We start from the raw sequence: 72089 nt of genomic DNA on the forward strand, positions 1-72089 counted from the left end.
TTTTGGTGAACCAAAAATATATGAAGAAGAAATGCAGTTAGAAACCAGGAAGAAGTGGGAGCAATCCATAGAAGAAGAGATGGACACTTTGATGCATAACTAGACTTGGGACATAGTCAAGTTTCCTGCAGGTAAAACAAAATTCCAGAATAAATGGGTTTACAGGTTAAAGGAAGAATATGGAGGAAAAAAAGGTATAAGGATATACTTGTGGTGAAGGGGTTTGAACAAAAGAAAGGTATAAACTTTTATGATTTTTTTCTCATGTTGTTAAAATGACTTCAACAAGAACTATTTTAAAGCTAGTGGCAGCAAAATATTTGCATATTGAGTAGTTAGATGTAAAGACAACTTTTCTCCATGAGGATTTGGAGGAAGAAATATATATGCAATAATCACGAGGTTATGAGTTCAAAGGGAAGGATAAATTAGTTTGTAAATTTAAGAATAAATTGTATGGATTAAAACAGGCTCCAAGGTAGTGATATCTAAAATTTGACAGGTTTATGTCTGAACAAGGTTATACTAATTTCCACTCTGACCATTGTGTTTATCTTAAAAAGAAAAATGATGGAAACTATATTATATTGTTATTGGATGTAGATGACATGCTTATTGTTGGGTCTAACATGCACGAAATAAATGTGCTCAAAGGAAAATTGGAAAATTCATTTCCAATGAAGGATTTGGGTGCTGTAAAAGAAATCATTGGTATGAGAATAAGTAGAAATGGGAAAAGTTGCAAATTAACATTGTCTCAGAGTGAGTACATAGAAAAGGTGTTGGAAATATTTAATATGCAGAATGCAAAATGAGTTAGTACACCTTTGGCTGGACATTTCAAACTAAGGAGATGTGTCCCAAGACTCACGAAGAGATGGATTATATGTGTAAAGTTCCATATGCATCAACAGTTGGAAGCTTAATGTGTGCAATGGTGTGCACAAGGCCTAATATTGCACAAGTAGTGGGAGTTGTAAGTAAGTTTATAAACGATCCAGGAAAAGAACATTGGATGGCAGTGAAGTGGATTCTTAGGTATTTGAGAGGTACCAAAAATCAAGCATTATGCTTTGGTGGTTCAAATATTGCTCTACATGGATATGTTGATGTAGATATGGCAGGTGATAGAGATAATAGGAGGATCACCATAGGGTATATGTTTATTGTAGGTGGAACAACTTCCAGTTGGGTTTCAAAATTGTAAAACATTGTTGCACTTTCAACAACAAAAGCAGAGTATGTCGCTTTTATAGAGGCTAGTAAAGAAATGATTTGGTTACAAAGGTTTATGGATGAATTGGGAAAGAAGAAAGAAATGGGCAGGTTATATAGTGACATCCAGAGTCCCATTCATCTTGCAAATAAGTCAACATTTCATTCCAAGAATAAACATATACAACTCAAGTACCATTTCATATGGTCAATGTTGGAAGATGGGCAGTTGAAGTTGGAAAAGATACACACTAGACAAAATCCTGCAGATATGTTAACAAAAGTTGTAACCAAAGGAGAAACTGAGATTCTGCTCAGTTTCAATTGGTCTTCAAGTATGATGGTGAAGATGAAAAACAACCAGGTCCAAGTGGAGTTATTGTGCGGTAAGTAAAGAAACGATGGAGTTTATATAATTAGTCTCCAAGTGGGAGATTGTTGGGTGTGAAACTTGATTATCTTCCTGATTGTTTATAGGTTTTTTGTTTCAGCCACAAAGGATCCCTGTTCCTAATGGGGCAGAAAATCTGCCCATTTAATCACCGCCAAGGGGGTGACAATGACTTTTATGAGCCCTTTCCTAGTGGGGGTTCGGGGGCAACACCCCCGAAGCTAAAAATAGATGAAAAATTGCTTTGTAAAATATTTCAATTTCATATTCAATCTTGGTCATTCATTAGGAAGATGATATGACGATAGAAGTTATGGTAATTTAGGGTTTTTTCCCTAGAAGGAAACCCTCTTTTTATATGATTTTCATCTAGGAAATCGTCTCTACGGAAAAAGACGATCCCTCTAGCCTAATGAGTGGGACTAGAAACCTACATGACAATCTACTGAACGCTTTCCTAATTTACAATTGAAATAAGAGACAAAGAAGATTATGTACCTCGTTCTGATGATATCACATTATCCCTTGTTGAAAATCTTGAATCAATTGCGTCATAGGCTTGATCTTGCTGCTCACAGCGTTTAAACACCTTCACAAGAGATCAAGACACAATAAGGCATGAAAATACAAATAACATAATCAAAAGTAACCTACTTAATAGATCAAGGAGCATTAAGATAAATGATACATGAGTATACACATTTATGGAAAATGAACCAACATTTCTATATTAATAGAATAAAGGAGGAAGCATACAACCAAGCCTTGATTTCAATAGGATCTCCTTGAATGAATGTCCAAGTCCAAGTTTAAGCTCTCCAAGCACTCCTTCTCCAAGCCAAATGAGTAGCATATAGGCAGAATCTTAGCATAAGGGTGAAAATAGACAAAGACCAACCATTTGGGAATGGGAGAGGATGAATATATAGGCAGGGAAAGGGAGTTAGGATCTCTCCAAATATAGGAGAAGGCTCTCATATCAAGGAGGTAGCTCATAGGGATAAGACCAAAAGGCCAAGTTGATAGAACTCGACATCATCCATGCCGAACAACCTCCATCTCGTCACTCTGGAAGTTACTAGATCACGAAGCTTCTCATCCTCTTTAGGAAAATTTCCTTTTAGGGATCATCGCAGGTATACAAGCAAATAGAGCGATGGCATCACGGGGCTAGTATAGTGCAACTAGCAACCAACGCAGTTTTCAATATCATAGGAGAATGATTCTAAAATTAGTGTTTTAAAGCCATTTCCTTCAGGGGAATCTCAAGGAATTTTCCAATCAGTGTTTTAGGGAGAATCTGAACTGCATATTTGAATGAGTACACTGCTTGATGATCATGTTTCAGGCACTTCGCGGTATGTCATAGGGAAGTGTAGGAGGTGTGATAAAATACTATGTAACGGATGCCCCCTAAAGCATGAAGGCAGAACAAGGAGTGATGGATGAGATGCTTTACGAGCTTTTGCAAGGACGAGAACAAACATTGTTAGGGGCTTGCAAAATCAAGGATGCATATACATATACATATATGATATCAAAACATGAATCCACGGTATGGACGCATCCATCCGAATAATAAGGACTATGTGAAAGGATCCATGGTATGGGTGCAAACATTGAAATGAAAAGGATCATCTGTAAATCTAAGATCCAAGGTATGGACGCAACCATCCAAGATAGAAGAATCACCATAAATGTAAAGTCCTACGGTATGGTCACAACCATACATATAGTAGAAACATGTGTACAATCATGAATAATACATAACTCCACGCAGCCTGAGTCATATTAGACAAGACTCGAGGTCTTTCGCTCCATCCCAACCCAATCAAAGTATGATTTCGAACATGCGATTGAATGTGTCGAAGTCGAACATGCTAGAAAACTGCCCGATTACCGACCAATGATGTAGATCGTTAACAGGCATGAGAGAAACCATCAATAATGACAATGGATCTCAAGGTACAACAGTACAATCTGTGAATGTGAAAAAAGAAGCTGAAGTCGAACACTCGTGAAATCACCTGATCAAGGTCAATGGTGAAAACCTGTCGTCGGATGCAAAGAACTTGTCATTAAGGCATGCAAGCTCTAAGGTATTGAAAGGGTGTTTCTATGTCGTCTTCCCGGATAATAAGTTGACGTCGACAGGAAGTGACCTGTTGAAGGAGGGCCATGATGAGTCCCCCATCATCAACACGAAATGAGGAATAAAGTGGAATGAAATGAATAAGATCCAAGACTGTAGTAAAAGTTCAAACAATGTACAGGTAATAGATTGCAGATAGGACTTCTCTTTAATATATCGGCGACACGAATCCAGAGTGTGGCAGAATTAGACTCAACAAAGGACCAAGTGTCATAATGACCTTTAACATATCGGCGACACGAATCCAGAGTGTGGTAGAATTAGACTCAAAAAAGGACCAAGGGTCATAATGATGAAGTGGAATAGCCAAATGAGAGGAAAAATGGATTACCCAAACTTGGAAGGACAAGTGACTAAGTGAGTATATCACAAACGTGACACGAGAAACATATGAGTGTCATGTTCAAGAGCAACATGCTACCGATATAAGAGATGTTTCACTTTCACTTTTTCCCCACTATTTCTAGTGAGTACCTCTTTATTTTTACACAAGGTTGAAGAGGATACCATATGCTTGTCGTATAAGTTCACCCTTTTGATGAATCCATCCTAGTAAGTTTTACCAGTCCTAGGAAGGAGAAAATTTGTCGCATCATGGTGACGAATATTTCATTGTAAAATTTTTAATGAGTCCGACAGAAGAATAACTCGGTATATTTTTCATATTTAGAGAGTTTGAAAAAGATACGAAAAAGAAATCTCCATAATGTCCCTTTTCGTAATTTGTCCATCGAACCCAAAAAGGTAGAAAACAATATTCGATCAAACCTCTTGACCATGTCGACCAAGGTGTACCTTTTTTGTAAATAGTCAATCTCAACCTGAAAAAGGGGTAAACGTATACTGAGATGATGTCAATTCATTTAATTTAACAAGTTCAAAAAGACAAGTACTTGACGATCTTTTCATATTTTTGGAGTCTGAAAAGAGATGAAAAGGGGACTCCACCTGGAGGACCAAGCGATATAAAAGGATAACAACTGGTTCCAGTAATTATGGAACTGCTCAAAACATATAATGGTCAAGAGGCTAGCTAATAAGACCACTCATCGTAGCTATTCCTCAGACATAGGTAAAACAACCAAGTGAAAGCATATGATCGGCCAAAGAGCTGGTGATGATGGAATGAAAGAACCGAGGCTCATCTAGCAAACATCGGCTGATAAAACCAACAATCACTAGATGTAAAATGGGAATGGTTTCATTTTTACAAAAGCTTGAAACATGGGAAACTATGTTTGAGTATGCTTGAGGATGGTTTCATTTTTACACAAGATTGAAACATGGGAAACTATGCTCGAGTATACTTGAGGATCTGATAAAAACAACAATCACTGGATGTAAAATGGGAATGGTTTCATTTTTACACAAGCTTGAAACATGGGAAACTATGCTTGGATTTGGTTTCATTTTTACACAAGCTTGAAACAAAGATAAACTATGCTTGAGATAAATTTGCATGCCCCCAGCATAATGACTCTATTTGAGGTACATGCCCCCTAAGCTTCATTTAATTCACCTAAGTAGACTATTGGTTACTAATAGGTGGATGGAATGAAGGTTCACTTACGAGATCAAGTGAAATAATCGACTAGGATTTTATGAGATCTAATCAAAGACTCGAATTGGAAGGGGATTTGTTTCATTTGTTTAACAAGCTTGACACAGGAAAAGAACCATTATCATGAAACCTATTTCATTTTTTAACGAGGTTGACACAATTAAAGGAACCATCCTCATGGCCCTTGTTTCAATTTTTAACGAGCTTGACACAAGACAAGGAACTCTGCTCCATGACACCTTGTTTCATTTTTTAACGAGCTTGATACAAGTAAAATAACTCTGCTCATAAGGACCTATTTCATTTTTTAACGAGGTTGACATAGTAAAATAACTATCCTCATCCCTTTTATCACAGACCAAAAGAGGCCATGGCTTCCAAGAAGTTCTCATCAAATGGGAGAACAACACTCTGGAAGGGATACATGTCCAAGGATCCAATGGAAAAATCAGGCTCCAATGCCCCCAGTACATGGCATACTACATCATCTACTAGATCATCAATAGATGTGGGCATGGAACAGGTGGCCACATAATTAACCTGTGGTGGGGGTGATACTGCTTGTATATGAGAACCATTTAGGGATGATGGTGGAGTGGGAGTTGATTCAGGACTAATGAATGTAAGCTTATCAATGATCACAATGCTTCCTTCATGTGGGAAACACATCAGTTGAAAGAGGGAAGAAACAAGAGATTCCATGACGTAAACATAGTCATGACCAAGGAGTATATTAAAATCTAATGGGCCTTAGACAACCATCACGTTTATATAGACACTCTTTCCTCCCAAAGTGATAGGTAACTTAGGAAGGATCCCTAACGGTTGACTGGTTCCTTTGTTAAAAGCTAATAAATTCTGGGTGATAGGGACAAGCTAAGGAGAACCTAAAGCTTGCCAAGCAATTGAGGACAAAATACTAATAGATGTGCCCTCGTCTATGACTGTGCTAGGTACGACCATATGGTAAGCATGTACTATAATTGGGAAAGGCATATAAGATGGAAGACAATATCCTACCAGTCAAATCCAATCAAAAGAAGTGGCTAAACTACTTGGAGGGGGTGTCATAGGAACGTGAGAGCTGCCCTCTTGCTCGATGTTATGAAACCAGCTCAAGAAAAGATAGAAAAGATAGATCAACGCCTTAGAATTCAGCCTCTTCGAGGGGGCAACCTCCTTTACATTACATAAATGAACAATTCTTGGATGATACAAATGACAAAACCTCCTTTCTATATATAGGAGTCTAAGGAGTCACAATATAATCCAACCGACCTAACAATAATAATATAAAGCCACAAAAATAACAATAGAGGGATTCTATGGGGCACAAAAATAACAATATGGGGGTAATAGGGGCACAATAATATAAATAAGGGGTATAACTACAATAGTAATGGGGTAATCACTAGTATTATAGGGACCCAACATGCCCCTCTCCTTCAAAAAAGTGTTGTCCTCAACGCTTGAGTAGTTCTGGATACTTCTGCATAAAATTCTCATCCTCCCATGTGGAATCTTCCGCGGATAAGTTCTTCCACTTGATAAGATGCTCTGAAATTGATCGATTTCGTAGCTGTCGAGTTCTTGTTTCTGTGACTGCTTCCGGTTCCAATATAATTTTTCCTTCCTCGTCAAGTTCTGGCAATATTGTTTGAATTGGGAGCTTGTCACCTATAACCTTCTTTAAACATGAAACATGGAAAACTGGGTGCAATCGAGAAGCTGCAGGAAGCTCCAATTTGTATGCCATAGTACCAATCTTTTGCAACACCTTGTACGGACCATAATACTTTGGTGATAATTTATTATCCTTCTTAGCTTGCTTCAGGGACATTTGCTTATATGGTTGTAGCTGTAGTAATACCCAATCACCTATATCAAAACTTCTTTCACTGCGATGTTGATCTGCCTGTTGTTTCATTCTATTTTGTGCCAACACGAGGTTATCCTTTAAGAGTTGGAGGACTTGTTGTTGATGTTCGATGTGATGTTCCACTGCCTGAACCTTAGAATTTTCTCTTAAATATGATGTGATGGATGGTGGTTGATACCCATAAAGTGCCATAAATGGGGTCATTTTTGTTGCTGTATGGAAGGAAGTGTTATACCACCATTCAGACAGAGGCAACCATTTGACCCATTATGTCTGTTTATCAGATACAAAGCAACGAAGATATCCTTCCAAACATTTGTTTACTATCTCAGTTTGCCCATCAGATTGAGGATGATAAGATGAACTATGAGCTAACTGAGTACCAAGACAAGAAAATAATTCTGTCCAAAAATTTCCAGTGAAAATGGGATCTCTGTCACTTACAATAATCTTTGGATTTCCATGTAGCTTTTGAATTGTTTCCATAAATGCAGTAGAAACTGTACTGGCTTTAAATGGATGTGATAATGCACAAAAGTGTGCATACTTGGTAAGTCTGTCAACTACCACCATGATGACACTCTTTCCTCAGACTTGGGTAAACCTGTGATAAAATCCATTGAAACCTCCTCCCAACGTTGGCTTGGAATGGATAAAGGTTGTAATAGACCCAATGTCTTAATTGTTTCAACTTTATTTTGCTGGTAAACCAAACATTCTGCCACAAAATTTTGAATATCTGATTTAAGGCCATCCCAAAAAAATTCCTTCTTAACCCTGTGGTAAGTTTTTAAAAATCTTGAGTGCCCTCCTAAGGGAGAAGTGTGCAATTCCATAAGAATCTTTTGTTTTAGCTGGGAATTCTTACAGAGGTATAAGCGATCTTTGTACCATAACGAATCATTTTGCTAGCTAAATGTATCAGAAGTACTGGAATCTTGTTGTAGCTTTCGAATAAGTGCCCACACTTCTTCGTCATTCTTCCATTCCTCCCTTGCTTCGTTTATCCAATCTGGTTGGATAATAGAAATGGCACACAACAATGCTTCCACATCCTCATCCTTTCTTGAGAGTGCATCTGCCACCACATTTTGCTTCCCTTTTTTGTAGATGATTTCAAAGTCATAACCCAACATCTTTGTGACCCACTTTTTTGCTCTTCAGAGGATAATCTTTGTTCTAAAAAGTATTTAAGGCTATCATGATCCGTTTTTAACTTGAAGTGTCTTCCCATTAGGTAGGGTCGCCATTTCTTAAGTGCATGGAGTATTGCCAACATTTCCTTCTCATAAATAGCTTTGCTTAAAAACTTTCCCTTGATTGGACGACTTTCAAAAGCAATGGGTCTTTCATCTTGCATTAGAACAGCACCAATTCCATTTCCTGAAGCATCACATTCCACAATAAAGGTTTTTGTGAAGTCTGGTGTAGCTAAGACCGGTGCTTGGCACATTGCCTCTTTAAGATGTTCAAAGGCCTTTGTTGCTTCCGGAGTCCATGAAAATGAATCTTTCTTCAATAATGTTGTTAGAGGTGCTGCTATTCTCCCATAATTCTTAACAAACTTGCGATAATACCCTGTCAACCCAAGAAATCCTCGCAGATGCTTTATGGATGTGGGGATTTTCCATTCCTTAATGGCTTTAATTTTGCTAGGGTCTACCTTAACTCCTTCATGAGATACAATATGACCCAAATATTCCACCTCCTGGACTCCAAAGAAACATTTGGATCTTTTTGCATATAATTGTTTCTCCTCCAATAGTTGTAGCACCCTGTCAACATGTTCAACATGATCCTTCCAAGACTTGCTGTAGATTAGTATATCATCAAAAAATACTAACACAAATTTTCTAAGGAATGGTTTGAAAATTGAATTCATCAAACCTTGAAATGTTGAAGGTGCATTGGTAAGGCCAAAAGGCATGACCAAAAATTCATAATGACCCTCATGAGTTCTAAATGCCGTTTTCGGAATGTCTTCAATCTTCATTCTGATTTGATGATATCCCGAACGAAGATCCAACTTGGTGAAGTAAATTGATCCATGCAATTCATCCAGTAATTCATCAATAACAGGAATGGGGAACTTATCTTTAATAGTGAGCTTGTTGAGCTCCCTATAATCTGGACACATGCACCATGATCCATCCTTCTTGTGCACCAATACTACTGGAGCTGAGAAAGAACTTTGACTCGGTTGAATTATACCAGCCTCTAGCATTTCTGCAACCATACGTTCAATTTCACTTTTTTGGACATAGGGATATCTGTACGGCCTGATGTTTGGAGGAACACTTCCTGGAATCAGATGAATAGCATGATCATGATCACGCATAGGTGGGAGACCCTTGGGAGTCTCAAATACCTTGGAATGATTGTCCAGGACTTTTTGGAGATCTGGAGAAATAGATGATTCCAATGTGGAAACATCTAGCGAGCATAATTGTGCAATTACACCTCTTTGCTCCTTTTTTAGAAGCTTTGTCATACCATGAGAGCTGATTATCTTTCCTGGTTTCCCTGCAATACCCCTTAATTCAACTTCCTTTCCTTCCGTAGAAAATTTGATGAAAAGTTCTTGAAAATTAAAAGCTATTGTACCCAAGGATTGTAGCCATTGGACTCCTAGTACAACATCCGCACCTCCCATTGGAATGGAAAGCATTGGGCTAGTCAATACATATTCTCCCATGGATAGCTTGATATTATGGCACTTTCCAGAGCAATTTATTGTTCCTCCATTTGCAATCATCACTTGACACTCTGGTGCTGGATATAAGAAGCAATTCAATTCTTTTGCTACCCTACAATGAATAAAATTGTGGGTGCTTCCTGAATCAATCAACACTATTACCTTTTTCTTCTTGATTTGTCCTTCTATCTTGATGGTTTGAGGAGTGGTAATTCCCGCCAATGCATTACAAGATATGGTCGGATTTATTTGTTCTTCATCTAGGCTTTGTTCCTGGAGTATATCTTCTTCTTTTGACCTTTCTTGCTCCTTTTCTTCTTCCTCTTCACAATCTATGTAGAATAATTTCTTCTCAGCACACTTATGACCTTTAGTGTATTTGCTATCACAATTGTAACAAAGCCCTTTTGCTCTTTTTTCTTCCAATTGTTGTGGTGTCAACCTTATAGGTTGTGGAAGACTAGGGGCAACAACACTTCCATCTTTATAGTTGTGAGTGGTATGCTTCCTGGTTGCCATAATTTTGCTTTCCATTTTTCTTGCTAACCTGAATGCCTTCTCTAATGAATCAGGTTCCCAAAGGCGAACATCATGTTGGATATTATCCTTTAAAGACCCTATGAACACATCAATCCTATGCTCCTCTGGAATATCTTTTACCCTTATGTTCAATTTTTGGAACTCCTCAATGTGCTCCATTACTGAACCCTTTTGTTTGAGACTTATCAATTGGCTAAAAAAAGTGTTGCTTTTTGTATCTTCATAATGTGCTATCAATTCTTCCGTAAAAATTTCCCCAGTGATAAATTGTTTACGAGAGCAAAGCCATTGATACCATACAAACTGATTTGGTTCCAAATATACAGTTGCCATACGTACCTTTTGTGCGTTTTGCACATTATTGAGATCGAAGAATTGCTCCATCTGTAATATCCATGTGGCGGGATCCTTGCCATCAAACTTCCTCATATCGATTTTTGGAATATGGTGATTCTTCAATCCAACATTAGCGTCTATGGAATCATGATTAACATTTCTTTTGTTCTCATCATGAGTTTCCTTTACTACCTTTTCACCATTAGTGACCCTTTCTTGTAGCAACTTCTTCAATTCTTCCATGTCTGTCTTCAAATCTATCTTCAAATCTGCCATGTCTCTCTTCAAATCTGTCTTCGAATCATCCATCTTAGCTTCCATGCCCTTTATCTTAGATTCCACGCCATTTATCTTAGCTTCTGTTAGCTTTTGTGAGCGTGACATTTGTTGCACTTGTTCTTGTAATTTTGATATATCATGTAGCATTTCTTCCTCTTCTTCATGAGTCATGCTAGAGCTTTCAGGTTCCTTACTAGGTGTTTGCATTTTCTTTCCTAGGGGCATCAGTTACCGATAATAATGCTTTACTATGCCCTTTGAATTCCGTTAAACCAAGCTTACACAAAAATTTAAAAAAAAACTACACACTTTTTTTCACTTTATAGAAGCCTGATATTGAATCTGATGTATCTCTGTAATTTCGGATCATCCAGTTTTGAAATTGATACCTATAGTAGCCTTCTGCATCCTCTTTCCAATGCCACAGGTCTGAGCCAAATTGGATTCTCCAAGGAAGATTTATGTGAAATCTCCCACAGTGACTTGCTTTTAGACTGGTTCAGTAGAGCGAACTTGTACGACATGCCACGAGTCACTGTTTCAACCTTTGAATCTAAAACACACACACAAGAAACTAAAGTCCGTCCTCTTTCTGTAACTTCTTACGAAATTTCAATCTGATCCCCAGAGAGAAAGTTATGACGATTTTCCCCAGGTCACCTGTTTTGAATGTAATTCAGGAGTCTGCAAAAAGACCAACTTCCTCAGATCATATCTCCGCAAATATCACACGAAAAGCTCTGAAATTTGGACCCAAGGTTCAGCGTGATTTCTTTTCAAATGGGTTTTTTTGCGACTTCTGAAACGTCATAGAAAAAAAGTTATAGCGAAAATGCCACGATGACCTGTTTGGAGCAGCGAAACCCTAGAATCCAAAGCTCTGATACCAAATGTTATGAAACCAGCTCAAGAAAAGATAGAAAAGATAGATCAACGCCTTAGAATTCAGCCTCTTCGAGGGGGCAACCTCCTTTACATTACATAAATGAACAATTCTTGGATGATACAAATGACAAATCCTCCTTTCTATATATAGGAGTCTAAGGAGTCACAATATAATCCAGCCGACCTAAAAATAATAATATAAAGCCACAAAAATAACAATAGAGGGATTCTATGGGGCACAAAAATAACAATATGGGGTAATAGGGGCACAACAATATAAATAAGGGGTATAACTACAATAGTAATGGGGTAATCACTAGTATTATAGGGACCCAACACTCGATGGGAATAGGAGAAATTCTCTCATGCACCTCGGGAACAAGAGGATTTACCTCAAGTTCATTTGAAATTGAAGAAACCAGAAGAACCTGAGTAGTATGAGGTTCACTTTCTACCAAAAGGTACAGTTAAATGAAGGCAAAACCAAGCCTATCGTTTTCTTGACCAATGGTTGGTCAAGAACAGACTCACGAGACTCACTTTCAAAGAGAGTGGGGTTGACCAAAGATGAGTTTTGATCAATCATTAGATCAATTAGTGAAGGATCAAGGGAAAGATTTCGATACCTAGTTGGAAGGTGAGGTTGAGAAGCTGTAAGGTTTTCTAACTCTTTGGAAGCTTCATCCTTAAGAGGACAAAGGTGAATGGGATGATTACCTTCACACAACTTACAGGGAAATTTTACTTTTCCCATTTTCCCATAGGATTTATTGTTACTAGTCGAAGGTTTATCACTAGGATGATCGCTAGAGGCTAATGACAAAGGTCGATGTGAACCTGTAGACCACACTTCTAAGACCTTGGGAATACCGCAACAATTCCGAAGAAGGTGGTCACCCTTACATAACATGCAAGGGGACTTTACTTTCTGGGGCTGGTTGGAAGAATTTTCTACATCAGTTGCATCTGTAGCAATGACTGCTTGGTTTTCCCCTTGCTTATTTTGCTTCTTCTTCTTCATCCTCTTCTTCTTCTTCTTAGCTTCCTGGTTACTAGAATCTAGAATTTCACCAAGGGAAGAGAAATAATGGGGTGAAGAAATAGGCGAAGAAGGCAAGGGGTCAACTTTAGGATCAACATGAGGTTGATATTGTTCAAGTGGATGAGAACTTGGTTGAAAAGCAGCTTGGACACTCAGAACCACTGAGGTCACAAATAACCAAACTGACAGACCAATGGTCAATCCAGGAAGGGCCAACGTTGCCATATAGGGAGCACCAATATTTCTGAAAGAAGGAAAAGGAATTGGATTCATGTCAGAGGGGTTTCCTTGACTGGTAGACTTAGGAAATGTTGCCATTAGTATCAACCTAAGATCTACTAAGCAATATTTCCACAGGATGGATGTTTTTCCGCGGTCAATTAATTTATTTTAGAACTTTAACAAAAATAAATAAAAAAGGGGTAATCTAGGAAAAAGGGTTTACCTAGTATTCGTCGACCGTAATATACACCCCAGCCAAAACCAAGGACTTAACATACGATGACCAATCTACCCAAACGCTGTGTTTGGTGTATCATGTTTACAAGGCGATTGACTCGGTTACCTGTGGCTAAAGGATAGCAACCTAATGGGGTCTCCCAATATATATGCGATGGTACGGGGAGCACAAGTTCATGTTAACGTTGTCTAATGCAGAACCATTCGATGAGAGCGTCCCTATATAATTATCATATTGAAGTGCCTCCGATATACCTGGAAATACTGGAGAACCTTCTATATACTTCCATATTGGGACATGATTTCACTTTCGGGATACACTGCAAGCAGTTAACGAAAGCTGCTATATTTAAAGATGCTGGAATACATCTCTAGCTTAGACCTCTAGATATTTGCGTTAAGTTCCAAATGATCCTTAGGTTAATTGAGGAAAATTTTATGTTTATCTTCAATTAAGTTTCAGTTTTGAGGCTCAAAACAATGTCACTTGAACACCTTAGATGCAACTATATGAGAAAAAGAAAACTTCCGTTTCTATGAAAGCTAGACTAATCAAGGGAAGAAATTTCAATCAATAATGCATCAAACAAATGCATCATGAAAAATTCCTTTCAAACTTGATTTTTGTCTTCCCAATGCAATGCCAAAAGTAAAAATGATTCTGACTTTTCACTATCCTAAATGCAAGTATTTTGAATGCAAAATGATATTACTTTACTAAGATGCATTTATATGAATTATGCTTTTCTTTTCGTTTTGAATGATTTGATGCACCTAATGCAATTTTTAGCTCTCAATCACTGAAAAACATGATATATTTTCAATGATGAATCTCAAAAAATAACTTTTCAATGCAACTAATCTAATGCATTTTCACAAAGAGTAAATTTCGAAATACAAGCTAAAACAAATGCAAAATGATGTTTCTAATGATTTCCACAGAAAACAACACTCAATCAATCAACAAAACAAACATCTCAATGGCACCAAATAGCAATGAGTGATGACCAATTGACTAGAAACCCTAGAACTCAATCAGATTTCACTTCAAATCTAATGAGACAAAATTTGCAAATTAATCAAGACAATCAATAAAAACTGACAAATCCAAGCATACAGGATAGGAAAATACCACAGGGGCCAAGACACAATGGATTCTAGGGAAGAAACCTTAAAAATTCTCACATTCAATGATCATTGCTACTTTATATACCCAAACCCGTGATGATTGGGTTATGATCGCTACTTTTCATAGCCAAACACGTGATGGTCGGGGTCATCAACACTACTTTGTATAACAAAAGTAGCGATGATTTCAGTGTGACCAAACAATGAAGAATATTTTTTCCATCGCGACTGTACAGCTAAAAACTCGCGATGCCATCATGACTGTTAGAGCTAAACCCACGATGGGCGAGGAATATGGGGAAAAATATTCCAAGAAACAATCTAGATGTAGCACTCTAAGGTAGTAATCAGTGATGGTATAAACCTAGAGTGATGCAGACAAGTCGAAAAATTGATGGTTGGTCTAACTAGTCAAAGTATTTGATTGAAGGATTGGAAGGAAGGGTTATAGCTTCCCTAATGGAGTCGCCATTTTATTGTCTGGGAAATCCTCTCTATGGACATAGACACTCCCTCTAGCCCAATGAGTGGGACTAGCAACCTACGTGACAATCTACTAGACACTTTCCTAAGTTACAATTGAAATAGGAGATGAAGAAGATGGCCTAGCTTGTTTTGATGCTATCACGTTCTCCTTTGTTGAAGATCTTGAATCACTTGTGTCACGGGCTCGATCTTGCTGCTCACAACGTTTAAACACCTGCACAAGAGATCAAGACACAACAAGGCATGCAAATACAAATAGCATAATCAAAAGTAACCTACTTAACATATCAAGGAGCGTTAAGATAAATGATACATGAGCATACACATTTATGGAAAATGAACCAGCAGTTGTATATTAATAGAATAAAGGAGGAAGCATACAACCAAGCCTTGATGTCAATAGGCTCTCCTTGAATGAATGTCCAAGTCCAAGCTTAAGCTCTCCAAGCACTCCTTCTCCAAGCCAAATGAGTAGCATATAGGCACAATCTTAGCATAAGGGTGCAAATAGACAAAGACCAACCATTTGGGGATGGGAAAGGATGAATACATAGGTAGGGAAAGGGAGTTAGGATCTCTCCAAATATAGGATAAGACCCTCATCTCAAGGAGGTAGCTCATAGGGATAAGACCAAAAGGCCAAGTTGAGAGAACTCGACCTCATCCATGTCGAACAACCTCCAGCTCATCGCTCTGAAAGCTTCTAGATCACAAAGCTTCTCATCCTATTTAGGAAAATTTCCTTTCAGGGATCATCGTGGGTATACAATAAAATAGAGCGATGGCATTGTGGGGCTAGTATAGTGCAACTAATGACCATCACAATTTTCAGTATCATAAGAGCGATGATTCTAAAATTATGTTTTTAGAGCCATTTCCTTCATGGGAAGCTCAAGGCATTTTCCAATCAGTGTTCCGGGGAGGATCTGAGTTGCATATCTGAATGATTATATTGCATGATGGTCATGTTTCGGGCACGTCGGGGTATGTCACAGGGAAGTGCAGGAGGTGTGACAAAATACTGTGTAACAATGATGGAATTGTATTGTGGTTGTGTATTATTATACTGAGTGAGAGAGAGATGATGTTGTGTGAGAGCGAAGAGGAAATTACATCAGATCTGTTGTAGGTTGTATCTCTTCATTTTTCTAGATAATATAAAAGGAAGGACTAGATGCTTCTCCGTGGATGTAGCCCAAATTGGGTGAACCACATATACATGTGTCTCTCTTGTTTTATGCATTTTTGTATTTGTGTCTCTACAATATTTTATGTATTTCATTGCTCTGTTAATTAGTTTCTAACACCCCATTACCAAATACATTGATGTATAGATAGTCCATGTTGGAAGTAGATGAAGTGAAGAAAATGGTAATAATCATTGCTAGGGATTAATCCAAACAAGTACCTCACCTTGTAGATCACCTATCATGATGTTCCTCAAGAAAGATGGCACTTGGAGAATGTGTATTGATTACAAAGCTTTTAAGATTATCCTATAGAATCAATACACTTTACCTAGTATCACTGACTTATTAGATCAAGTACAACATTAAAGAAGGATGGAACTTAGAGAAAGTGTATGGACAACAAAGCTCTAAATACGATCAATTTAAAGAATAAATACCCTCTACCTAGGATTTTTGAAATTGAATCAACTGCAACATGTAAATTATTCACCAAGTTTGATATCAAGTTAGGATATGAATAGATATGAGTAAAAGAAGAAGATACTTAGAAGACTTCCTTTATATAAAACACAATTTATATGAATGGTTTGTAATGCCTTTTGGTTTAAGTAATGCGTCCAATACATTTATGTGTTTGATGAATGACGTAGTGTGTTCATTTCTACATTCATTTTTAATATAGTGTATTTAGATGATATATTGGATTTCAAATTTAGTTGGTAATAACATAACATACATCTCATGTAGGTGTTAGAGACCTTGAAAAAGCATTAACAAGTTACGAACCTTAAGAGACATGAATCTTCCTAGCAATTCTTAATGGTGGAGAACTCAAGATTTATCTTGACAAGATCGAGGCCATCATTAAGTGGCTAACTTTGGCAAATGTCATTATGTTTAGGAGCTTTGTGGGAGTAGTGCAATACCTTCAAAAATTTATATCATTACTTTGAGCCATGGCTACACTATTGCATTCCATAAAAATCAATAACAATAGTTTCAAATGGAGAAAGAATCAATAGAAGTCTTTTGAAAAGTTGAAATGAAAGATTAGTGAAGCACAAATTCCTTCATTGTCTAATTTGCAAAAGCCCTTCAAAGTGGATATGATGCGGGAGTGATTTTGAAGCAAGGAGGTAAGCTAGTTTGCTATTATTTAAAAAAAAATTATGGTGTAGTTATGAAATACCCTACATTTTATAAGGAACTGTGTGCCCTGGTTCAAGTTGTTAAGAAATGGATGAAAATATATAATGGGAAAGGAAACCATCATCCACATTGATCATTGACCATTGCAACATTTATAGGGCTAGAATAATATTTAGCAAACAAGAAACTAAAAATGGATGAGGTTTTCTTATAGCTATTTCATCTTGTCATCAAAATAAGAAGGATAGTAGTAATAAGTTTACTAACATGCTTTCAAGGTCACAAAAACCCAAGAACACAACATTTGATACTAGTGCACATGGAGCCTTTTACCCTTGATTCATACAAATAGGCATACATAGAAGATGAGGACCTCAAAAAGGTATTTGATTGGCTACAAGCACAAGCTAATGTATAAGAAGGTGGTAGCAATGTTGATTACCATATCTAGTATGGGTTACTTTATAAGCTAGATAATATATATGTTCCCAAAGGACAAAGGTTGTAACTTATTAAAGAAGCTCACACCTCAAAAGTTGCTATACATTTGTAGAACATTTTGGTCTTGGGTATATAGTGGCTAACCGACAAAGATATGTGTATTATTATTTAGCTTGGTTTGTCATAGAATGTATATTTTGTTGTACAAAGAAAACTATTTATAGGAAACAAGGTTTATTCCAATCCTTACCTGTACCTAATAAACCATGTGAGATAATTTCCATGGATTTTGTGGATGGTTTGCCAAGAACTAGGAGACACAATTAATTTTTTGTGGTAGTGGATAGTATTATTAAGATGTGCATTCTCATTCATTGTAAAAATACCATCAAGGATAAGATGAAGCAATCATGTTATTTGAAAATATTTCAGTGAAAATTGTTATACTAAAAGCATCATCTCATATAGAGACACTAGATTTCTTAGAGCCTTTTGAACTACACTTTTGGAGAATCTAGACACCAAGTTGAATAGATCTACAAATTTTCATTTAAATTGGTTGAAATTTTAGGGGTTATAATTAATATCACTATTTGATGGATGAGATACAATCATTGACATTTATTATTAGCTATTGCAATATTTGCAGGGCTAAAGTGAACTTTAGTGAGCTAGACAATATAAGCAGGTAGGGCTTTTGTAGCAATTTCATCTTATCCATCAAGCATACAGATGAAAATTTCGTTAAGTTGGAAAAAATGCTTTTAAATCCTTTCACATTTAAGATCGTAACTTTGAATACTCATTCATATGAAACCTTTCACCGATGATGCAGACACACATAATGATGACTTCAAGGGAGATAAATCAATAGCCATAAGGTCATGTTCATGAAGGATATGGTAATGACAATGTTGAATACCATCTCGAGGATGGTTTATATACATGATGAGTTAAGTTTATGTGCTTAAAGGAGAAATATTGCAACTTATAATAGAGGTTCAAGGAAAATTTTAAGGATGGAATTTTACCTTAAAGTTTGGAAACTTTGGCGAATCTTACTAGTCCCTAATATGAAAATTGTAAAATGTTTGGCAATATTTTTGTAAAAATATTTAGACTTATAATGATTTAATATTAGGCTATATAGAATTATGGAAATTTTTAAGGTAAAATAATTTTACACTATAAAATGAGGGCGAATAATTTAAAAAAAAAAAATGGAAATTGGTGAATCTTTTTTTGGAAAAAAACATGGAAAATTAGCCCACCTACGAATATTAGCCCCTAAAATTTTCCCTAAGGTTCGCATTGTTGAAGTCAAATGTCATTTTGATGTTGGAAAAATAGTGTCCAAATTTATAGAGGTCTGTGTAAAAGCCTACGATGCAAGAAAATATAACTCATTTTATTAGAGAACACATAGTTGCAATAACAACCCAATAATAGAAAGCAAGGTCTATATTGTCACTTACCTACACCTACTAGTCTATGGGAGAACATCTCCATGGATTAGTGGGTGGTTTTTCGATAATGAGGGAACATGGCTATTTATTTGTGTTGGTCGAAAGCTTTAGTAAAATCTACATTCTCATGCTTTGTAAAAATACCATTAGGGGACAAGATATAGAAATCATGTTCTTTGAAAGGGTTTAGATGCACTTTGGGATACCAAGGAGCATCATCTTGAACATAAATATTAATTTTCTTAGTGCCTTTTGGGTTGCACTTTGGGAGAACATGAGGCACCGAGTTAGTTGAAGTGATTAACATATTTCCATCTATAAACAAATAGACAAACATAAGTGGTAAACAATAGATTGGCTGAAAGTCTTAGCATGAGGTTTTGGTCTTGAATGATTTCGCACATCATTTTCAATTGCCCCATCAATTCTTCTCCTTCAACATTTTCTGAACAATTCTAACTCGTGGTTTCAGGAGTTTTCATTGTTTAAAATATTGGGTCCATTTCACCATCTATGTGACTTTATTTGATGGACTTATTTTGAGTTCTCTAATTTTGGTTCGACTTGGTTTCTTCGTGGAATTCTCCTAATCCACAATAACTAGGAAATCATGTAAATGTTCATAGATGTAAATAAATTTTAATATATGTTTACATTTTATATTAATAAATATTAATGTACAATATTACTATTTTTATATGTATTATATTACATATATTTTATTTGATACATAATAAATATAATACAAATAAAAATGGCACCTCATTCTAAATTTCTTGCAAATATAGATCCTAACTTAAAACAATTAGTATAATAAATTATAAACCTACATTGAATGTTATATATATATATATATATATATATATAGAGAGAGAGAGAGAGAGAGAGAGAGAGAGAGAGAGATTTACGTCTGTTAGATTGCGATATATAAAAGACCACATAAACTAAATTCAATCCCAATACACTACGACTATATATTAAAAATCCCAATATGACTATATTGTAAATATTACAAAGTATTGTGTATATATGTCATATATATCATATCATATCATAAATATGTTGCAATGACTTGCGCTTGCACAAAAAAGTGTATATATATATATATATATATATATAGAGCTTGAGTGGCCTAATGGTTAAGAGCATGTGTTTCCTTTTAAAAGGTTACAGGTTCAAACCCAAAGGGGTTAGAATATGTATGCCTTCATAGACTTAGAAGTCAAATCACTAACATTTAAATGCCACTTGCAAATCAGAATTCTATCCATGCAAATATGTAACATTTCAATGCCACGTGTAAGTCAAAATTGAAAAACATTCCAATGATAACTTGGTCAAAGATTTGGCGTTGTTTCTTGGTTCATGACATATCTCTCCATGCATCTACCCATGGACGAGCTTGATATATAAATTGTCATAGAGAATATTGAAAAATAATACAAAATCCACGTCAACAACTCATGCCACGATATCATCTCACATATGATTTGAGGTCAAAATTTCATAGTCAAAACTAAATATAGTGTTATGCAACCAACTCACAAAATAGAAGGAAATATAGATCAACAACTTCAAAATTATCCTCTTCGAGGGGACAACCTCTTTTACATTACACAAATGAACAATTCTTGGATGATACAAATGACAAGACCTCCTTTCTATATATAGGAGTCTAAGGGGTCACAATATAATCTGAGCCGACATAACAATAATAATGTAAGGGCACAACAATAAAAATAGTGGGCTTCTATGGGGCACACTAATAACAATATGGGCACAACATGGCAATAACAATAAAGGGCTACAATGACAATACTAATAAGGGAATACACTAGTATTATAGGAACCTAACATGCCCCTCTCCTTCAGAAAAGTGTTGTCCTCAACGCTTGAGTAGTTTTGGATGCTTCTGTATAAAATTATCATCCTCCCATGTGGAATCTTCAGCAGGTAAGTTCTTCCACTTGATGAGATACTCTGAAATTGACTGATTTCGTAACTGTCGAGTTTTTGTTTCTATAACTTCTTCAAGTTCCAATATGATTTTTCCTTCCTCATCAAGTTCTGGAAATATTGTTTGAACTGGGAGCTTGTCACCTATAACCTTCTTTAAGCATGAAACATGGAAAACTATGTGCACTCGGGAAGCTGCAGGAAGCTCCAATTTGTATGCCATAGTACCAATCATTTGCAACACCTTGTATGGACCATAATACTTTGGTGATAATATATTATCCTTCTTAGCTTGCTTGAGGGACATTTGTTTGTATGGTTGTAGTCGTAGAAATACCTAGTCACATGCATCAAAACTTTTTTCATTGCAATGTTGATATTCCTGTTGTTTCATTCTATTCTACGACAAAGTGAGGTTATCCTTTAAGATTTGGAGAACTTGTTGTTGATGCTCGATGTGATCTTCCATTGCTTGAACCTTAGAATCTTCTCTTAAATATGATGTGATGGACGGTGGATGATATCCATAAAGTGCCATAAATGGTGTCATTTTTGTTGCAGTATGGAAGGAAGTGTTATACCACCATTCAGCCAGAGGCAACCATTTGACCCATTGTGTTTGTTTATCAGATATAAAGCAACGAAGACATCCTTCCAAACATTTGTTTACTATCTCAGTTTTCCCATCAGATTGAGGATGATAAGATGAGTTATGAGCTAATTCAGTACCCAGACAAGAAAATAATTATGTCCAAAAATTTCCATTGAAAATGGGATCTCTATCGCTTACAATAATCTTTGGGTTTCCATGTAGATTTTGAATTGTTTCCATAAATACATTAGAAATTGTACTAGATTTAAATGGATGAGATAATGCACAAAAGTGTTCATACTTGGTAAGTCTATCAACTACCACCATGATGACACTCTTTCCTTTGGACTTGGATAAACCTGTGATAAAATCCATTGAAACCTCCTCCCAATGTTGACTTGGAATGGATAAAGGTTGTAATAGACCTGGGGTCTTAATTGTTTCAATTTTATTTTGTTGGCAAACCAAACATTCCACCACAAACTTTTGAATATTAGATTTAACTCCATCCCAAAAAAATTCCTTCTTAACCCTGTGACATCTTTGTGACCCATTTTTGTTGTTATTCTGAAGATAATCTTTGTTCTAAAAAGTATTTAAGACTATGATGATCCATTTTTACCTTGAAGCGTCTTCCCATTAGGTAAGGTCGCCATTTCTTAAGTGCATGTAGTATTTCCAACATTTCCTTCTCATAAATAGCTTTGTGTAAATACTTTCCTTTAATTGGACAACTTTTGAAAGCAATGGGTCTTTCTTCTTGCATTAAAACAAAACCAATTCCATTTCCTGAGGCATCACATTCCACAATAAAGGTTTTTGTGAAGTTTGGCGTAGCTAAGACCGGTGCTTGGCACATTGCCTCTTTAAGATGTTCAAAGGCCTTTGTTGCTTCTAGAGTCCATGAAAATGCATCTTTCTTCAATAATGTTGTTAGAGGTGTTGTTATTCTTCCATAATTCTTAACAAACTTGCAATAATACCATGTCAACATAATAAATCCTCATAGATGCTTTATGGATGTGGGGATTTTCCATTCCTTAATGGCTTTAATTTTTCTAGGGTCTACATTAACACCTTCATGAGATACAATATGACACAGCTATTCCAACTCTTGTACTCTAAAGAAACATTTGGTGGTTTTTGCACATAATTGTTTCTCCTCCAATAGTTTGATCACCCTGTCAACATGTTGAACATGATCCTTCCAAGACTTGTTGTAGATTAGTATATCATCAAACTTTGAAATGTAGAAGGTGCATTAGTAAGGCAAAAAGGCATGACCAAAAAATCATAATGACCCTCATGAGTTATAAATGTTGTTTTTAGAATGTCTTTAGTCTTTAGTCTTCAGTATTCATTCTGATTTGATGATATCCGGAACAAAGATCCAACTTGGTGAAGTAAATTGATCCATGAAATTCATCTAATAATTCATCAATGAAAGGAATGGGAAATTTATCTTTAATAGTGAGCTTGTTGAGCTCCCTATAATCCGGACACATGCACCATGATCCATCCTTCTTGTGTACCAATACTACTAGAGCAGAGAAAGAACTTTGACTAGGTTAAATTATACTAGCCTCTAGCATTTCTGCAACCATATGTTCAATTTCACTCTTTTGGGCATAGGCATGTATGTAAGGCCTGATGTTTGGAGGAACACTTTCTGGAATCAAATGAATAACATGATCATGATCACAAATAGGTGGGAGGCCTTTGGGAGTCTCAAATACCTTGGAATGATTGTCCAATAATTTTTGGAGATTTGGAGAAATAGATTATTTCGATGTGGGAACCTCAGTGAACATAATTGTGTAATTACACCTTGTTGTCCTTTCTTTAGAATATTTGTCATGTTGTTATAGCTGATTATCTTTCCCGATTCCCCTGCGATACCCCTTAATTCAACTTCCTTTCCTTCCGAAAAAAAATTCAAGAAAAGTTCTTGAAAATTAAAATCTATTGTACCTAGAAATTGTAGCCATTGAACTTATAGTACAACATCAGCACCACCCATTGGAATGGAAAGCATTGGAATATTCAATACATATTCTCCCATGGATAGCTTGATATTATGGCACTTTCCAAAGAAATTTATGGTTCCTCCATTTGCAACCATCACTTGACACTCTATTGTTGGATATAAGAAGTAATTCAATTCCTTGGCTATCTTACAATGAATAAAATTATGGGTACTGCCCAAATCATTCAACACTATTACCTTTTTCTTCTTGATATGTCCTTCTATCTTGAGTGTTTTAGGAGAGGTAATTTCGGCCAATGCATTACAAGATATGGTTGGATTCATTTATTCTTTCTCTAGGGTTTGTTCCTGGTGTATATCCTCTTCTTTTTACGTTTCTTGTTCCTTTTCTTTCTCCTATTCACATTCTATGTACAATAGTTTCTTCTTAGCACACTTATGACCTTTAGTGTATTTGCTATCATAGCTGTAACAAAGCCCTTTTTCTCTTTCTTCTTCCAATTGTTGTGGTGTCAACTTTGTAGGTTGTGGAAGGCTAGTGGAAACAACACTTCCATCTTTATAGTTGTGAGTGGTAGGCTTCCTTGTTGCCATAATTTTGCTTTCATTTTTTCCTGCCAACCTGAATGCCTTCTCTAATGAATTAGGTTCCCAAAGGTGAACCTCATGTTGGATTTTATCCTTTAAATTCCCTATAAGCACATCAATCCTATGCTCCTCTGGAATACATTTTACCCTTATATTCAATTTTTGGAAGTCTTCAATGTGCTCCACCATTGAAACCGTTTGTTTGAGATTTATCAATTAGATAAAAAAAAGGTGTTTTTTTTTGTATCCTCGTAATGTGCTATCATTTCTTCCATAAAAATTTCCCAAGTGACAATTTGTTTACGAGAGCAAAGCCATCGAGACCATACAAACTAATTGGGTTCCAAATATAAAGTTGCAATGTGTACCTTTTGTGTGTTTTGCACATTATGGAGATCAAAATATTGCTCCATCTGTAGTATCCAAGTTACGGGATCCTTGCCATCAAACTTCCTCATATCGATCTTTGGAACACGATGGGTCTTCAATCCAACGTTATATTCTATGAAATCACGATTAATATTTCTTTTGTTTTCATCATGAGTTTCCTTTACTACCCTTTCGCCTTTAGTAAGCATTTCTTGTAGCAACTTTGTCAAATTTATCTTTAAATCTTCCATGTTTCCTTTAAGTTTTGATTCTATACCTTCCATCTTAGCTTCCATGCCTTTCATTAAACCATCAATCTTAGCTTCTGTTACTTTTGTGAGAGTGAAAATTGCTGCAATTGGTCTCGTAATTTTTATATATCATGTTGCATTTCTTCCTCTTTTTCATGGGTCATGGTAGAGATTTCAAGTTGCTTACTAGGTGTTTCCATTTTATTTCTTTGGGGCATCAATCAATAATAATTATGCTTCACTATTCCCTTTGAATCACTTCAAACTAATTTTTTCAAACCAAACTTATGCAATTTAAAAAAAAAACTACACACCTCTTTTCACTTTGTAGGAGTTTGATATTGAATATGTTGTATCTCTGTAATGTCAGATCCCCAAGGTCTTAAATTTGATCCTATGGTAGCCCTCTGAGTCCTCTTTCTAACCCCACCAGTATTATCAATATTGGATTCTTCAAGAAAGGGTTATGCCAAATCTCCCATGATGACATGATTATAGATTGGTTTAGTAGAGTAGACTTGTACAACCTGCCACATGTCACGTTTTCAACTTTTGGACTTGAAAATGATGCACATAAAACTATAGTTCGTCCTATTTCTGTTAATTCTTATGAAACTGAAATCTGATGCTTAGAGATAAAGTTACGATGATTTTCCCAAGGTCACCGGTTTGGGATGTGATTCGGGAGCCTGCAAAAACCCTAACTTCCTTGGATCATTTCTCTGAAAATATAGTGTGAAAAAATATGAAATTCATACCCAAGGTTCATCAATATTGCGGTTCATATGGGTTTTAAGTTCAACTTCTGAAATTTCGTAGAAGAAAAGTTATAGCGAAAATTCCACGATGACCTGTTTGGAGCAGGAAACCCTAGAATCCAAAGCTTTGATACCAAATGTTATGCAACCAGCTCACAAATTAGAAGGAAAGATAGATCAACGACTTCAAAATCAGCCTCTTCGAGGGGGAAACCCCCTTTACATTACACAAATGAACAATTCTTGGATGATACAAATGGTAAGACCTCCTTTATAGATAAAGAGTCTAAGGGGTCACAATATAATCAGAGCTGACATAACAATAATAATATAAGGGCGCAACAATAACAATAGTGGGCTTCTATAGGGAACAATAATAAAAATATGGGGACAACATGGGTACAAAAATAATAATAAGGGGCTACAATGACAATACTAATAAGTGAATACACTAGTATTATAGGGACCTAACATATAGTTGTTAAAATGACCAAAAAACTTGTGAAGGTAAGTCAAAACTACGTCACCATGCCACCAACATTCGATCTGAAATCAACGTGATAGTTTGGATGAATATTGAGTATCACTGTGACCACCATGGCCAAGCCTGAACCTTTGAGCTCATTAAATAACAATGCTAAGATGACTTGGGCATCCACGCTAGCTCATTAAATTTTAAGGATTTTGATTGGTTTACATATTATGACATGGAAATTACGTGAAAATTGCATGGGAACTTTTAGGCTAAGATTTCCTCTAATGCCTGCAACTTTTTAGGCCTCCTTAGAAACCCTAGTTGCAACATGTGCAAGATATTTATGGTGAAGTGACCCCTTAATATCCTTTGCTTGGACTCAATGAATTTCGTTGTTAACTCGGCTTGATGAACCAACTTGTCTTCTTCTTGATTCATCTTCTATTACAACAATGAAGAGTTCGACCCTTTTTTGCAGCAGGTGGTACTCCTTTTCCTCGCACGTGTGAAGGTGTTTACCCTAAACAGACCCAAAAGTACTTCAACTTGATTTTCTCTTTCCTTCGTTGGATGAGAGGCTTCCTTATTGTCATTATTTGCATAGAAGGAAAAGAGAAAATGAGCTCCTTTCCTTCGCTAGAATTCCTCCTTCCTTCGCTAAGGTTTCTTGTCCTTCTTTACGCTTTTGTCACCTCTTTTTCTGGCCTTTTCACTTCCTTTCAATTGTAGATCAAACTCTTTTTTAATGGATACACAAATAGGTTGAATGCACTACTAATATATAGTATATCTGTGTGGTCGAATTGCCTTTATGAGGCCGACTTGAATAGAGGGAAGGCCGACTTGGTGGAGGAGCCATTATTTACCAAATTATATAAAATATATTTTCTTTCTTTTACATAATAAGCCCAAGAATGGTCTAGTACATAATGACAAGGACAATGACTCATGAAGCAAACCCTAGAAGCACTCAATGGGTACTTTGAACTAGAAACAAAATAAATAAAGCATGAAACCCATGCTTATCAATAATTTTTCTTTTACAATAATTTTTCCTTTCTTTTCTTTTGAGAAATACATGATAATTACAATCAATTATGAAGACCGATACTAGTTATATTTATCAACACTCCTTCTTAACTAGGGAGGTATTCATAATTGTTCAACCGATACAAGGTTGACCTCAATTTGAAGTGTTCTAAGAAGAGTACAACAACATAAACAATGCTAGATATCATTAAGGCCAAAAAACACGAAGGTATCAACTCAAAACATCAAAGATCCAACTGTCAAGACACCATTCCAGGGATCCAAGTGTCATCACTATGACACCATTTCAAGGATCCAAGTGTCATCTCCAAGACACTAATACAATGATCTAAGATGCTAAAAGGGACTATAGGTACCATAAGGCTACAACCATAGTATCAATCCAACATGATATAGATACCATCTAGGACTTCATGCAAAGACACCAACCCTCACAGAGATCTAGGTATCATCAAGGTTAAATCACTATAATGGAGCTCGATCATGACCAAGATATAACCCTCCCACACTGGGATGTAGACATCATTGAGGCCAAACTATAACTGAGATCTCAATACCATCCAGGCCAATATGTCCTTCCTAGTACCATCATATGGGCACACATCCTAAGGTACCTAGAGTCTCCCTCTCAACCTAATCAATCTAAGCATGATTATCAAATATTCAAACTTCTCAAGGAGAGATCAACACATCAACTACTTGTTCATCCATCAGAACATATTATAGCTTCATGACCCCAATCACTTCTAATATATATTGTTTCTTATTATCAATATGCTAGCATAAAATTCAGGGTCCTCAACCATTATGATACCGCTTAAGTAATCACAATAGCTAAACAAATCTCGATGGAAGCATCCTTGTTCAACTTCTCCAGCAACACCAAACTCAACTTCAACACTTCTCAAAACAACCGAATCTTTATTCACAACTTCATGCAACAAGGATAACCATTATCAATGCTTTAGCCATTTTCCGATCTTACTATACATCATGTCCTGCTTTTCAACTATGGAGGAACCAAGTTTCCTCTCAACTAGGAATAAGTCTATCATTAACAACTTTATTCTCCCATCTACACAAGTTCTTTATTTTGCATCATCATATCATCAGAGAACTTAAACGTTCCAAAATATCATTCTTTTTTCTTCACATGGAAAAAAGGTCATATTTCAAACAACAATGTAACCTTCAATGTTATCAGGGTTCTTGCAGCTCCCTCTTTCCATCATGCTCAACAACATCCTAAGGTCAACATCAATTATGAGGTAGGCATACCTCTTTACAACCTCTTGCAAACTATGTACCTACAAATATCTTCAATAAGTACAATGGAGCACAAATATATATGTACAAGAGCATGAAGATTAACTTTACCACAAGGAGAGAAAGTAGGGTTATCAAAACTTCGAATAAGGAATCAAACTTTAGATATTCAAAACATAAACCTAGATAGGGTTATAATTTGTAACAGCCTTGGTTAAAAATCCATGTAAAAATTATATAAGAAAACGGTCATGGGACACATATTCCAAGTTGAATGGTGGGAAAAACATCCTAGTGGGTGTCACTTCAGTTTATTAATGGCTAAGGAAATTTGCAAAGGAAATGGAAAAGGATTTGGAAAGGTAAATGGAATTTTTGGCACATTTATTTATGAAAATAAAGGAAAATAGGATAAAAGTAAGGTGAAAGGCCATATGTTGCATGTGAGGAGGAAAATGAAAGAAAATAATGGAAATTGAAGAAATAAAGGCCTCATTGATAAAAAGGCTTTTGCGGATCAGTAGGGAGGCTTGGTCATTGTAAGATTTTGGTCAATGTAAACTTGGTCAGTTTAGTTTTGGAGCTCTCTCATTATTCTCTCTCTCTCTGTCTCTCACTCTTGGACACTCAGAATTTTCTTGGAGCACTCTAGATTTGGAAAAGGAAGGGAAAGCAAGTAAAGGGAAAGGAAGGAAAGCAAGGATCGAGCAAGGAAGAGAATGATCAAGCAGCTTCAACAGGAATACTTGCAGGTAACATATTTCATGTGTAATTTCCTCGCTGGTTTTGACATGCATGGATTTTCATGTTGGTGTATGGTTCTCTTGTTGTTAGTGGCATGGTTTTTCTGGATTATGGTAGTGGTTTTTAGCCGAGCCTTGCCTTTTTCTAGATTCAATGTTGTGTTGGGATGGTGATCTTGGTTTTGAGCTTTGGAATTGCCGGATGGATTTCAGAATCCAGGGCGAAGGTGGTCTCAAGGTTCATTCCCAAAGGCCTAGGAATCCCTTGACTGTTTTGGTCGGATACACGGTAAAGCTTGAGGGAGGTGTCTCGGTTTAGGGCTTAGTGATCCAGGATTGGATTGTGGTAAAGCCTAAGAGAGGAGATATAAAATTCATCAAAGACAGTGATGGATTCTAGATGGCATTCCAAGTTCAGTTCAATTTTGTGGTCAAAGCATTGGTTTTGGTGTGATCACAGATTGGTGAGGGTGGAGGTGGTTTAACCTCTGGATCCCTTGGTTGTTTTTGGATTGGTTTTTCCATTATATCCCACATTCATTCTTGGAATATGGCACAAGGTTGACTAGCTAAAAGAAATATTTGGTTCAACCATGTCTATTGTTGGGTGGTACGTGGAAGTCCTAAACCTGGTCAGACTTGCCTATGTTTAATAAAAGTTAAGTTCTCTTGCTTTTTTACTTATTAATATGTGGATTTAATGGTTGATATCTCATTATTATTTTCATGGTTTAATGTTGGTTATAAGCATGGTTATATGACTGGTTATTGCATGTATTTACTTTTAACTGAAAGGATAATGGATGCAAGGCATAATTGATGTCATAACAGTTCAAAGGAGAAGGTGGTGATCCTTCTTATCATGTATCATAATATTTTTCATTAATTCATGCTATGTCTTGTATCCTAGACTTGTAGATTGCATTGATGCCAAGTGTTTGAAAGAATGTCAATCCCGGTTGGGGATGGTCAAGCCTAGTCCTGGGGTTATTTTTTGGTTTATTAGTCTTGTCATCGTGTGTTTAATGGATTCTAGAAGTTACAACAAGTTCTAGGCAATGGCTGGAATTCTGGGCTTGAAAAGTGCCTTAAATCTCAAGGACCCTAGAACATGTCTACTAGAAATAGTCCCTAGACATAGGCATGCAGGCTTGTGGGGGCATCCATAGCTCTCTGGACACTGGCATGCCCATAACGTTGGAGTGTCCAGAGGTTTAATAGATTAAGAACTCAGTGGGACCCAGGGGCATGCTATCTATGTGGTTGGGATGGCTCCTAGGAGTGTTGTTGTTGATGTGGAAGGTATGTTTGATGCATTTCCATCGATTCCACTTCCTTAAGGATACCTAGGAGGTTGAATTATATCATAGTAGCCTCTCGTCACATGTTTACACTGGTTGTCCAGTTACTTGGGTAGATATGGGAGGAGGGTGTTATAGAGTGGTATCAGAGTGGTTTTCACTCTATTTGGGCCATATTTGATACCATTGCATGGTATTAGAGCATGGTTCACCCCTCACACTAGATGGACGGTGTGTTGGTAATGCATTCATGTGAGTTGCATATGTGTTGCTTATGTTTGTATTCCATGTGCGTGTTTCATTTACATGGTGTTGATTATGGTTGCAGTGATGAAGCCATGTGAAGGTTGAGGGCATTGTTGTGGGATGTGTCATCATGAGTGTATGGTTGTATATGCATTTGTTATGCATGTATGGTAGGTCAAACATGTATTGTGAGGTCATTTTATGCAATTAGGTCATCATGATGTTGTTGGTTGTTATGATGTTGATGTGTTAGATGAGATAGAGAAAAGGGTGCAGATCATTAAAGTGAATTTGCAACAATGGATCTCGAGGCAAGAGAATGTCGCCATACGTGTTTGGACGTTGGGCATGCAGGTATGCTAGTTAATGGATTGTTATGTGAATTAGGGTTATATACATTAGGTTTATGTACATGTCTATTGATGTTATGGTTACATACATGATATATGCTAGTTGATTAGTGTAGTCATATGCACATGTGTTAGATAGTCATGAGTGGTAGTAACTTGTGGTTGTATGCATTGATCTTGTTGTTGTTATATGATCGTTAGCTTGATTATTAGGTTATATGTTGTTGATGAGCATGATATATAACTTGTTGTTGTTATATTCTAGTAACTTGATAATTAGGGTTGTTGCATTAAGATCTTGATGTTGTATGTATCATGCCAAATTGGATTGACCTATGCAGATGATTAGGGTTATGACATTCAAGTATGAGTCGACTTATTTGTGACATTGTGTTGTAGTAATCTAGATTGATCTTAAATATGTGATTGTTATGCATGAAAGGAAAATGTTTTTGAGTTTTTGTTGTGGACATGTTAGCGAGTGACTATTATGGATATCATGACCTTATTTAATTTTGACTTGATATTTCGTGAAGTTATATCATGCTTATTTGGATTGATTGTGTAGACAATATAGCCTCCCCTGAGATACATTAAGGTATGAGCTTTCTTATGTCACCTACTTTGTGCTTGAATGTTTCATTATGTCGTTTGATTGGTGTTTGAGTGTTGGTTTCAATTATGTTGCCTATTTGTTGTATGAATGGTTGATTACTTGCATGATATGAGTATGTGTTTGTAAGGTTGCCTGAATGAACGATATTGTTTTAAGATGATTGTACTGACACATATGTGTTGAGATAGTTGACATGTACTTCACTGTAATAGGTGACAGTTGTAGTATTATGTCTAATGACTATGAGTTAACTATTAATTATTATATGATTGTTATTCTATGAATTATGATATGATTGCTAGTCTTGGTAAAGGTTGATTTCAAATTGATAGATATGATTGTCTTGATATTTGGAACATGTGTTTGACATGTGTAAACAATGTAGGAAACATGCTTGGTATTAGCATGATAATATAATAGTTGATGTGTTTATATAACTAACAGTTGGGTGATGTGACAGTGCACAGTAACACTCAATTGCAAAAAGGAAAATTAAAGAGAGGAATTGGGCAATAATTATTTTGGCTATGTTTGGAAACCCTAAATCCAAATGAATGAGTGTTTTGCATACAGGAAGTCTTCTTAACTTTAATCTTGTTTGACATTATGTGGATATGTGCTAGATTCATGAACATGTATTTGACATGTATATTAGTTAGTCATTAGTTACAGGTGGATCTATCGAGGGAATTGGAGTCCCTTGAGAGATGGCGTGGATGTGTTCAGAAGCAAGAAACATGCTTGGCACATCAAGGTAAGGTAACTAATGTATTGTTATGCTTAATTAAGCACTAACAGTTATGTGTTGATGGCAGTATGATGCAAGAGATTGCATGGAAAATAAATTTCCATGGAAACTTGAAGAAGGCTCAGGTTGAGCTTTCCCTTGGAAGAACTTGGAAGCACTTGGAACCATGGGCATTGAGTCATGGTGTTTGTTGTTAGTCTTGTGCTTTTGGTATTTTGGTGATTTGTTGTGCTTGATTTCAGTTTTGTTTGTGTCTTGTGCATGGCCATGCCACTTTGGTTGTGGTGTCGTATTGTTGTTTCTTTTCCATGGTTTTCTTCTTGTTTGTTTCTTGTCTTGCCTTTTATGTTTGGGGTCTGGGGAATTGGTTGGGAAAGAGGAAAGTTAATGGAGCCTAGGGAGAGATGAATGAAACCCAACAGGTGATGTAAGGCCTGGATGAAGCTCAATGCATGTATAAGGGTAGCTGAAGGCAAGCATATAACAACTAGTTGGATTGGTTGGGTCCATTGGTGTAAATGGACGATGGCAGGACAATCATGAGAAAAGTAATTAGGAAAGGTAAAGTAAATAGATTTGATGCGTCAAATTCCTTAGCTACGTTGGAAATTTTTGTTCTCGATGTTGTACATGCGTTGCACAGATAAAGGAACTTCTCTTAACCTTGACCTTATGATATCTGGTAATTATGTTGTGATCATGATTGTGTCAATGTACACACACACACATATATATGTATACATGTATCTATGTAGGTATTTTATTTTTATTTTTTCTTGAGGAGATCATGAATGTTTTGTGCTAATTATATATATATGTATGTGTCTATGTATCTATGTATCTATGTAACTATATAACAGGGTCATCAGGAATCATTCTTCTGGAGGAATGATTGCTTATGTAGGTGAATGGCATGAAGAGGTTCTTGGTTCATGAGGAATCAAGTGGGAAGAGTAGCCTGACGTATATTTGAGGTCAGTATCATGTGGATATGAATTGATATTATGTGATTATACTATGTCTATGTTTATGTTATGGACAGGCTAATGTTGAGAGATACATCAACGAAATGAAAACAACATGATGCACGACATGCTAGGATAAGCATGAATATTAAAGAGACACTAGAAGCAAGGTTTCTTGGTAGAGACAGTGTGGTTTTGGATGTGTGGTACTATTGTTGTGCATATATTGTATATGTTGTACATGTTTCATCTATGATGTTGTGCGCATGTGGTGTTGTATATATATAGTGTGTGTACATGTTGTTATGCAATGTTATGTACAAGGTGGTACAGATAGTGTTGTGTGAATATTGCATATGTAGTGCTAGGTATAGACGGTGCTATGTACATGTTGGATATGCAATGCTATGTACATGTGGTGTTTCATGCGTGTTGTACATGTATTTCTATGTACATATGGTGTTATGTGCATGATTGTACAAATGGTGTTGTGTGCATGTGGTGTTGCGTACATGTTGTACAAGTGGCGATGTGTGCAAGTGGTGCTGTTTACATGTGGCACTCTATACATGTGGTGTTGTGTACACGTAGCACATGTGGTATTGTGTACACATTGTATAGGTGGTGTAGTGTACATGTGGTGTTGTGTACACATTTTGCAAGTGGTGCTATGTATATGTGATGTTTCACACGTTATGTAGGTGGTGTTGTGTATAGGTGGTATTGTGTGCATGTTGTACATGCGGTACTAGTGTACATGCATTATTATGTGCATGTCGTACATGTTGTGTTGTGTACATGCGGTATTATGTATGTGCACGGTGTAGTCATGGTATCATGACATGTGTATTCGTTGTGTTGTAGTATGTGTACATATATGTATTGTGTTGTACATCAGGTTTACGTGTATGTATTGTGTTGTGGTGTACACCAGATGTAGGTGTATGTATTGTGTTGTGGTACACTGGGTGTAGGTGTATGCGTTGTATGTCAAGTATAGGTGCATGTATTTCATGGCGTTCTATGTCATATGTGGTTGTATGTGTGTGATGCACGCTATGTGTATGTGCACATAGTTGAGAAGAAGGCACCGGGTGTTTGTCGGTTGTGGAAACCAATCTAGAGTGTGTATGGAATAAAAACAAAGGTAAAAGCTAAGGATTGATTAAAGGATAAGTATCAATATTTTATTTCAGTTTTATTATGCGTGTGAATTATGATTTTGGTTTATGATAGTTACATGTGATTTATTATTTTGATTTAGGATGGTTTTGTTTTGAGCTAACCTGAGGTGATATATTTATACGTGATGATTTGGTTAAAGATGTTAGTTTGACTTGTTGTGACAGGAAGTAAATAGGATTGCAAGTGTACCTTATTGATGAACTACCAATGAGGTATGATTTGAAGTTATTTCAATTTATTTTAATCTAATGGAAGTTATGTGCTTGGTACATGAAGAATAGAAATGCCTGATAGGGTGGATGAAATCAACTGCAAGCATTAGCAACAACTTCAAAAGAAATTGGAACATGCAATAGTTTGTTGGTAAAGCACTTCAGGAGCAGGGCCATGGTGGGACACTAGTATCGAATAGTGTCCATTGATTTCCATGAGCATGGTATGATCGGTATGATGGTTTGAGGTAGGTATATGCCTTGGTTGTTGGACCTTCCAATGCGAGGAAACCTTGTTGAGGGATGGACTGTCCGGGATGGGGGTGCCAGCAAAACTTGGAAGGTGTGTGACTGCATGGAAGGGAGTGGCCGAATTTCCTGAGGGACTATGTAGCAGATAAGGAAGTTTGGGGGTATATTTTTTTTGGTCATTAGCATTTCCAGATGGAATCAAATGCACATTGGGAGTGTGCCCTAGAACAATGAGACGATAATGGTTCACTGAGAGGACAAGTGTTTCAGGATTATAGCACTGGACATTGGATGTATATTTAACCTTACAACGGCTTCTGGACATCCCAGGAAGGAGGTGAATCCTGGTATCACTTTTGAGGGTGGATGTGTGAGCCTCTGGATTCCCTTGTTGCAGATGCAACGATCGTATCCTTTTATTTGTTGGTTGAGAAAATGTGCATATGTGTATATGTGTGTATTATTATAAATAAAGTATCGAGTTGGATTTATAAAGCTCCATAGATAGTATGATTATTTTTTGGGTGAAGAAAATGTGTATGTGTGTATATGTGGTAATTATGTAAATACCGTAATGGGTTGTGTTATAAAGCTCCAGTAAATGGTATTTTTTTCATGTTTTAGTAGATGTTCATTGTAAATACTACAACAAGCTATGTTATAAAGCTCCATGGGCAGTATGTTTTTTTTTTAGTGGTCTTGTTGGTTATAGGTGTCATTGAACACTGAGGACGGTGTTCTCCCAAGGGGGAGGGTTTTATAATAGCCCTGGTTAAAAATCCATGTAAAAATATATAAGATCATGGTCATGGGACATGTATTCCAAGCTAAATGGTGGGAAAAAAATCCTAGTGTGTGTCACTTCGGTTTATTAATGACTAAGGAAATTGGCAAAGGAAATGACAAAGGATTTGGAAAGGCAAATGACCTTTTTGGCACATTTATTTATGAAAATAAAGGAAAATAGGAGAAAAGTAAGGTGAAAGGTCACAGGTTGCATGAGAGGAGGAAAATGAAGGAAAATAATGGAAATTGGATGAAATAGAGGACTCATTGATAAAAAGGCTTCTGAGGATTAGTGGGGAGGCTTGGTCAGTGTAAGCTTTTGGTCAGTGTAAGCTTGGTTAGTTCAGTTTTGGAGCTCTCTCGTATTATCTCTCTCTCTCTCTTTCACTCTTGGACACACTTAGAATTTACTTGGAGTACTCTAGCTTTGGAGAAAGGAAGGAAAAGCAAGCAAAGGGAAAGGAAGGAAAACAAGGATCAAGTAAGGAAGAGCAGGATCAAGCAGCTTCAGGAGAAATACATACAGGTAACATATGCATGTGTGATTTCCTAGATGTTTTTGACATGCATGGCTTTACATGTTGGTGTATAGTTCTCTTGTTTTCGATGGCCTATTTTTGTCAGGTTATGACAATGGTTTTCAGCCTAGCCTTTCCTTTTTCTAGATGCCATGGTGTGTTGGGATGTTTATCTCGTTTTTGAGCTTTAGAATTACCAGATGTATTTTCGAATCCGGGGCGGAGGTGGTCTCAAGGTTCATTCCCAAAGGCCTAGGAATCCCTTGACTCCTTTTGGTGGGATACAAGATAAACCCTCAGGGAGGTGTCTCGGTTTAGGGCCTAGTGATTCGGGAATTAATTTCGGTAAATATTGAGAGACAAGGAGATGGAAAATTCCTCAAGGATAGTGATGGATTCAAGATGGAATTCCAAGTTCGATTCGCTTTTGTGATTGGAGCATCAATTTTGGTGTGATCACGGATTGGTGAGGTTGGAGGTGGTTTAAACTCTTGTTTCCCTCAGTTGTTTTTGTATTGGTTTTTCCATGATATCCCACATTCATGCTTGGAATATGGCACGGGGGTGACTAGTTGAAAGAAATATTTGGTTCAGCCATGTCTACGGTCAAGTGGTACGTGGAAGTCCTGAACCTGGTCGAATTTGCTTATGTTTAATAAAAGATAAAGTTATCTTGATTTTGTACTTATTAATATGTGGATTGAATGGTTGATATCTCAATGTTATTTTCATGTTTTGATGCTAGTTATTGTCATGGTTATTTCATGTATTTACTTGTAACTGAAAGGATAATGGATGGAAGACCTAATTGATGTCATAACGGTTCAAAGGAGAAGGTGGTGATACTTCTTGTCATGTCTCATAAGATTTTTCAGTCATTCATGCTTTGTCTTGTATCCTAAACCTATAGATTGCATTGATTCCAAGTGTTTGACAAAATGTCAATCCTAGTTGGGGACGGTCAGGCCTAGCGCTAGAGTTATTTTTTGGTTTATTAGTATTGTCATCATGTGTTTAATGGATTCTAGAAGTTACAACAAGTTTTGGCCAGTGGTCAAAATTCTGGGCTTGAAAAGTGCCTTAAATCCCACGAACTATGGCACAAGTCTACTGGAAATAGTCCCCGGACATAGGCATGCAGGCTTGTGGGAGCACCCAGACTTCTCTAGATGTTGACATGCCAGTAACATAGGAGATTCCAGAGGTTTAATAACTTAAAAACTCAGTGGCACCCAGGGGTATGATACCTGTGTCGTTCGTATGACTCATGGGAGTGTTGTTATTGATAAGGAAGGTATGTTTGATGGGTTTTCGTCGATTCCACTTCCTTACGAATACCTAGGAAGTTGAATCACATCATAGTATCCTCTCGTCACATGTTTACCCCGGTTGTCCGGTTACTTTGGTAGATATGGGAGGAGGGTGTTACATAATTATAATGAAAGAAACCAACTAGGTATACAATTACATGCCCTAGATACTTACAATAACCTTTTCTATGGTTTTGATCGCAAACCCTAGACACCATCATCAAAACTTTATTATTAAATAACTGAACCATGTTAGGGTTTCATTCATAGAAAAAGTAGTTACACCTAGGGTTTTATTCCTAGGATATTATATGAACTTGTACGAGGGTTTTTCCATAAACCCTAAATATTCTCATTGAATCCTAAAAGCTAGGGTTTTATCAACATGGACAAATAAAAAAATATAGTGTGACAAAGGTTGATTTAATATAGATATCAATCACGCTAACAATATAAGAATCTTTATGATTCTATAGAAAACCCTAGATATTATAGAGCATTTAAAGATAAAATGATCAAACATTTTTATATGATGAAGACCTGCTACAAATATTGTAATCTTCTACATACCTTGAGTTACTTCCTTTACAAACCTTATAAGGCTTCCACTTGAATGGCTCCCTCTGAATCTAGCCACAATCCTTTCTTTTATCGATATTCCTGCAAAACATTTTCTTTCTAAGGAAAACACAAGAGAAAGGATTATAAACAATAAAAAATGAATCTAGATATATAGAGGAAAACAACAATGAAAAGGAAATAAATAACATGATACCTATATTTTGTGAAAAGGTGGAAGCTCCCTCTTGATCTTGCATCAATCTAGTCTTGTGAGGGCTTCCTTTAACTTATCAAAATAACTCAAGAACTTTCTAATAAAAGCATATTAGATTTATAAACACTAGGAATAAAAGAAAGATAATTTCTAGATAAAATCATAAGATAAAATATACAAGGCATAAAACAATAACTTATACTATAAGCAAATGATATACAAGGTATAATATCCCTAAATACTTAATAGAATAAGGATTTGACTTTAGAGTCCTAGTTTTTCTTCTTCTTTGCTGGAACTTCATCAATGGAAACAATGGTTTGATATCTTTCTCAACTCTTCTTGTTTTTAGGATTATCATGGATTTTTTTCTTATAGTGGCCCTTTAAATTTCTTATTTCTTCCTTTCTTCTTGAAATGGGAAGAATAGGAGTTTGAGGTATTTTCTTCATCTTCTTGCTTACCTCCTATGAAGGAAATATGAGCTTCTTCTTGAGTACAAGAATACCAAATTTCTTCAAAGGAGGGATAATTTTTCCAACTACTAATTCCAGTTGCAAAGGCATTCCAAGACTTTGGTAGTCCTAGAAGGGCAACAATCACAAGTTCTGTATAAGGAATTATTTCATAAACTACTTGTATTTCATCTCTTGTACGAGAAATTCATACAAATTAAGATGACATTGTATCATATTTGGTCTTTTTGACATTTTGAAGCTCATTCTTTTGACTTTCCACTTGTCCAATATCCTTGATTGTAAATAACTTGGTGAGAGCATCGTGTATTTTCTTTTAAGTATCTAACATGGAAATGTATGGAATCAAGTTGTATTTAACTTCATCCACAATTAGGTTTATGGCTATAATTCCAATTTCTTTCTACTTCTCCTTTCCAACATCATCTGTAGGTTCTTTGACTTTTACTTGTACTAATTCCAATACCTTATTCCTTGCAAGGATGAGATCCATCCCTGTTTTCCATGCTCTAAATTTAGAAGCTCCTTGAAGTTTATTCTCAATGTTACTCTTTTGAAGGAGTCTAGATATACTTGTAGCTTTCTTCTTCAATTTATGTTAGTATCTTTCAAGACTTTAATAAGATCTCTCAATACTTTCCTCCTCCTAGAAAATGGAGTCCTTCAAATATATAAGATTTCACTTCTGCTTATGATCTACCAAAACTTCTCTTGAATCCTTCCTTAAAATGATGAGAGATATTGATATTAAAGCTTCCTTTTTCCTTCTTCTTCACCTTATCTATGATACCACGTTATAAAATTAGAAAGGCAAAAATATTTTCTTATCTTGATAATTACTTGTGATTTCTTTGCAATCTTATTAACTTTTTCTATATCTTCTTTTATCTTATTATCATCAAGAAACTACCAAAACATGAATGCATGAATATCAAAACAACGAGACATCATGTAGGCTCTCAGCCAGGGGAAAACCCCTCTTCTTAGGGGAAAAACAAAAAATTCTCCTCTTCCTTTAGAACCAAATCAAATGAGATAATCAAGACCCTTAGACCAAGACAAATACCTCCAATTCACCAATTCAGCCTCCCAAGATAGTCCTTTCAAGATGACAAAGATCAACTTCTAGTCAATAAGTGTCAAACGTTTTCAATATTATATAAATCATAGATTTTGGCCTCATGCACTAAGATTTTGGCCTCTACTGCAGACCTGCAATTTCGGCCTCTTCCAGCAACCCAAAATCTCTCACGTGTGAGCTAGAAACAAGAGAAAATGAACTCCTTTCCTTCACTAGAGTTCCTCCTTCCTTCACTAAGGTTTCCCCTCCTTCTTCAAGATTTTTTCACCTCTTTTTCTTGACTTCTCGGTTCCTTTCAATTGCAGATCAAAATCTTCTTGATTGGATACACAAATAGTTCAAATGAACTGCTAATATATAGTTTTTCTATGTGGTCAAATTACCTTTATGGTGCCAACTTGAATAAAGGGCAGGTTGACTTGGTGGAGGAGCCATTATTTACCAAATTACATAAGATATATTTTCTTTATTTGACATAATAAGCCCAAGAATTGCCTATTACATAATGACAAGGATAATGATGCATGACACAAACCCTAGAAGCATTGAATGGGTGCTTTGATAGAGAAACAAAATAAATAAAGCTTGAAATCCATGCTTATAAATTATTTTTCTTTTACAATAATTTTTCCTTTTCTTTTCTTTTGACAAATACACAAGAATTAGATTATGAAAACCGATACTAGCTACACTTCTCAACATCCAAGAGCATAATTCTTGTCTAAATCTGAAGCAATTAGTTTCAGGCAGTAGACCTAATTTTAGGTATGTATGTATACTTAAGTTGAATGTTGAGATAATATTTTCACATAAGACCTATAGCTATATTCTATCTCTTATCTTCGGGGTGGTAGGGTGGTGCAAGGTGGAGATTGGAGTCTCCTCCAGGTTGGAGCCCATGAACACTTTAGCATGGCATGATGGTGCTAGGGAAAGTTGAAGCTTGCAGGGTGTTGGAGCATCCTTCCAATTGGATTTGGTAAAAGTAGGGTGTTGGCGCACCCTTTTAGTTGGAGTTGATAAAACCATGGGGTTGGATCCTCCTTCGATTCATTGGTGGAGAGTCTTAGATGTTGTAGCTTCCTGTTGATGTAATTTTCAAGACAAACATTAAAAGTGTTTAGTGGTTTTTCTCCTAAAGGGGTTTCCACCTAATAATTTCTTGTGTACTATTAATGTGATGTGATGTGTCGCTGATTATATAATTTGATTTGTGGAAACAATTTTTAAGGCTCTAAATGTAATTAAAATTAAGTGAAATACCGATTCAACCCCCTCCCAGTATTTCCAACATTAGATACCTAGATTTTTATATTGATAGGAAAGGGTTTGTTTCAAAGAAAAAGGTGGACAACGAGAAAATATGTTGATTTATGGATACAAAGAGTACAATGGAGTGCACACAAGGAAAATATTAAAAGATAAAGGAATGATATAGAGGAAGATCTTCAAAATATTAGAACCTACATTAGATTTGGAGGAAATTGGTTCATTTTATCCATTCGATAATTAATCAATGGTAGAATATAGCTTAATATTATGAGGATTGATCCAACATAATCAAATTTCAGAGAATAAAAACAAAATAGCTTGATGTATGTATCTTTGGAAACAATTATTGTTTTGTCTCCTAAATGATAACAGAGTCAATTTTTATTTTTAGAAATGTAGGCCTACATAATTGTTGGAACAATTAATATAACTGGCAAAGGATTGTATATAAAAGAAAGAATATTTTAGACCAATGTATCTAAAAATTTTAGAGATCAAGGCTAAATCTTTATAATGATAGAGAATAACAAAGGTAATTTGTAATTACTAGTTTTTAAGATTTGATTTAAAACATTCTAAATTATGGTGTCTTCTTTGTATACTCAAAGCTTTTTTAGTCTATATTTGAATCTAAAGCTACATAAATAAATTCATTAAGACAACAATTTGGTATTACTTCCCTCATTGTAAATGTGTCTTCATTGATTTAGTGAATGTAAAAGATTTCATGAATGATACTTCAAGTATATAACATGACTTTATATTATCATTAAAATCACTTTGGTTATATTTGTTTCTTTGCTCAAATACGTTGTGTATTACTACTAAATTCTTTATGCCCAATATGTATTCATTCTTAACAAGAATTGGAGATTTATTTGTACAAACATCTTCATCTTGTTATTTTGTTCCTTTATATTTCTCTTTTCTCCCATCCAATATTTAAAAAAAAAAATGAATCATTGAAAAGACTATCTATGAGATTAAGTTTATAATATTTCTTATTCTTAAATTATCTTGGGGGTTTGGTTATTAAAAGGATTGGGCTTTTAGAGTGAGGAATTGTGAATTGCATTAGGGCCTTGACATAGTTCTCTATCTAGGAACATCTCAAGGAACAACACCATGGTGAATGATGGGTTGTCCTTCAACATCAATGCACACAAAGTTAATTTTAAGCTCTCATTGATAAGTTTCAACCAAGCAAAGAGATTGATTAGCTCAAGTAAGAATTTTGTGTTTCTCTTCTTGAGATAAATCAATAAGAAGGTGAATTATTGAAGGTAAAGGCATCTCTAGAGGGATGTGCTAAATAAATGAAACACTAGTTAGAAGAGATTTTGCAAGGGTATAGAAGAGTGTTGAAATACCTTAAAGGGCTACCATTCGAGGGAAGTAGAGCATGTGATAACACTTTTTCTAGACTCTCCATTACCAAATACATTGATGTATAGATAGTCCATGTCGGAAGTAGATGAAGTGAATAAAATTGTAATAATCATTGGTAGGGAGTAATTCAAACAAGTACCTCACTTTGTAGATCACCTATCACAATGTTCCTCAAGAAATATGGCACTTGGAGAATGTGTATTGATTACAAAGCTTTTAAGATTACCCTATAGAATTAATACATTTTTCCTAAGATCAATGACTTATTAGATCAACTACATCATTAAAGAAGGATGGCACTTAGAGAATGTGTATGGACAACAAAGCTTTGAATATGATCAGTTTAAAGAATAAATACTCTCTACCTAGGATTTATGACATTGAATCAATTGCAACATGTAAATTCTTCACCAAGTTTGATATCGAGATAGGATATGAATAGGTATGAGTAAAAGAAGAAGATACTTAGAAGATTTCCTTTAGATAAAACAAAGTTTATATGAATGGTTTGTAATGCCTTTTGGTTTATGTAATGTGTCCACTACATTTATGCATTTGATGAATGATGTGGTGTGTTCATTTCTAGATTCATTTGTAATATAGTGTATTTGGATGATATATTAATTTTCAACTTGAGTTGATAATAACATAACATACATCTCATGTAGGTGTTAGAGACCTTGAAAAGGCATCAACAATTAGCGAACCTTAAGAGACATGAATCTTCCTAACAATGCTCAATGATGGAGAACTCAAGATTGATCTTGAAAATATGGAGGTCATCATTAAGTGACTAACTCCAACAAATTTCATTATGTTTAGCAACTTTGTGGGAGTAGTGCAATACCTTCAGAAGTTTATATCATCGTTTTGAGTCATGGCTACACTATTGCATGCCATAAAAGTCAATAGCAATAGTTTCCAATGGAGAAAGAATCAATAGAAGTCTTTTGAAAAGTTGAAATGAAATATTAGTGAAGCACGAATTCCTTCATTGTCAAATTTGCAGAAGCCCTTCGAAGTGGATATAATGTGGGAGTGATTTTGGTGCAAGGAGGTAAGCTAGTATGTTATTATTTCAAAATGTTGTATGGCGTAGTTATGAAATACCCTACATTTGATAAGGAAATGTGTGCCCTCGTTCAAGTTGTTAAGAAATTGATGCAATTAATAATGGGAAAGGAAACCATCATCCACGTCGATCATCGACCCTTGCAATATTTACAGGGCTAGAATAAGCTTTAGCAAACAAGAAACTACAAATGGATGAGGTTTTCTTATAAATATTTCATCTTACCATCAAACTAAGAAGGATAATAGTAATAAGTTTACTAACATGCTTTCAAGGTCACAAAAACCCAAGAACACAACATTGGATACTAGTGCACATGGAGCCTTCTACCCTTGATTCATACAAATAAGCATACATAGAAGATGAGGACCTCACAAAGGTATTTGAATGGCTACAAGGACAAGTTAATGTAGAATAAGGTGGTAGAAAGGTTGATTACTATATCTAGTATGGGTTACTTTATAAGCTAGATAATTTATATGTTCCCAAAGGACAAAGGTTGTAACTTATTAAAGAAGCTCACACCTCAAAAGTTGCTAAACATTTGTAGAACATTTTGGTCTTGGGTATATAGTGGCTAACCTACAAATGTATGTGTATTAGTATTTAGCTTGGTTTGTCATAGAATGTATATTTTGTTGTACAAAGAAAACCATTTATAGGAAACAAGGTTTATTCCAATCCTTACTTGTACCTACTAAACCATGTGAGAGAATTTCCACGGATTATGTGGGTGGTTTACGAAGAACTAGGAGACACAATTAATTGTTTGTGGTAGTGGATAGGATTATTAAGATGTGCATTCCCACTCCTTGTAAAATTACCATGAAGGATAAGATGGAGAAATCATGTTCTTGGAAAATATTTTAGTGAAATTTGGTATACTAAGAGCATCATCTCATACAGAGGCACTAGATTTCTTAGAGCCTTTTGAACTACACTTTGGGATAATTTGGACACCAAGTTGAATAGATCTACAACTTTCCACCTAAATTGGTTCAACTTTTAGGGGTTATAATTAATAGCACTATTTGATGGATGGGGTACCATAATCCACATTTATTACTAGCTATTGCAATATTTTTCAGTGATTAGATACCATCATCCACATTTATTACTAACTATTGCAATATTTTCAGGGCTAGAGTAAACTTTAGTGAGCTAGATAGTATGAGCGGGTGAGATTTTTGAAGCAATTTCATCTTATCATCAAGCATAAGGATGGAATTTTAGTTAAGTTGGAAAGCATGATTTTAAATACTTTCACATTTAATATCATAAATTTGAATACTCTTTCATATGAAACCTTTCACCGATGATGCAGACACAAATAATGATGACTTCAAGGAGATAAATCAATAGCTATAAGGTCATGTTCATGAATGATATGGTAAGTGAAATATTGAATACCATCTCTAGGATGGTTTATATGCATGATGAATTAGGATTATGTGATTAAAGGATAAATATTGCAACTTATCATAGAGGTTCACATTGTTGAAGTCAAATGTCATTTTGATGTTGGAAAAATAATGACCAAATTTATAGAGGTATGTGTACAAGCCTATAATGCAAGAAAATATAACTCATTTATTTAGAGAACACATAATTACAATAACAACCAAATAATAGAAAGCAAGGTCTATATTGTAACTTACCTACACCTACTAGTCCATGGGAGAACATCTCCATAGATTAGTGGGTGGTTTGTCGATAACAAGGGAACATGCCTCTTTATTTGTGTTGGTGGAAAAATTTAGTAAAATCTACATTCTCTTGCCTTGTAAAAAGACCATTAGGGGACAAGATATAGCAATCATGTTCTTTGAAAGGGTTTAGATGCACTTTTGGATACCAAGGAGCATCATCTTGGACATAAATATTAATTTTCTTAGTGCCTTTTGGGTTACACTTTGGGAGAACATGCGACACCAAGTTAGTTGAAGAGATCAACATATTTCCATCTATAAACAAATAGACAAACATAAGTGGTAAACAATAGATTGGTTTAGCTTGAGGGGTTACTATTTTTTGTCTTGTCAACAACTCCCCTGCATTTTAGCTAAAATGAAGGAGCCCCCATTTAAAATTTTGGAAAATTCTCCCTTCAAATTGCTTTGTTGCTTGATGATTTCTCCTATATCCATTGCATGTATTTTATGCTTCTTGATTCTTAAAGGCTTATCATGATGTTTTAGTATTGAGTGGTTTCACACATCGTTTTCAATTTCCACATCACTTTTGGTCCTTCAACAGTTTCTGAACAATTCCAATTCGTGGTTTAAGGAGTTTTCGTTGTTCGAAATCTTAGGTCAATTTCACCATCTATGTGACTTGATTTGATAAATTTATTTTGAGTTATCTGATTTTGGTTCAACTTGATTTCTTCTGAGTATTCTCATAATCCACAATAACTAGAAAATCATATAAATATACATAAATGTAAATGAATTATAACATATATTTACATTTTATATTAATAAATATTAATATACAATATTAATCTTTTTATATGTATTATATTATATATACTTATTTGATACATAATAAATATAATCTAACTAAAAATGGTACCTCATTCTAAATTTCTTGCAAATATAGATCCTAACTTAAAACCATAAAAAATAAAAGAATTAGTATAATAAACTATAAACCTACATGAAAAGTTATATATATTTATATTTCATAATATTATTGGATTGTATCCATATTACGTTTGTTAGATTGTGATATATAAAAAACCACATAAACTAAATTCAATCCCAATACAATACGACTATATATTAAAAATCCCAATATGACTATATTGTAAAGATTACAAAATATTGTGTATATATGTTATATATATTATAACGGAAGTAATACTTCCATGTGGTGTGTAGTTGTCATTGTGAGTTCTTATGCATCATTCTAGAAGCGATTGATTCTTATGTAATGAGTTGGAGTCATTATCTAGAAGTGTCGAATAATAATACAGTGTGTAATATATAATTTCCTATATATATAACTGTTGTAATGAATAATAATACAGTGTGATATTTAAGTTGTGCAAAATCTATTTCTTAGCCTTGTTTATTTTTCTAATATGATATTAGAGTCTGTTCTAACCTAATTCCTCCATAGAAGGCCATGAAAATAAGAGATCCTTGAATTTTACTGCTTTGTAAAATAGATAGATATAGAGGGTGTGAATGTGTGTGAAATTTTCACATTTCTTTTTATGCTGAAGTGTTTTGAGTGCATCATTGATCTGTGTAGAGACCCATAGTGATTTCCACATGGAATATCCATTGAGTCAGTAGATCAATGATCTTCGGTTGAACCTAAAATTCCCGTTGAATATTAGAAGAGGGGTGAAGGTTTTAACTACCATATAGATCTGCTCCTTAAAAAGAAAAATCATGTGCAATCAGAATCCGTTGGAGCTGCTATGATTGTGATTGGAGTTATATCGGGTAGAAGATACAAGTTATGGGCAGATGAAGCAAGTTCTGAGGGAGCCTCCTGTGGCTTGAACTCTCCCTCAAAACACAAATTTGTTGAAGTGATATGTCTGAAAATCGTCACCCCGACGTAGAAAAAGACCAAGAATCTAGGGGTCTCACCATTAGCAAAGTCACGAATAGTAAGCATGAAACAAGTTTTTTTCACTATTGACTGTGTTGTGACAGAGGAGCTTTAAGATTCCATGTCCGGTCTCATGTTGCAAAGTTCGCTCTTTGTGTGTCATCGTCCCTCTGAAAAGAAAGTTGTTGGTCTTCTCTTCCTGATCTAGGTGGCGTGAAGAATCCGTGTATTGTTGTTGGTCTCTCATCCTGATCTGCATGGCGTAAACGATTTCGAAGCAACGGATCTATGCTGTGGAATTATCCATAGATTTTTTTTTGTTCCTTGCAATGATGTGCTCTCTGGTCGGCTCTCTTGTGGAAAGCAGTGAAGATTATTCAAAGTAGTTGATTTAATGAATTGTGTTGTAGTGGACCAAAAAAAAAAGTATAAAAAAAAGGGTGAGAGATTGTTTTTTGTTATGTGTTTTTATAAGGATTTATGGTTTTTAAACTGGAAGCCCTAGTGTCCGAAACATCAATTCTTGTGTGTCTTTATTGGTTATAAATAGGGTTGGTGGTTCTGGAAGCCCCGGTGTCCGAAACACCAATTCTTGTAAGGTCAAGTTGTTTGATCAACTTTTGAATACATTCAACGTTAGACCTCCATCCTATCAACTAACGGATAGCCGAAAGCAAAATATCTGAGAGATGGTGGTTGATCCATAGGATGGTTCATTACTTGATGGTTCTAATCACGGAAGCCCCGACGAGTGGAGTTGTCAATATTATTGATCATGCAAAGTTTGTCAACGATGGTCGGTCAGAGGTGGTTATGTTTTAAATGGAGGTCAAGTAACAGTTTGAAGATGTGGTGAAGAAAGAGCCGATTTTGGGAGATTCCAAAGTGGATGCTGATGAAGACCAGTGAGACAAATTAATTTTTTTTGTTGTAATATGTGTTTTACATGTAAGCATTAACTGAAGGCGTTGGAAGTAATGCTTCCATGTGGTATGTAGTTGACATTGTGAGTTCCTAGGCATCAGTCTAGAAGCTATTGATTCTTATGTAACAAGTTGGAGCCATTATCTAGAAATGTAAATCAATATATAATTTCTTATATAACTGTTGTAATGAATAATAATATAGCTTAAGATTTGTATTGTGCAAAGTCTTTTTCTTAACCCTATTTATTTTTCTAATAGCAATGACTTGCGGTTTCATAACTACATGGTATATGTTACAAAATTGACTAACATAAATTAGGGAGGCGTGCGCACATATATCAAACCTCATATTGTAAGGTGTGGAGGGGGAATTCTCTAGAGGGATTTCACTATTGTAAATTGTGCTCTTGTGCTCTTTTCTCTGTAGAATTTACGAGATCTAAGAGTTGACAGAACTCATTGCACTACTGTAACCAGGGAGTATTTTCTATACACTATGGATCTAGAGAATTGTAAACTAATATATATGAAACGTTGATGTTTTGCACGATTGTAAACAAATTCTGGAAATGATTTAGGATTTTGGAGCTAAGCAAAAGACATTTTGGAGCTAATAAAAAGTTTTGATTTCATTCTACTATTTTATAAATTTGTAGGCTTGTTGTCACCTCTTTTTTTGTTAATTTAATTTTGGTTTCATTCTATTCTCATTAGTGCGCAAATAATTGACTGCCAACATTATTTTATGTCATGTAAAGCTATTTTTGCAGATTTTATGCAATAACAATCATAATTCCCATAGACTTGTTAGCATTTACCAATAACTACTTATTAGGAAATCACTATCTTGTCTTGTATGAATTGTTGTAGTATTAAATGAACTATTTCATTTATATAATAATTTATTTAATACTGAATTCATTCTTTAATAATTGAATAATAAGTATATGCATGTGATATTTTAATAACTATTTATTGAGATTATCTCATTGTATATATGTCTGAATTGATGCAAATTATAGGAACTATTTCAATAATTTGTTAGCACATCTAAATCTTAAATTCAATTATAGTCTTTTCCCCTTCCATTATTTTGTTCTTGATTAGGACTAGTTCTAAATCTTTTCCTAATCAAGATAGAATATGTTTCATTTATTGCTTGCATGGTAGATTAGAATTGAATTTGCATTTAGGTATGTATTGTGGAAATTATTCTTTCTTAGGGGCAAATTTCTATGTGGCATATCTGAGCCCTCATTTTAGCTAGCATAAAAGACTACCTCTTGCAAGCATGCTGCCAGAAAGCAAGTCTTTTCCCTTTGTCTACTGATGACAACAAGAAATATCATATTTTACCATGCAAAGGGTAGTTTTAGACTTAGATTTGTATGTAGGTATATATATATATATATATATATATATATATATATATATATATATATATATATATATATATAGATATATATATATATATCTTAGATTAGATTAACATTAGGGTATATTAGTTTTAGGAATAGGATAACTGGACCCAATTTAAACCACTTGAAACCACTAGCCCAAACAGATAAGAGTCTATTTAGGGCTCTAACTGGGTGGTTTCCTAAATGTTTATGAGGGAATTTCTATCCATCAACACTACCATAAACATCCAAGAACTTAAGATGAGAATTTGATCTATATTCAATGCTCTTATAATATAATAGTTCACACTTTCACTAGCAAGTTCCCTTTTTAAACTTGCTTTGGATATTTACCACCATTACGAGGGAGGCATGGATGTGGATCCAACTAAGATCCAAGTCATTCGGGAGTGGCCAGTCTCGACCACTCTAACAGAGCTTCACAGCTTTTTGGGCCTTGCAAATTTTTATCGAAGGTCCATGTTGTGATTCTCCCATATCACTTGGTCTTTGAGTGAGATTACCAAGGGCAGAGCAAAAGAAAATTTTTCCTCGTTCAAGTCCCAACAGAAGGTGTTCATTGAGTTGAAGAGTCATCTCTTCTCTGCATCGGTACTCACATTTCCATACCTGCAATGACCATTTGAAATTGAGATAGATGCCTCTAAATATGTTATTGGTGCAATCCTCACCCAGCATGGGCATCCAATGTCCTATCATAGTGAGACACTTTCTGATACCGCTCGGAAGTACTCCACCTATGATAAAGACATGTATTCCATTGTGCAGGATTGTCAATAATGGAAGCATTACATTATGGGGAAGGAGACGGTCATCCACACTGATCACTGACCTCTTCAATTTATATAGACACAAGGGTTGCAGAACGATTTCCATCATAAGTGGTCTATATATTTGCAGCAATTCCACTTGAACACTAAATACAAAAAGAGCAGCACCAATCACGTTTCAGACTGCCTCACCTGACCCCGACTTGCAGCACTGACTACTGTCTCAACTCTTGTGGCCACAAGACCTCTAGATGGACACATGTATATAAAAAATGATCTAGAGTTCACCTCCACATACCATATATTAGTAGATGGCAAGCAAGTTCCTAATTTCCACCTCTAAGGTGCATTATTATGCTACCTGGGCCACCTTTGTGTTCCTTCAAGTGAGTGTGCCAACAAATTTGGGAGGCAAACTACATTCATGTTGCAGGACACTTTGGCGTGGAAAAAATTGTGGTTGTACTATGAAAGTACTTTTATTTTCCAAAACACTGACAGGATGTTGGGAAATATATCAGATCTTGCACTGCCTGTGCCATCGCCAAGACAACCATCAAGAAGCAAGGTTTGTACACTCCTCTGCCCACTCCTATCCATCCTTGGGAATCCATCTCCACGGATTATCTGTTTTGCCTCCCTTCTACCTAGCATGGTAATGATTGTGTGTTTATGGTCATGGACAGATTTTCTAAGATAGTTATATTGGCAGCCTACAATAGTATCACAACAGAGGGCACTGCCAAACTCTTCTTTGAACAAGTGTGGGTACATTTTTGGATCCATAGACCATTATATCATATCAAGATAGCAGGCTCCTGATCACATTCTGGTCAAGCCTCTAGACATTATTGCTCACCAAGTCGACTACATTCCATCCCCAAACTAATGTCCAGACAAAGGTCGTCAACAGGATGATAGTGCACATACTTCTCATGTATATCTCCAAGCATCCACGAACCTGGGATGAGAGCATTCCCTATGTGTAGCATATTTATAAAACAGCTCTCCATATATCGATGGGTCGCAGTCCCTTTCAAGTGGGTCTAGGATTTCAACCATTGTATTTGATTGATGTTGTCATGCCTCATGCGACTACACAGACAGAACCCACACATGTACTATCGGAAGTTGATAAAGAAACCAAATTTATTAAACGCATCCAGCACATTTGACAGCAAGTTCACAACATCTTGGAGAATTCCAATGCCAAGTACAAGAAACGACATGATCAACATTGGGTGCCACACAAATTTTAGGTGGACGGAAAAGTTTGGTTGCATTTGCAGAAAGAATGCCTTATCAGGGCCCATCAGAAGCTCATACCACTATAATATGGTCCTTACACCATTACCAAGGTTGTGGGAGACAATGATTTTAAGCTTGACATTCCCCCATTCCTTGGCTTGCACCTAGTGTTCAATGTGGATCGCCTTCGGTCATACTTTCCATCATTACTGGACACATCAGACATTGCAGAACAACTCACAACAACAGAGCTAAACCCCAACTGCATGGAATGGAACACAACTTATCAGATCATGGAAAAGCAGATCAAGAACAATCACCAATAGAAGATCCAACTGCATCGGGTTGTCAAAATTGGCTAACTCCTACACCAAGGCAAGTGGTTCACTAGGGACCAATTTCAGCAGAAGTTTCCCAATCTCATGGAGGTGCTCAATGAAATGGGGTTCATTACTTCCTAAGGGGGAGGATTGATCTAGGTGGATATTGGTGGCCACCCGCCTATTCCACTTGGACCCCCCTATTGTACCTTTATTTCTTTTAGTTTCTGTAATTGTAGCACAGTTTACTATTTTTGGCAGTTTTTCGGGTTTTGAATTTCCAGAGCCATTTTGAGTCCCTAAAGGATGTTTTTTTTTTTTTAATCAGCAAGTTTTGGTAGTTTTTTAACGTCGAAATTTATAGTCCTTGGATAGATCTTTCTAACGAGGTATCATGCAAGTCAAACATAGATCGCATGCCAATGTTACAACCCTGGGAAGTTGATGTACCAATTTACTCCAACAGGGCCCAGAGTTTTGGCGCTTCATCTCCTAGGGTTAGGTTTTTGGATGTTTAGGGTTTTCCTTTGTTTCTCAATAATAAATAGTTCTTCAAGCCTCATTGTAACACATTTCAGAGGCATGTAGCCACCACATCTCTTCTAAGAGATAAGCTACCATTGCTCGAGCTAGTTTATTTCTATTATTTATGTAAGAATATTTCAGTTCTTTGATATTAATGAAATGAAGTTTTATTTATGTTGCATATTTGTGTTTATGTCTATATATGTATTCTATTGTGTTCCTGCATAATTCTGGATCAGCAAACTTTGAATAAATGGTAGCATGATCTTATGCCCAAGGAATTTATCCTGCTCACTAATAATCATGCTCTGCAATCTATAAATAATCATGGAAAACTAAATAAGAGGCATGCCAAGTGGGTGGAATTTTTGACAAAATTTCACTTTTGTAATTAAACATACTAGTGGATCATCAAACAAAGTAGCAAGTGCTTAAAGTAGGTTTAGTTTAATTCTACAAGAATTCAGTTTCATGTTACAAGGTTTGATAAACTTAGAGAGATGTATAAAAGTGATGTAGATTTCAAGGAAGCCTATGCAACATGTGAAAATCCAACAAGCATGGACACAACTCACTGGGCAAACTACATGATTCAAGAGGGCCTATTGTTCAAATATAGTCAACTTTGTATTCGTAGATGTTGTATGAGGGATAATTTAATACAGGAAAATCATAGTGGAGGATTAGCTGGACATTTTGGAGTTGATAAAACTTTTGTTGTATTAATTTCATTTTATTATTGGCCATGTATGTAAGTTAATGTGAAAATATTTGTGGAAAGATGCAAGATTTGTGAATAGGCAAACGGGAGGAGTCAAAATGTTGGGTTGTATCATCCATTTCCCATTCCTAGCAAGCCTTGGGATTCAATTAGCATGGACTTCAATCTAGGATTACATCAAACATAGCAAGGTAATGGCTCTATTTGGGTTATCATAGATAGGTTTTCAAAAATGGCACATTTCATTTGTTGTACAAAAACTAATGACACAACTAGTGTGGAAAATCTATTTTTCAAAGAAATTGTAAGATTATAGGGATTTCCTCGAAGTATTGTGTTAGATAGGGATACTAGATTTGTGGACCACTTTTGGAGAACCCTATGGAAAAAGATAGGCACTAATTTAAACTTCAATTCAACATATCACCCATAAACTGATGGTCAAACATAGGTATTAAATCAAATCCTTGGAAATATTTTGAGGAGTTTAGTGAATGAACATCCCAAACATTGGGATCAAGTGTTTTCCCAAGCTAAGCTCCCCTATAATGACTCACCCAACTGAAGTACATGTATGATCCCAGTTCAAATTTTTATATGGAATGTACGCTAAGGGAGTGTATGAGTTAAGGAACTTGGGAAATCAAGAACTTAGAAGTGCAACAGGTGAATATTTTGCAGTGAGTATGCAGGAATTATAGGAAAGGGTAAAACTACAACTGCAGGAAAGTAGCAACAAATACAAATAATGAGTGCACATGAAAAGGAGACAACAAGATTCTCAAATTGGTGACTTAGTAATGGCATATTTGAGAAAGGAAAGGTTTCCTATGGGAACATATAATAAACTCAAGCTTAAGAAAATTGGCCCTTGTAAAATTCTAAGGAAGTTTTCCTCTAATGCTTATGAACTAGAACTTCCTCAAGACATTGGAATTTCACCAATTTTCAATGTGGAAAATTTATATCCCTTTAAGGAAGTAAACAAGACTACAATTGATGCACATGTAAGTGATGAAGATCAGGCCAGTGGATGGGAGAAACAATTGCCAAAAGTTGTCCCAAGGGATATCAAAGCGGTGTTAGACCATAGATTGATGAAGAAAACTAGAGGGAAAGAGTATTTATAGTACTTAATCATGTGGAAGAATCAACATGTTGAGGATTCTACTTGGATGACAAAATCAGAAGTTTTAAAGTATGGTACCACTATGGAAACTCTCATGAATAATTATCTTCCCAAGGAATCTGATGCAGAAGCATCATCACTAGTTAATTTATTTTGACCACAGTGGTCATAAATTTGATTTACTACAGGAAGTGAGTTTTCTAAATTTAGTTTAGCTTATTTATAATATTTAAGAGAATTAGTGATTAGTTGAAGTGTGATTTATTTGCTATAGATTGAGAAAATGTTGTAAGTTGATATACGAAATATATTGTAATTAGTTTTGATAAATTATATATTTTCTTAAATTTAAAAATCATATCCATAATTAGTGGATCTTAAAAAATTGTCCTTTTTGTATTTAAGAGGAACCCACAGCTCCAAACAGGGGTTCAACAATTGTAAGGTTTGAGTTTTCTTGTGTGTAACGAGAGACTTAATTAATTGAAATATTTATATTTCATTCTTATTTAATGAATGCGAATTTTTTCTGTTCAGCATGGATTTTTGTTCATTAGCTTATTAAAAGGACAATTCATAACTTAACTCCTTGACTGTGATATTTCTTTGTTTGGCTCAGTTGTGGATGTATATTAAAATCATTATTATAAAGCGAGGATTTGTCTCAGATCGCTCTTAAAGACAATTCACAACTTGCTTTAATTGTAGCATAGCTTGTTTTATTTGCAAAGTGACGAAAACCTTCGAACGAAATATAGTATAAGTGTCAAAGAATTATTAAGTCTGGACTCAAGACGAAGATTGGTAAAACTAGGATTTATCGCGCTTTTCATCGTGGACTTCATATACCCCCAAACAAGCGAACTTACCGAATTTTGAACGCCTTTTAGCGTGGGATCCAATTTGGGCATCCAACCCTTTTTGAATATGCAAGTCACAAAATCCTCCACAACTCAGATTACCCCGGACCAGGGCAGACTTGTAAATAAATCCCCCAACCTCGGACTATCCTAGACTAGTGCACATATTAGACCCCCACATTGGACCGATACTAAGTGGGCGGGCTCCATTTGAGCGGGATAAAATGGCATTTTATATGATTTGATGCTTTATCAAATCTGGGCTATTTTATTATAACAAATTTTATTCTTAACCCGATTTATTAATTAGAAAGGACAAAATTTTGAACCTACGAATTTGGATTTAGCAACGATGGTGGTTGCCCATATTTTGTTTCCATCACCAACTCGAGCACCAACCTAGGCCCTAAGCAAGTGAGAGACTAGATGAAGGAAATCCCAAGCATATAAATAACAATGGAGGTCGGGCCAGCAGGGCCTGGTCTTTCCCCAAAGGAAGGAAAAAATAAACCAACAGGAAAGGAGGTGGATACATCAAATTGAAAAGCATAAGTCTGTGTGTGACAAAAATGATAAAAGAGTCAACAACGCAATATTACTATAACTTCAGTGGAGAGTAGACCACCATCTTCAGTGGAGAGTAGACCACCAATCCTCATGATTTTTAACTTCAAATTTGCTTCAAGAACGATTAAACCATATTGTTTGGTAACATTCAATACCTTTACATATGAGTACATCAAGGAAATAAATATGTTAAATGCTTCCATGTTAAACAGTATGAGGAAGGGTGGTAACCATGTCTCCCTCATTAATTATATGAGGTGACAGTGAGGTACCATCCCCTCTTTACTAATTTATTTATCCACCCCATCCAAAAATTACTAAATAAACATTTTAATTTTAATTTATTTATTTATATGAAATCAACCCTTTAAAAAAAGAAAGACAATAATGTAAAAAAGAAAGCATGTAAGTAATATTTTGAGAAACTTCATTAATATTAATATTGTTTCCAAGCTTACACAATCAACATATTACACAACCACTTCAATTCAATTAAGTGTAGTTTATTTTACACTTCAATATTGATTAAATAGTTTTATTCATTTCACTGCAATCATGAATTTTCGTCAGGAGATGAGATATAGGAAATTATAGACCACATGTGGTTTAGACCCGCACTAACATTTGAAAATAATGTTAATTCACATTATACATATAATGGGCAGGGACATTTTATATTTTGGGATTGGACTAGAGATTAACATTAATGCATTATATCCTAATTTTGAATCAAAGGAACATTTGGATATTTTGATGAAATTTTAAATGAAAGGTATATACCAATAAAAACTTATATGTGAACAAAATTAGAATGTATTATAATTCAAAATTCCACTATCATTTTAATGTTTTTAAGAATAATAAACATGAAAATACAAAGTATATTCCAATTAATTCTCAAAATCAAGTAATGACTAACATAACTCATGATTGCATTTATATAAATGCATGTCTATACTTTAAACAAGCCAGCAAAAGAAGTAAAGCCAACGAATATCCCACATCATAGCCAGCAAAACCCATCTTCTGTTGTTGGTCTCTGCGAATATCCCCCATCATAGCCAGTTTTTGCGAAGCTGGTCTCTGTGAATATCCCCCATCATATCTAGTCTCTGCGAATATCCCCCATCATAGCTAGTCTCTATGGATAGCCAGTCTCTGCGAATATCCCACATACCAGTAATGTTGGGTTGTGTTATATTCTTTCCACGACTAACCCATGTAGTTAACCGGGGGGTTAGTTGGGTGGCGGAGCCCCCCCCCCTTTGTTGTGCTGATTGCATAGCGGGGGGGTCACAGGGGGTTTGAGGGGTGCAGGTAACCCCACTCTATGGGGTCTGGGGGAGCGCTCCAGAAAATTTTGGTTTTGGAACCTATGTTAGGTTGGGCGGACCCACCTATGGTTTTGTGCATGATTTTCGCACATGTTTTTTGGACGCAATGGTTTTTGGTCCATGGTATTGGACGCGATGGTTTTTGGTCCATGGTATTGGATGCTTCGACATGTATAAATATGTATTATAACATTGAAAGGAACATAATGAAAAAAATCAAGCTTGTAGTCCCAGTTTCGGGATCCAGGGGAAAATCTTTGTGTATATGTGTTTTATGTGTTATGCTCTCGCATTGTTTATTTCTGTGTTTTAGAATTCGTATGCAGGTAATTGCTGTACGAGGTTAAAACCTACATTTAGTATCAGAGCTGCGTTGGCTTCAAGGGGATGCCTTTGTTGCTGAGGGGTTTCGCTCGGGCCTGTGGTATACCCTGTTCAGTGGGAGATCTGCGAGATTGATTCTGGTGGTGAAAGAAGATGGTGAGCAGTGGAAAGATAGAGATCGAGAAATTTAATGGTCAGAGTTTTGAGTTGTGGAAACTCAAGATGGAGGATCTGTTGGTGGATAAAGATCGGTGGATGGCGGTAGATCTGAGTACTAAACCAACGGGAGTGTCTGATGAAGAATGGAAGAAGTTGGATTAGAAGGCAAAGAGCACAATACGATTGTGTGTCTCAGATTCAATATTGCCAAATGTATCAGGGGAAGCTACGGTGAAGGCTTTGTGGGACAAGTTGGGGACTTTGTACCAATCTGTGGTAAGTCAGTTAGCATCTGTTGATATTAAAATTTCAGATGAAGATAAGTGCATCAGTTTGTTTTGTTCTCTACCAGATTCGTGGGATAGTCTAGTTATTGTAATAGGTATCAATGCCACTACCTTGTAGTTTGATGAAATAGTCTCATCCTTGCTGACGGAGGAGATGAGATGGAAAATATGGAGAGCCATAATGGTGATGCCTTGTCTGTACGAGGACGGTCCCAGAACAGAAACAAAAATAAGTCATCGAGTGGGAGATCTAAATCTCCAGGAAAACCTGTACAGGTGGTGTGTTGGAAATGCGGAAAGGAAGGGAACTACAAAAGGGACTGTAAATCTAAAGCTCCTGATAAAGGAAAGGGATCTGATGATGCTCCTTTTGCAAAGGCGAAAACCACCTCAGATGAAGGTGGGAATGTGTACTCGGCTTCTTCAAGTACACATGTAGATCATGAGGCATGGTTGATTGACTCAGGTGCATCCTTTCACTTCATTCCCCATAGAGAGTGGTTCTGCGAGTATGAGAAATACGATGTTGGTGATGTCTTCTTAGGGGATGATAAGAAGGCTAGAATCGTTGGTCGTCGAAAAGTAAAGTTGAAGTTGCAAGGTGGAAGGGTCAGAACACTTCCGGGTGTTCTGTAATTCCTGCATTGGCCAGAAATCCGATTTCTGTAAGCAAGTTGGATGATGCAGGTGTAAAAACAGTGTTCGAGAAGGATACCTGCAAGATGGTTCGGGGAGCACTAGTATTGATGCGGGGAGTTCGGATTGGAACTCTGTGCAAGCTGCAAGGTAGCACTGTTGTTGATGGATGCAATAGTTATGTGGTTCCTGAAAGTGGATCAGAAAATCTAGTGGTCTCTGGATAGAAGACCATGTTGTGGCATCAAAGGCTTGGACATATTGGAGAGAAAGGTCTTCGAATACTTCATAGTAAAGGTATGGTATAAGGTATGAGTAATAGCTCTCTGGATTTTGATTTCTGTGAAAATTGTGTATATGGGAAGCAGAATCGGGTGAGTTTCCCCTCTGGTGGTAAGAGGGCGAAACATATATTAGAGCTTGTGCATAGTGATGTGTTTGGACCTATGAAGGTTCCATCACTGGGTAAGTCTGTGTACTATGTATCATTTATAGATGACTTTTCAAGGAATACATGGATATATTTCCTTAAGAAGAAATCTGAAGTCTTTGACAGGTTTAAAGAATTCAAGGCTCTAATGGAAAACCAGACAGAGAAGAAGATAAAGGTGTTAAGGACAGGTAACGGTGGAGAGTTTTGCAATAAGGAATTTGAAGAATTCTGTAAGAAGTGTGGTATAGCACGACAGAAGACTACTCCATATACACCTCAGCAAATTGGAGTTGCAGAAAGAATGAACAAAATGTTGATGGAAAGGGCAAGAAGCATGCTCAGTGGTGTCGGGTTAGGACAGGAATTCTAGGCAGAGGTGGTGGAGACAGCATGTTACCTGGTCAACAGATCACCTTCATCAGCATTGGAGGATAAAACTCCACAAAAGGTATGGACTGGTAATAAACCCTCTCTTTCACATCTGAGGGTATTTGGATGTGATGCATATGTACATGTTCCAAAGGAGAAATGAACCAAGTTGGATAGTAAATCTGAAAAGTGCACCTTATTGGGTATAAGGATGGTTTAAAGGGTTATAAGCTTTGGAACCCAGTAACAAGGAAGGTTGTGTACAGCTGAGATGTGGTGTTCAAATAGGTGAAATATGTTATTAAACATGAAGTCCAACCAAAGGAACCTGAGAAGATAGAGTTTGAGATAAAGGAGGAAGAATCAGACTCTACAGCAGAGGAGGAATCAGAAGATGAAGAGCCACAAACTCTGGGTGTGAGAAGATCAGTTCAAGAAAGAAGGCAGCCAGAAAGGTATAGTCCATTTGCTTTTTGTTCAAATTTTGCTTTATCTATTATTGATGATGATCCCAGAACTGTGAAGGAAGCAGTAGATTCAGAGGAGGGAAAATTCTATAAAGAGGCCATGAATGATGAAATGACATCTTTACACAAAAATGAGGCTTGGGTTCTAGTGGAGTTGTCAGCTGGAAGGAAACCCATTGGTAGCAAATGGGTGTTCAAGAAGAAGACAAATGCAGAAGGAAAGGTGGAGAAATACAAGCTCGGTTGGTAGCAAAAGGTTATTCCCAGGTGTCAGGAATTGATTTTAGTGATATTTTTTCTCCTGTCGCCAAGGTAACTTCTATTATATTACTTTTATTTGTTGTTGCTGCTTTTGATTTTGAGGTAGAACAGATGGATGTGAAGACAACATTTCTTCACGGGGTTCTGGAAGAGGAAATCTACATGAAGCAACCTGAAGGCTTTGCGGTGAAGGGTAAGAAATAACTAGTATGCAAGTTAAAGAAGTCTCTGTATGGGTTAAAACAATCACCAAGGATGTGGTATCAGAAATTTGATACATTTATACAGGGACTTGGCTTCACCAAAAACAAAGCAAATCACTGTGTATATTTTAAATTAATTGGTGACCGTGTTATTTATTTGGTCTTGTATGTGGATGATATGTTGCTGGTTGGAAATGACAAAGAAATTATCCAGGATTTGAAGACCCAATTGTCCTCCAAATTCGACATGAAAGATCTTGGTGCTGCAAATTATATTTTGGGCATGGAAATTAAAAGAGAATGGGCAAAGAGGAAGTTTTGGTTAAACCAAAGGAAGTATGTCGAGACAATATTGCAGAGATTTAATATGCAAGATAGTAAACCGGTGAAGGTTCCTATTCCTGTAGGTGTAAAGTTATCTGTTGAATAGTGTCCCAAGCCAGCAACAGCAAAAGGTAGGAGGTGCCAATGAAGGACAAGGACTAGACACGAGGGAAGAACTGGTACCACAGACACAAGGGCAGTAGCCATGTGGTACATGCAGTAACCATGTGCTATCTGGTCTGGTTGCATGCAGTTTGTGTGTCCCTAACATATATATCACCAACATATCTAAATAACCAATCTAAACCCAAACATTTAATCGAAAGGAGTTAATTCCAGCATTAGTTTCACAATTGAAAATGCCAAGGAAACGTATCAAAGAAACATGAAAATAACATATGGTTTTGGCCTCCCTGCCTCGGGAAGAGGCCAAATAAGATGGCGAAAAAAAAATCGCTATGAAAAATATGTCGCGAGTCTTAAAACTTTGGTTATTGAAAACCTCAAACAGGTCAATTAATGTTAGTGAGCATCATATTGATTACTATAGTCCCTGCCTAGCCTGTGGCAGGGACTAATAAGAAATGTGTAATGTATATTTAGCAATATGAGTTTACATCAATATCGTGTAACCTTGGTAATTTAAGAATGATCATGGCATAGGCTTGCATTACTTTTTGGTTTGAGAAATGATATCATGTTAAAGGTTGAGAAGCTTTTTAGCTAAAATTTCATCTGCAAGTATCTCGGTTTTCTCAAATCTCCATATGCTCAACATAGCCATTCTTTACATTAGTGAAGCCATTTCCTTCTTGGGTTAAATCACTTTTGGTACGCTCAAATTACATCACACTTGATTTTTCCCACATACCTAGTTACTCCATTTAGAGTTCTAAAATAAATATGTTTCCAACTTTCTCAAAAGTACATTATTATAAGTGTAGAAATTGTCACAAATATACTTAGCTAAACTAGAGGCTTCATATCCACCTTTAAACAAATTGTGGTTGATGCTTTTTTGGTATGAAATGTAGGTAAGCATCTCACATATACTAACAAAGATGATGCCATAGTCAACCTCCAAAAAAAATCATTTTCAACCTCCGAAAAATTCGAGTGGAAACAACAAAAATTTTCGAGAGTGAACTTCCAATTAAAAAAAAAATAGAGGGGGTGGAAACAACAAAATTTGGTGCTTATCATAAGGGAAATGCTCAAAAACTTAATGACATATTGTCATGCAAATTTAGAAGCATAATGTTAATGAATATTGGATTTTCTTTTTTAGCGAAGGAAAAAAAAAAAAAAACATTTTTTATAAGAACAAAATTAAGAGTATATTCTTTAGGTGCATATGCACAAGAATTTTTTTTAGAAGATCTGCAGACCCTCTACTAGAGTCAAATGAGTGTACTATTAATCTATACTAACATATAGAAAGAATTAAACTTGTCATAGTTCGAGAATATTACATTAATTCATAAAGACTAGTTGTCCCTATGAAAATTCCTTGAGCACACATATATATATCTTTATTTGTAGTTCATCTTTGGAGAGAGAATAAACAAATATACTTAGTTCTTTGTATACATCGTTGAACCTGATTATTCAAAACTATTCATAAATAAATTTTAACTATTAGGCAATTTATAAGTGATTAATCTAAGAACCTGAATCCTACTATTCATCTAGTTAATAATTAGAGCATAGTTGTCAAAAACTTGCAACTCAGTAAGGTTCCTTTCCATAACACATTTTAAAAGAAAAAGAAGGGCTTTAAATTCACCTTGGTCATTGGTTCCTTAGTCAAGATTGGCTATACTAATGAAGTAATAAGAGTCTAAGAGATATAGTGTGAAACCCAAACTGTAATTGTGCTTGAGTCCCTCATAGACACTGTTAAAGAATCCCAAGGAAACATCCTTGTTAATAACAACTCAAATTTGTCTTGTTGGAATCCTTCAACTTCGTTTATATTTGTGCGAAGAATAACCTGTTGTGAAACTAGGAAGGGAGAAAAATGATTATCCTAAAAAATATTGGTGTTTTGTGCTAGCCATATACTCCAATTTACAAAAAGAGGGAGGACATTAACCTCTTTTAATTCACTTCTAACTAAGTATTATCAAGAACCCTCTGTTGGACTAGATTTGTTCTATAAGCTCCTTTTAGAAAGTTGTAATACAATCGCATTGAAGACTTGCCTTGAAAATGGACATTCCTATAAAAGGGAACATTATTTTCAATATTTTTCCTACAGAGAATACAAAACCTTAGGCCTACTTTGTTCTATGAGGGCTTCATTATGGGAGCAATACCATACCACATGCATTCATATTGGGGGATATATATTGAGGAAAAAAGGACATAATATATTGAGCATATAATATGGGGTAAAGAGTTTTTATATGTTTTGTATAAAAAATGGATTTCAAAGTTAATGAAAAAATATAAAGGGGTTTAAAGAAAGTTCATGAAAATATGGATACCTACAATATCTAGTGAAAGTAGGGGTATCTTAAATTGGTAAGTTGTATTTGGTTCATATTGGTAGGGGGTTAAATAAAGTGATCTTTAGAGGTATTTTCCAATATCTAGTCAAATTAAGGGTATTGTTTAGTATGCCACAAACGCGCGTGCTATGTCAGAGGTTCATTAAGTGAATGCCTCGTGCTTTATTCCTAAGTTGGAGTATGTCCCAAGTAAGGACCCTTTTTTAAGAACTAGCCAAAAAAGATTACACTCTTCAATTTTCCAAATCTTATGGGACCACCAATTAATCTTTGTTGACCCAGGAGACTAAAATGTAAGGTACCCTCACTTGGCCAAATAGTGACCTCCGAAATTATTATACAACCACATAGTACATCCTTGACATCTAGTTATTAGTTATGGTTCCAAATACCATCAAGCCCTAACTTATGAGAATGATACCATCATTTTGTTAGTTTTAACCATTTATTGTGAGTTGTTGCAGACATATTCTTAGTAAAAATAGAAAAGATCTAATGGCACACACACATTTAACATAGGTATTTTACCATGGAAACCTAAACCAACAAAATTGGAAAGATCTTTTATTGTATTACATATTTACAATGTTACAATTCAATACATATATCGTGTGGCATCCATAAACCCCCAATCCATTAACCCTAGATCAAAATACAACCATAGTTCCTTACTTGGAATTACATTGCCATGGATCACAAAAACCATGTGCTAGAAAAACCACCAAAAGCAAAGACTATGCAGAAAACCACCATAGTGGATGCAAAAAACGGCTCAATTGTTTTCGAGGGCTCCACCCCAAAACCCCTAGGTAGGGCATTATTTCCCCCTTGCAAAACCCCTATTCCCCTCTCGCTTCACCCCATGCATACAAATCACATGGGAGGTTAGTTGTGTAAAAAATATAACACATACCCAAAATTCTCCTACTTCTAGTTTTTTTTTCAATATCAGAGCTACAATATTTCTTGATAAATTATCCAGGGTGTCAATGCCCATTGTTTTTTGCACCAAGAAAACTTCTCAGTGCTCATAGAATTTGTTAGTGAATTTGCAACATTCTTTACAGTGTCTACCTTCAAGAGTAGCACCTTCTTGAATTCAACCATGTCTCTCACAAAGTGATATTAAACATTAAATTAACTTTGTTTTATACTGATAAGTTGGGTTATTCACCAAGAATATTGCATTATTACTGTCACAACCTATCCTTATAACTTCTTCTATCAACCACATACTTGAACATAATAATTGTAACAATACTGCTTCCTTGCTTGCATGAGTGGCTTCCATTTATTTAGTTTACGTAGTTAAGAGTGCCCCTAAACATTGTCTCTTATTCATCCAACTAATTTCTCCTCCACTTACATTAAACTAATACCACTTGTAGATATTTTGTGACATAAATCTCCAACCTAGTCTGCATCAACAAAGCCATGTAAGCCCAACATGATTGTGTTCAGTCTTGGTCTTCCTTGGTAGCACAAGCAATAACTAGAAGTGCCACACAAATACTTGAAAACACTCTTTATTGTTTCCTAATGCTCCTTCCTTTGTTTTGACATATGTCTACTCAACATTACCATTGCATGTGCAATATCTATTCTAGAATAGACTATTGCATACATAAAATTGAAAATTTCACTAGCATAGGAAATATGGGACATGTCCTCTTCATGTTCATATGTTTTTGGACACTGATTTGTAGATAATTTTACACCTACAGGAATAGAAACCTTTAGTAGTTTACAATTTTACATATTAAACCCTTGCAATATTGTCTCAACATATTTCCTTTAATTTAACTAGGGTTTTATGTTTGCCCAATCTCTTTTAATTTGCATTTCCAAAATTAAATTTGTGGCATCAAGATCCTTCATGTCAAATTTGCAGGACAATCAATTTTTGATATCTTAGATAATTTCCTTGTCGTTTCCAATCAAGAACATATCATCTACATACAAGAACAAATAAATAAGATGATCACCAACTAATTTGAAATACACATTAATCCATTTTGCAATTTTTGAAACCAAGTCCCAATATATGTGTATCAATTTTCTGATACCACATTATTGGTCATTGTTTTAACCCACACACGAACTTCTTTAGTTCGCATAGTAGCTCCTTTTTTTCCTTTACTACAATGCCTTCTGGCTACTTTCTTCCAAATCGCCATGTAGAAATGTTGTCTTCAAGGCCATTTATTCTAATTCAAATTAAAAGGTAGCACAACATAGAAAAGAAATATAATAGAAGTTTGTTTGGCAATAGGAGCAAAAATCTCATCAAAGTCAATTCCTTCTTCCTAGAAATAACCTTTTGTTTTTAACAGAGTTTTTTGTTTTTCCACTTTTCCTTATGCATTTAACTTCTTCTTAAACACCCATTTGCTTTATGTGGGATTCCAACTAGCAATTCCTCTAGATCCTTAGCCTCATTCTTGCCCAAGACTTCCATTTCTTTAACCATGGAATTTTTCCAAAGTTCCTTTGAATTCACTGCCTCCTTAACATTTCTAAATCCATCATAAATAATAAACAAAGAAAAACTAGAATATGAATTAGGTTCAATATATCAATTTCCTAAACCAATCTCCTTAATACAAGAATATGAGGTTCTTGCTCCTTTTATTCTTATTCTTCTGTAAAGTAGGATTCACCATCCTTTAATTCAAACTATTTTTTTCTTGGTTCTTTCTCCCTTGATTGGATTTCCTATTTGACAATATCTTTGATTTCTCTAAATACCACATCTTGAATATACACAACCTTATTATTTTTTGGGTTCTAAAACTTATATATTTTCATACCATCTTTATATCCAATAAAGTTATAATTTTTAGCTTTCTTATTAAGATTACTCATATTTTCCTTTGGAACATGTACACAAGAATTACAACCAAATAATTTGAGATGTTTAAGAGAGATTGTCTTCCTAATCCATAGTTCATGCAAAGTCTTGTCATCCAATGCCAATGGGAGTGATCGATTTAAAAGATAGCATTCAATATCCATTGCCTTTGCTCAAAATTCTTGTTTGAACATAGCACCACTGAGCATGCTCCTTGACTTTTCCATCAATATCCTATTCATCCTTTCCACAATTCCATTATGCTAATATGTATATGGATTGGTCATCTACCTTACTATACTACACTATATAATTCCTTGAATTCATCCCATAGAATTCACCACAATTATCTGTCATCAACACCTTAATTTTCTTCTCTCTCTAATTCTCCACAAGAGCCTTAAACTCTTTAAATTTGTCAAACACGTCATATTTATTCATGATTAAATAAATCCATGTATTACTTGAGAAGTCATCTATAAATGAGGTGTAGTACACAAATTTACCTAGTGATGGAATTGACATAGGTCCAAACACATCACTATGCACCAAGTGTAATATTACTTTTTCCCTCATAGCACCTTAGGAGAACCGTTAACCGATTTTGCTTCTCATTTAAGCCATTTTCACAAAAATTAAAATCTAGAGAACAATTGCATACCATATAACATATATTTTCCATGTAGTACATAAAGACCCTTCTCTCTAATATGTTGTAGTCTTTAATGTCACAACATAGTCTTCTCTACATATATTATAGGAACTTTTCCTTCTTCAGGTTCACTCTCAAGAACAATGGAACTATTGCACCCATCATTAATAGTGATTCCTAGTATATTGTACAAATTTCCAATAGAAACTCCCCTTAGTAATATCTTTTCTCTTTGAACCATATTGCAAGTTTCTTTTTCAAACACTACTTTTACACCAAAATTGCTCATCTTTCTTTAAAATTTAAGATTTTTGACTAATCCTAGGATGTGTAGAACACCAAGGAGTTTCTAATTCTTCCATCAAATAGCTTCAACTTGAATTTTATTCATCCTATGATTTTTATTCTCGATTCATTTCCTAGGAAACAACAACTCCAACATAGCTTTAATACTTTCAAAACCACTCCTTGTTAGGAGTCATATGAAAGATGCACCTGAGTTGACCACCTATGCCTCGTGTTATGTATGTGTGTGTGAAGAAGCCAAGTGTGCATCCCCTCCTTAATTTGAGCAAGTTTTCGCTTATGTAGAGTCAACATAATTTGATCCCTTTATTTTCTCAACACTTTTGGATATACATGTTTCTTGTAATCCCCTTCTTTCCCACATCTCTAGCATACCTTTCCGAATTTTCTTAATTATTTAAATCTTCCTCTAAATTAGATCTCCCACTTGAGGACTTGTTTTATTTATATCCTTAGAGCATACTCTTATATAAGGCATATGTGCTTTGATTTTCAATGTTTTCCATCTCATATCCTCTGATAAAAAGGATGAGCCTATTTCATCAAGACTTAAAATAGTTTCATTACTACCTATGACAACAACTAGACTAGCCCACAAGTTTGGTAAAGAACACAACAAACTGATACACTTATTTTCTTCTGAAACATTAATATCAATAAACAATAACTCAGTTATCACAATATTAAATACATTTAGATTCTTTGTCATGGGGTCTCCATCATTCATCCTTAGGTTAGGTAGTGTCTTATGTAGGAACAATTTTTTCACCTCACACTTATTCCATAATTCTTTTATTGTAGCCCATAACAAATTTCAAGAAATGTGACTAACGACTTTGTTGGTGCATGTGTCATTTCAGTTGTCTTTTATGTTGCATGTCTTGTCTATGATCACAAACACCCAACTCAACTAAATTTGCTCAGTGTGTAGTTCTTTCTTCACAAAAAGGGGAGAAAGATACTCATCATATGGCATTGAATGGGCATGCTAGAAGAATAAGTGGGCCTCTCACATAACATTTTAACTACTTCATGGGATTTGATATAGCTTAATCAATTTGCTTGCGCCTCTAGGGATCATTTACATTTTATTTATTTATTTTTTATACAGTGGGAACATCTATCATTATTCAAGGAAAATCGTTTCACCTGGATGGTGTTACATAAGGGGGCATGGTTTTACTCCTGCTAAATGCCTCTAGGTCGTAGGTCGTTAACCTATTTTTTTACGTCTAACGAAGACAAATGCTTAGCCTAGCAGAAACCATTTTAAGACATAAGGACCACTTACTTAATAGTGATAAGATGAAATTATCAATAAAAACTACCAATACACATGAAATACAAGTTCCAAAATATAAATGGGATGCTTTTGGTATTAATAATGAATAATTATATATAAATATTTATGTAAGAAAAATATATGAAAAAAATTCAAAGCATCATATCCTATGTAACAAAAATAGCTTTTTTGTGAATTTGTTCAATAGATTTCTATTGATATTGTTGACGGTGCTAGAAATGTGTCAACCAAGGGGGTCTCCCTGATGTGAATTCCCAATTAGACCTCACATCGTTTGGAATAGGATCCCCATCTGGAGTATTGACTCGATTTCCATGTATTCTTATAGATTTTCCTTGGCTCTAACTATCAGCAAGAGAGAGGAATGTGTCTGTGCCTTCGAGAAGCAAGTAAGTGTGCCTGGTGAGTGTTCAGTTGTAAGTGTTTCAAGGTTCTTCTACTATGGAGGGAGAAAATAAAGTGAGCCCCTAAGAGATAGGTAATAGTACCACCCTAGTAGAGACACACGTAACCAAAAAGGAATCGTCTTTCATCCAGTGGAATAGTCCACAAAGATGTGATGGTCATTACAACCAATAAACAAGAAAGATATATCTAATATCCAGTAGAATAGTCCACAAGGATGTAAAAACAATAGTAACCATTACAACAAATTCTCAATATGATAAGTACTAAAATAACTAAAATAGTTCAACTACTTTAGCATAGATCAAAGAAAACATGAATTACAAGCATCCACAGAATAGTCTTACAAATATTCATAATCCATGCATGAAGAATGTGTTGGCCATGATGCTTCTAATATTAAGTAAAATTTCCAAGGCACGTGTATACAATTAACACCACTAGCTCCAATAGTGGAGCGTTGAAGCCACTCCTTGCTCCCCAAAAGAACTATATCGTCTCTCTAATGCCTTGTGGAATAATCCAAGGTGAAAAGTCCTTTGCTCATACAATGAGGATGTATATATAACCAATGGGGTGATGCTTCACCTCCCTTGTGAATCTTTGACTACCCTCATGATTGTTTGACTTCCTATGAATTTTCAACTTTACATGACTCTTCATCTTTTGTACATGTCCTTTGGACTTCCACTTTACAATACATTTTCAAATAAGAAATTAAATAATCCACAAGAATGATGTGGAATATGACGATTCATGACATGACATGGCATGACACTGCTTACAAGGACTTCTTAATGACATGGAAATTTCAAGCCATTCTTGTTGCTCCTTTGTCTTCAACAAGATATGTGCAATGCTTCCTTCATGAGAGATATGCTTTTTTCTTCATATCCACCCTCCAAATGATTGTGAATTAGATGGATTCTTCATGCGGTCTTGATCTTTTATCTTCTCTTGTAATCTAGTGTTCGTTCGTCTTCTCGCCTGATCATCATGTTATCTCTTCAGATCCATAGGTGTCTTCTAGCATGTCCTCCTTCTCCATCTCCTTATTCGTCATATTTCTAAAGCACAATAGAGTACCTGCATCTACAATCCACTCATGACAAGAGGACATCATTCTGATAAACCCATAATCTCAAATATTGCATGATGATCCATTGACTGATCCGGAACAGGGTGATAGGTTGAGGGAGAGGCTCAGTGACTATGCAGTTGCACAGCTCAAAAAGTTAGGGGTGAATATTGAGCCTTGATACTGGGCAAGCATATTGCATAGTTTTGGGAGTTAGTGAGCCAGGTTGAGGGGATTTTCATTGTTTCATCCAACTGCGTAGTTATGGAAGGCAGAGGAGGCCAGGAGACTGCGTAGTTGTGTAGCTCAAGAGCTCAATAGCCGGGCTTGAGGTATGAGATTATGCAATGCGTAGTTCAGGCCTGGATGGAGGGAATGATTGCGTAGTTTTGGAGGCCAAGGCCCGGGCTTGAGCACTGAAATTGTGAAATGTGCAGTATTGAAAGGACAGGAGGCCAGGTGATCGCATAATTAAATACTTTAGGAGCTCAATATTGAGGCTTGAGGACTGAGACTAGGAAATGCATAGTTTTGGCTTGGCTGGAGAGAAAGATTGCATAGTTCTGGGACTCAGGGGCTATATTTGAGCATTGAGGTTGTGAATTGTGTAGTTACGGGAGGTAGAGACTGTGCATTATGTAACTCGAAGAGATAGGGTTATTGCTTGAGGACTGAAAAAAAACAGTGCACATTTCAAGAGGTTTGGATGAGGTTGAGTGGTTCGGTCGGGAGTTTTTCCAATTTTGATTAAGTGTTGGATCAGTGTGAAGAAGTTGAATAAAAGCAAGACTTGAACATGGTCACACACTTAGTTCACTTTCTGACACAACACAAAACACTCAAAACACATGAACAACCCATTCCAAGGGCAACACTAAAGATAAACTTTGTGATGACAATGACGACACATGTGCGACAATGCGTGAAACTTTGGAAATGAGTGTGGAATATGTCTACATGATAAGAAAAACTCAATATCAAAAAATATTTCCCCATGAAACAAGCCAAAACTAGATTTTGTGTGTTGTGCGACACTCCATATGCCAAAAGACGACATTTACTATAGGAAGAGGAAAGGGTGAACGACAGTGAAAGCGACACATTCCATAGCAAAGATAACATGAAAAAAATGTTAATTAAAGTGAAATCAAGAAAACACGATAGTCATAAGCATGAAAAGGAAATTCGTGAAAGAGGAGGTGCACAAAAGCGACAGTTTGGAAAACTCACCAAAATAGAAGTACAAACACAGCCAAAAGTGAGGGATTGTCAATAACAATGCGCATTGACTATTGACATGGGTTGAATATCATACATAAACTACCTTGATGGACTATGTTATGCTTGTTTAAGTTTGCGCAAAAGAATGTGCTGATGAACTCATTGCAAATTGAGCATGTGTGAGTAAGTGAATTCAATTGATCAAGAAGTAACCATGGAACGATTGATCGCAAGATCCACAGTAGGCTCCAAAATTCAAGTGTAGGTAAAATTTTGGAGGTTGTTTGTCGCAACGACAACACTCGGAGACTAGTTGGTAGAACTCCAACTTCTTTTCCTTGGTCAATTATTCCGTGCAGGGTTTTAATTCTTTAGAGAGTATTGATTCATCGTGTAGATCACTTTGGCCTCCCCACTTACCCCATGAATACACATGGTCCCCTTGGTTCCTTCTCGGTTAAACACAAACATAAGATCCACGATATTACAATGTTTCAAATTGGAATGGGTAGTATATCCTGTGAAATTTAGATTTTCTGAGTATAGTTTTTCATCTCTGTTGTTTCTCTACTGCCAACAGGCCTATACAATACCCCGACAGAGTCACTACATGAACAAAAACATTGGTCAGCTACCAGCGAGCCTGGATAGTACCCTAACGTAGTTGTTTGCTTTACCTCTCTATGCAAGAAGTCTTTCTCTTCTTTCGCCTTTATTTATGTATTTAAAGATGAATGTGCATAGGCACTTATTCATTTTATGGGCGGAAGAGGGATCCTGACTTATTAAGAGCAAGAGAGGTTGTTCCTTTAGAGAAGCACATAAAGACCTTTGATTTAGGTTTGCTCATTCACATTTTTCCCATTTTCCTCCTCTACTGATTAGATAAGTGTGAAAACATTGAAACATAAAGAGTCGAGTGCAGGAATAAGGTTGCCCGAAATAGACACAGGTATCATGGTTTGACACAATGTTAGGATATTCCGACATATAGGAAATAATTAAGTATAACTTGGTCTAGTGTAT

Source organism: Pinus tabuliformis, chromosome 3_2 (assembly GCF_031772625.1).
Source record: "Pinus tabuliformis cultivar Carrire ecotype Pingquan chromosome 3_2, CPIR1, whole genome shotgun sequence".
NCBI classification, from domain to species: Eukaryota; Viridiplantae; Streptophyta; class Pinopsida; order Pinales; family Pinaceae; genus Pinus; species Pinus tabuliformis.